At 50.6% G+C, this 67451-nt stretch overlaps 2 protein-coding genes across 2 annotated transcripts; both read right to left on the reverse strand.

The window, feature by feature from the left end:
* Positions 1-1662: 1662 nt before the first annotated feature.
* LOC132251643 (olfactory receptor 6M1-like) lies at positions 1663-30040 on the reverse strand. The gene is made up of 2 exons (XM_059731601.1): positions 29810-30040; positions 1663-3920 (listed from the first exon to the last, which is right to left on the reverse strand). Exon 2 carries the CDS (start codon positions 3882-3884, stop codon positions 2967-2969), a length of 918 nt encoding a protein of 305 aa, XP_059587584.1. The 5' UTR covers positions 3885-3920; positions 29810-30040; the 3' UTR covers positions 1663-2966.
* LOC132251642 (olfactory receptor 6X1-like) lies at positions 9399-12357 on the reverse strand. The gene has a single exon (XM_059731600.1). The coding sequence runs from the start codon at positions 12296-12298 to the stop codon at positions 11327-11329; it is 972 nt and encodes a 323-aa protein (XP_059587583.1). The 5' UTR covers positions 12299-12357; the 3' UTR covers positions 9399-11326.
* Positions 30041-67451: the final 37411 nt, after the last annotated feature.

Here is a 67451-nt window from a genome sequence, read left to right on the forward strand (position 1 = left end):
GATCATATCAGCCAAGAAATTCCCACCACTTCCAGGCATGCCAAAGTCCTTCCATCCTGATCCACATTCCCAGGCTCACAAAGATCTGTTGGAGTCCCTCTCTCCTGACCTATAGATTCCTATTTATTCCATCCCTGAACCACAATGTTCACCCTGGCTGCTCTCTCCCTTGACATCCCACTGTCTACTATTAAATCCAGGGCATACATGCTTGCACAAGCATGCACACACATACAACACCATGTGTCCTTCAGTTCTGACCAACTTTATTCTGTGCCAGTCTTGTCCCAAATAAAAATCCATGCCAGTGCTTCTCAGTTCTGACCTACAGATCACCTGCTTCTCTGGGTAAAATCAGAACATTGGGATCTCCCTTCTCCCTTTAATTTCAATGCTATCAAGTTTTGCATAAGTAGTATCAAAATCTTTGGGATGTTTTGACTCCACTCTGATTCTTGGAATCCAAAATCCAAGACACTTTCTTTCTCAGCTATACAACTGTAATCTCTTGCCACTATACCATATTTCTCTGAATATAGGTATATACATACGTAAACCTGTGTACTGAGAGACATAGCTCAATATAACTATATGGAGATATAGATATATTCTCAACTCTACCTCACACACACAAATGCAAGATAGATCACTGGAGAGAAATGGATACTTCTTCTATTTCCATGAATATAGTATGATAGCATGGGCCAATGGACTAGGGATCAAGTGATCCATTTTCTGTTCCCAGCTCTGCTTTGGACTTGTTCTGTTATCTTGGACAATTAATTCTGGTGTTTTCTCTCCTACTCTTCACCCATGTGAGGTGAAGCAGTCCAACCCCTGAATGATCCTTCTGCAGAAGGGCAAGGACCAGGGAGTGTCATTTGCTTGGCAGGACACTCCAAGATCTTGGGCAAGAAAGAGATATTTCTTATGCCAGCTTTACTACCACTTTCACTGAGGAATCCAGGGCTTTATTAAGCCAGGTGTTGTGCTTGCTGTTAGGAAGAGAGAGTCCTGGGTTTTTTGCTGGCATCTAAAATGAATTAGGACAAATAAAGGCTCATTATTTTCCACAGCAGGGAATGAAGGATCAGTGAGTTAATGCTGAGATGTTTAGACTTCCTTAAGGACTTAGTTCCTGGAGTGTGGGAGATGGGCCACTGGTGGCCTATGAGGTCATAGCAAGTGGTCCACAGATACTGATTTCAGTTTTGAAGTCTGATGCTGAAGGTACATGGTTGAAAATTGTTCATGGGGCCAACATTTTGGGAACTGCAGGCCTAGGGATTTAGAATGGGTAATGAGTGGGACAAGGGCATCTTACTTCTTTCCAAACTCTCCTCCAAGGTGCAATGCCCAAAAGTTACAGACAAAGTCTAAAGAATAGCCAAAGTAATCAAATTGAATGTCTTGAGTCCTTGATAGGTCTTGAGTTGTCCTGAGTCTTGAAACGTCTTGAGTTGATACCACAAATCTAGTTTACATGTGCCAAGGCCAGAACAAGCTTCTTTATTAGACTAACAACAACGAAGATGTGCAACTTAAGGATAAAATTATCCACACCACATGTCTGAATTTTGGGAGAGTGAAATTCATACAGGAGCTTAATTTAAGATAACAGGTGCTCAACACTTTCTGAAAAAATCACCCCTTCCACCATTGTGTCTTCGTTTGAGTACTTGATCTCTTAGACAGTCTCAGATATTCACCAACGCCTGGAAACCAGAAGCAGAGCCTTTAGACATACATGTGTCTTTATTTAAAATAATGATCACAATAAATTGAGTGAGGACTGTGCTATGTATCAAGAGAGCAGAGTGTGAAACCCATGCAGTTAAACTCTCTGGTGTAGTTTGTTTAATTCCTACTGAAGGCAAAAGAGTTATACTAGCAATAGCAGTAAAACAAAAGCAGACTAAAACCAAGACATTTCTTAACATGAACACAAAAAAAGTCACATGGGAGCTTCCTCCACAGGTAAGTGAGAGAGAGGGGACCATATATAGAAGATTTAGGCTCAAAACTTCACTGACAAGCAGTCATAATTTCTTGTGATGGGTGTATTATCAAGATACGGAGAGGCATGACTAGTTTGTGTTAGGCCTGAGGATGCTCTCCTGGGAAGCATTTGGATTCTCTATTCTACAGCAAATGGGATATGATTAGATTAGATTAGATTAGATTTAAGTAGCCCATGCTAGAAAATACTTCCCTAAACTTGGATATTAACCTAGAATCATAGAAAATTAGGGTTGGAAGGGACTTAAGGAAATCATCTAGTCCAATCCTAGCTCAAAGCAAGGACCATGTCCAACTATATCACCCAGCCAAGACTTTGTTTAGCCAGGTCTTAAAAAAACCTCCAAGGATGGATCTTTCACCACCTCTCTGGGCAACCTGTTCCAGTGCTTTACTACCCTCCTAGTGAGAAAGATTTTTCTAATTGCTAACTTAAACTTCCCTTAGTATAAATTGGACTAAACTAGGCTTGAAAACAAAAAGGTAGACTTGAATAGTCTTTAATACTCAAAAATAAATGTGTCTGGCTTTCCAGAATAAAACACTGCATTTGCTTCATTTGTATGCTTTTGGTGAAGGCACAGGACATCTTTTAGCTCTGTATTCGTACAGCATCCATAGAACAGCTGGGTATTTCTACACAGCACAATAAGCATGCTACCATAACACATCTTAATTTAAACTAGCAACACTCTGGACAAATATAGCATTGGACAGGTGGTATGGCAAATCTTTAAAGGCCAAAGTGCATAACCTGGTTGCTAGTCTCTGGGTTTCAACGCTCCTGTTATCTGTTCTAGCTAGTATTATTTAGCAGGTCTACAAATCACACTGTCATTTTGCTTTGCTTGCACTCCTTAGGATGAGGACTTCCTGACATGACTAGTTTAAAGAAGTAGAGTAGCTTAGAGTACAGTAAACTGGAGCAAGATAGGATAAAAAGATTGTTATTTGAAATAAGATTTGAAATTGGCCCAGGATTCCCTCAGGACCTCTTTCACCTTCTCGTTCCTCAGGCTGTATATGAAGGGGTTGAGCAGAGGGGTCACCACCGTGGTCAGCACAGCCGCCACCTTGTCAAAGTCCAGGGAGTAGCTCTGCTCAGGACGAACATACATGAAGATGGAGCTGCCATAGGCAATGGTGACCACAATGATGTGGGAGACACAGGTGGAAAAGGCCTTCTTTCTCCCAGTGGCAGAGGGGATGCTGACAATGGTGGAGATTATGTAGCTGTAGGAGACTGATGTGAGGATTAGGGAGCTGAGCACTACAATGGAGGAGGAGATGAAGGCCAGCATCTCAAAGAAGTGCGTGTTGGCACATGAGGCTTGGATCAGGGGAGCAATGTCACAAAAGAAGTGGTCCAGGACATTCACATTGCAGAATGGCAGTCGGGAGAGTTCAATGACTGGGGTGAGAACAGAAAAGAAAGCTCCAGCCCAGCACCCCAGCATCATGAGCAAGCAGACCTTGTTGTTCATGATAGTAGTGTAGCGCAGAGGGTAGCAGATGGCTACATACCTGTCCACAGACATGACCGCCAGCAGCATGAACTCTACCGTCCCCAGCAGGAAATAGAGATAACACTGAGCGATGCAGCCGCCATACGAGATGGTCTTGCTATGCATCATGAAGTTTATAAGCATCTTAGGGGAGATGACTGAGGTGAACAGGATGTCCAAGAAGGACAGGTTGCTGAGGAAGAAGTACATGGGGGTCTGGAAGCGGTGGTCAGTCCATATAATGCTGATGATGGTGAGGTTCCCAGCCAGGGTCATTATGTAGGTGACCAGGAGGACAGCAAAGAGAAATACCTGGACTTCCCAAACCCCAGTGAACCCCAGGAGGATGAATTCATCCATGGTGGTTTCATTTTCCTTTTTCCCTTCATGTTTTTCCTGCAGAAAGGATAAATGAATTCTCAATTACTTCAGGCTCAATAAACACAACAGCAGAGGCCAATCCCACTATTAATGCATCACTCTGCATATATGCACCATTCCTTTAGCAGCATCTACCAAGCAGCTGGATAGCTGACTGCCTATGCCGTTAAGGGCTAGCTGTTGACCCATACAGTATATCATCCCCTTACACTCTCTTTATACAGGAAGAAATCTCCCTATGCTAATAATAGAAATAAAATGTTATTTGAAATGAGGAAACCACTGTAACCTCATCTTATTTCCCCCACTTACATTGCACAATGAATAGATTCAGGTTTCTCCATTTATCCACCCATCCATCCTCATTCACAGCCTATCTATCTGTTCCCATTCAATGTTGATAGGCAAGCCTCTCTGGGTATATACAAATGTATACTTTAGTAGTTTTAAATGGGCCTCTTGAAGTTTTTGCAAAGGCAAATAGGAGAGCTAGGCACTGCAGTTGACTTTCAGAAGGTGCCCCGCTAATTTCCATGCCTTTCATGCCTTTGGAAGTGGTTTTCTATATGTAACACCATTATGGGAAGTCTCCACGAGAAAAGCCCTCTGGCTTATTCAAAGGCCTGTTACATCACAAAAGTATACAATACCCACTTTGGGCACACATGGCACTTTAAGACAGCACAGAACTAGCAGGAATATGGAGTCTTAGCTGTAAAGGACAAATCCATGCAAAGAGTAAGGCAGGAGCAGGGCAGAGAATAGCACTCAGGTGTACTGCCTGCCTTGCCTGCCTGCCTCCCTCCTCAATATTAACCAACCTCACTCCCCTCCTGCAGTCTGGGACTCTAATCTAGGGCCAGCATCTTGCATTTGTTCAGGTATTCTCTTCTAGGAAATACAAGCACAGATCAATGCTAGGTTTAGAGATCTCAAAAAAAGAGAAGTAAGAAAAGTATGCTTAACTACCAAGTGTTCATTTCCATAACGCTACTACCAGTTTCTGCGATATCACACTTTCCCCCTTAGCTATTTCCTACGGGCAATGGAGAAAGACAACTGATACACATCCCACCAAACAGAGCCATTCACAAATACTTACAGAAGCGATTTGCCACAGCTCGTTAGAGTCTTCAAGAGTAGTAAAATTCATAAGACCTGGGTTACCTAACAACTGCCTGCAGTAGTGGATTGCCCCTTCCAGTCCTATGTTCCTTTAGGTATTTCTTCATTTAAACAAAATGTACTGTCTTTGCTCCACTTCCATAAACTAAACTATTGAATAACTTAAACTCCTAAAACTGTCTATGATTTGATAGCATAATTACTCTTTGCATCAGTTCAAGGTGTGGGGAATGGAGGACCTCTGCAAAAGTATCCAATTAAAAGTTCCCACTAACCTACAGGTCACTGGATATTTATTATTTCCAAAATATTTTATTTCTTCTGAAAATAGACCAAAGATCACAAATGTATTAAAAACTGTACATCCACCAGCAACATGCAAAAACTAGGACAAATTAGATGCTATTTTCTATATTCTAGAATAACTAACTGTCTGGAGAAGAGGATTTTGAAATGGGTGTATGTGCTACATGTTTCTATGTTCATAAGAATCTGGAATATCAAAATCCTCTCTCCCCCTTCTAAAACCATGAAAATGAAAATAAGTTAAGCTCTTTGTCTGCAAAATATCCTAATCCTTCGTTGAATGCAAATTGTGGTATTCACATCACGCAAGCAGCAGTCACAGATGAGCCCCCTAACCTGCTAAATATCACAAAACAGTTAGGCAATTTTGAAAAAGATGGAAGACAGGAGATTTCCAAATAGGCTTGCTCTCTGTCCTGTTTCTCTTTTCCTCAGATCTTTCAGAAATGTCTTCTTTTGTCTTCCAGTTGTATTTGATTTTAACAGACCACTCTGCTCAGCCCTACAGACAACACTACGTTGTTGAATAATTCTGTTATCAGCCTTACATCGCTTTCTATTTTTTTCCTTTTCCTTCTGGGAATAACCAGTGTTGTTGGCATTACAACTTTTAATGACTTTGAGGCAAATGTCCAATGGGAATTTATTGGAGATTAAAAAAGGGCCCATGTTAAATTATCTCTGCTGATAACAGAAAAGAAAAGATTAGGATTCCCTGTCCCACCCATCCTTTCCTCTGCAAAAGTTTATTATACTTTTTTGCTCTTTGCCCTACCAAACCAACAAAATGAAGTCACAAGGACATAGCAGAATCCTAATTGGCTGTGCTATTAAACACAGACAAACATATAGGATTCTCAACCACGTGCTCCTTTTTCTGAACAACTGAAAACAGTGAGCATCATTGCAAAGCTCAAGAATAGACTTTTTCTCCCTTTTTTACCCCACCATAGGTCTGTTTAAATTAAAAAACAAACAAACCAGTTACTCAAGGAAAGTCTATTATCCATGTAATATAAGACATCCAATTATGTATCTGGCCACAATTGTGCCTTCTGATTTCATAATTGATGACTCCATAAAACTATGTTGCTAGGTCATCTTTTCCATAATATCAAGCCTATGACTAATTGGACTGAAGAAGGAATAGATCCAGTTATCATAAACGGTCCACCTAAATCTAATGGTCATGAAAGAATACTCACCTGATATCAAATTATACAGCTCCAAGAGATTTCCCAAAGAAATGAAACTGTTTTCAAAAGAGTTAAAGAGCAAATTAGCAAGTTTATTCTGTGTGATAACCAATGCAACTTTTCTTTAATGAACTGGTAGTCTAAATGAGGACCATCATCTTCTTAGGAAAATATTATGAAAAACTGATTTTTGTCAATCAACTATATAAGAAATTCCACACATTAATAAAGACAGGGAGAGCATCAGTTGATCTAATCTGACATAGACCTTTTGAGATCAATGAAACCAGGAGAATTTTTACCAGTTCAAAATGTCCCTCTGCTATTTTGAAGATGCACATGGCAATCAGAAATTATTTAAACTAACTTCTCGCAAAACAAACCCTACAGAACTGCATACGTGCCAGATAGGCATGTTTTCCCTGATAAAAAAATTGCAAATTCTCTGATAAAAGTCACAAAATCTGTGATTAAAATGAAAGCACCACCGACTCCCCTGGACCTGCTAGTGCCCCTCACTCCCCACCCACACCCCCCTGACCTTGCTGGTGCCCCTTCACACCCCACCCATGGCTCCTGCTCCCACAGCCCTGTTGGAGGGGGTTCCCAGTTGCTAGGGCTATGGGGCCAGGGTCCCGGGTCCACACCCCCAGCCCCTGGCAGGAGGTGGTGGCTGCTGGAGTGGAGCAGAGCCCGGCTCCCCACTACTGCTTGCCTACTGCACACTTAGGCAAGGAGAAGGGACTGCTCCCTGCTCTGGTGTGCACTCCTGGGGAGCACAGGGGACATCTGTGTGTGAGGCAGGGCTGCACACTGCCTGCTACAGGTTCCCACCCTGCTATCCTCCCTGGCACCTCCAAGGCCTGGCATTTGCGACCCACAGCTACAAAGAACAGTGGAGCCATGCAGCAAGCTGCTTGCCACTGCGAGCTCCAGCTGCCCCGGTGAAGGGTCCCCTTCCTGCGTGGCTACAGCGGGACCAGCAGCGTGGGGTTGCCCACAGGGGATGCGGAAAGTGCGGAGCTCACAGTGGCAGGAAGCCACTTCCCTGAAGTGCCGGGTCACACACACACTGGGCTGCACAGGCTGCAAGGGAGGGCAGCAGGTGGGGGAGCATGAGCTTCAAGCAGGCAGTGGAAAGCTCCCGCCCCATGCACAGATCTTGGGGGCATAGGTCCTCCCTGCCCCCTGGGAATGTGTGCAGTGGCAGGAAGCCAGCATTGCCCCCCACCCCCTAAACAAGCCAGCCATGGCCCCATCCCACTACCTGCCATGACCCAGCAGCTGAGCATTGTGGCCCCAAGCCCCAGGCACTGCCCAGCTGGGCAGCATTCCCAGCCCCAGCCATGCCCAACTCCCTCCCTCCCTCCCTATGGGGGCCTCAACCCCCCCCCAACACACACACACACACACACACACACACAAATTACGTGTGGGAGCTGCTCTCCAGGCTGACTGGGGCCACGTGCATGTACATGCACATGATGCCCGCTGCCTGACCACCCTCCTTGTACTCCCTCCCAGCTCCCTGCAAGCTGGAACGGTGCCCGCCTGCAGGGAGCTCATTGTAAAACTACAAAATCCAATGGTTTCTCCAGTAAAATGAGAAATCCACATTTGCCTTGGGTAAAAGGTAAAATCCAGAGTTTACTCCATTTTACAAGGGAAACGGAAAACTGGGATTCCTGGTCATAACTGGCCAGCTAGAGACAGAAAGATTTCCTCCCATGTAGCAAAGAAGCCTGGAAACTGAATGCATGGGCAATATACAGGAACTGCATCATAGAAAGCATTGCTTTCATTCCGTTTTGATCCCATTTATCAGAAACTCATTGCATTACTTTTACTTCCTTCCACAGCTCCAAACTCCTACACACCAGTAGCTTTCTGAGTAGCCCGTCTCAGTCGTAGGCAAATGAGAATGAGGATACACAGGGAGTATCTTGTCCAGTAAAAAAAGAGAAAAAGAAAAAAAAAATCTAGTCTTAGAAGCCAAAAATGGTTAATCTTACAGTGTCACCACTAAGATAAGGTTGTTTCCAGGAAGGGTTTATGAGGAAGGCAGTGGCAGTGCAGGTAGAACAGAATTCGCTTGGGCTGAGACAAACATTTTATCTCACCTCCAAATTACCATGGAGAGATCAGGGAAGCCGACTGGATTAATAACTGTGTGTGCATGGGTGTAAGTGTGTGCTTATTTTCTCTCAGAACTGTATTAATAATCACACACTTCCCACACTAATATTTTATTTTTTGCTTGGGTTCATTCTCAAGTTGCATCAAGGGAAATTTAGGTAAGATATTAGGAAAAAAAAAACAAAAACTCTTGAGGAGGATAGTCAAGAACTGGAACAAACTATCCAGAAAGGTGGTGGAATCTCCATCCTTGAAGATTTTTAAGACCCAGCTAGACAAAGCCTTGGCTGGGATGATCTAGTTGGGGATGGTCATGCTTTGAGCAGGGGTTTGAACTGGATGACCTCCTGAGCATAGGTGATGCATAGGGGAAGAATGGGGAGGCACATGTCCCCCCTGATAGGGCCATCCCTGATACTGCCACCAGTGTCTGCAGGTGCTCATGGGCTCCATCCCTGCCACCGCTGTTGGTGCTCATGAGCTCCATCCCCAGTGCTGCCAGCTTTGGCAGGTGCACCCCCAGCCTCAGGATGCACCACTCACCCATGCTCCCGAGGTCCTTTCCAATCCTAACGTCCTACGATTCTATGATTTTTCTCATAAGTTTCCAAAACCTACATATCCACAAAGTGTCTTAACATTAATTTATATATAAACACACCCACCCACAGTGAGATGCAAAACGCGACAGAAATCACAATGTATTGTGAGACAGATTGTTGGAAGCATATGGAGACAGGCATAGGATAGAGGGTGGTGTGTGCGTGTGTACACACGTGTACAAACACAGAGACAGGCTGACATGTATGGAACAATTTCAAGGAGAAATTAATGTCTTTTAAAAAAAAAAATACCACCATTCCTTTGAAAACACCAAACCCATTTTGTTTTTTTAATAACAGGGTTTCTTTTATATATTAAAAAAAAGAAACCCACCAAACACTTTACAAGTTCTTTAAAGGTAACTGGTCAGATTGGAAGACGACATTTATTTCCTCTAGTCCAGATAACTTCACCGTCTCACTTCATTTTCCAGTGACATAGCCACGGCTTGGAGAGGTCACTTCTTATTACAGAGATCTATTTAGATATTTGCTTCTCAACCACCAAGAAAAGTGACTAAAGAAAATGACACAACCTGGGTCCCAGTATGAAGATTATGCTATATGGAGTCTATTGAAACACTGAGGTCTATTTCCCATGCCCCCACTCTCACCTCCTTTTTAGGTAAATGCATTTTTAAATATTGAAAATAGACACACAATTGCTTATCATAGGATTTTTTACAAAATATATTTGACGATAAAAAATTATGAAGCATTTGAACCAAGCAATGAAAATACCTTTAGAAAATGCATACCCCAATAAAGCAGACATGTACGGTGACATGTTAAAATATTAGGTCAGTATAGTTTTTCCTAGGTTGCATTGGAAATAAGATTTTTTAAAGCATCTTAGCAATGCCAATGTCAGTAGGAGCTAAGAACCTAACCTCCTGGCTGTCCCTTGAGATATCATGCAACGCTCACTCTTACAAGTCAAACTTTTGTTAAACAAATTCCAGAATAGTATCCATCTCCAAATCCTTGCCTGGTGAGGATTGTTTTGAATCATTGCAAATTGTTGGAGCCCTGATAAGTTTAAAGCAGCAGAAAGCTCTGATCCTATTGCATTTGACTGGTGAGGGGAAGCAAGAAAACACATCTGGGGTCCGATATTTATTTACAAAGTTACTGATGGCAAATATTGAGTCTCAACGATCTCCAGGGCTTTGCAGAGCCTGCAGGACCACACTCTCATCTCCACATCATTGTAATACTGGCCTGCAGCATTACTGTTGCTCAATTTCCATTCCAGCACAAATTCAGCAGTGCAAATCAGACTAAAGTCAAATTTTATACCATGCAACTGAGTGAACACGGTACTTAGACTCTGGTAGACCAACTTTGGATTCCCCCTGCAAGGTGCTGCCTGAAGCTGATTCTAATGGACCTAATCTTCATTGTCATCAGCATGAAGGAGAGTAGGATTGGGTGTGTAAACAAAAACAGAATTGCTCCCATTTCACGTCAGTATTCATGGAAAGAAAATCAGCCCACAAGACTATAAAAGAATTACTCCTGGTATACATGCATGTCCAATAAGACAGAGGGGCCAGACTCTATTGCACTTATTAGGCTTCTAAGTAGACTTTTCCTAAGTGTGAATCTTCTGTCCAAGTCCTGAAAATGTTAGTGCATCTACTTTTGTAACATCCAGTCATCTGTGCAAGTCCCAAAAGCAGCAGCGAGGATGAGGACTTGCTCCCCTTTTGCATTAACTGGTTTGCAGGGACTTGAGCAGAGTGGAGCAATTCACATTTGTGAATCGATGTCTATTTAGCTAATAAGGTGGGGTAGAATCTGACCTTAGATACCTCACTTCTATAAAAAAAACAAACCCTTCAGCTGCCTCTTCTGATGCAAATCATCATGGGGGCAAATCCTTACTATTCTGTTGGTTTTAAAGATTTAAAATATAGACATAACCCAAATATATGTCATGCACCCATGCTTATTGTCAGCCATGGGGGATCAGCCCCTTTGATTCCAGAGGAACCATGCTAGCCTACACCCAGTTGGAGATCTGGTTCCTTGGCTTCACTACAGCAGTAGCACTTCACAGCAGGTGGGAACTGGCTCTTTTCAATACTGTAACTGAGTACTTCTTTGCACACAGCTCTTTTTTCAAGGCCTGTTTGACATCTTTGTTCCTCAGTGTGTAGATGAAAGGGTTGAGGAGGGGAGTTATGACTGTGTTCAACACAGACACCACTTTGTTCAGCTCCAAGGAGGAGTCCACTTTGGGCCTTACGTACATGAAGATGACGGTCCCATACAGGATGGAGACTACGGTAAGGTGGGACGTACAGGTGGAAAAGGCCCGCTGCCGTCCCTGAGTGGATGGGATCCTCAGGATGGTGGAGATGATGAAGACATATGATATCAGAGTGAAGGTGAAGGAGCTCAGCAGGACCAAGGTGGCAACCACAAACACAATCCGCTCAATCAGGCGGGTATCAGCACATGCCAGAGTCAGCAAGGGTCCCACATCACAGTAAAAATGATTGATGAGGTTTGGGCCGCAGAAAGGGAGCTGACATACCAGGATGGTCTGCACAAAGACTGTCAAAAAGCCCCCCAGCCAGGACCCCAGGGCTAAGCGGCAGCAGAGCCCACTGCTCATGATGGCAGTGTAATGCAACGGGTCACAGATGGCCAGGTACCGGTCAAAGGACATGGCAGCTAGCAGAAAAAACTCAGTGGCACCCAGGAAAAAGTGGAAAAAGGCTTGTGTCAAGCAGCATCGGAGGCAGATGGACCTTTTCTGGACCAGGAAGTTAGCCAGCATCTTTGGTGCCAGGGTGGTGATGTACCAGATCTCCAGGAAGGAGAGGTTTCCCAGGAAGTAATACATGGGGGTATGCAGATGGCCATCCCGGAGGATGATGACAATGATGAGGATGTTGCCAGTGATAGTGAGTACATACATGAAGAAAACCACTGTGAAGAGAGAAGTCTGCAGCACTGGGGATCCAGGAAAGCCTCGAAGGATAAACTCTGTCACCAAGGTCTGATTTACCACCTGCATTGGGCAATTCTACCCCTGGGACCCTTCTTCTCGAAAAAAGAGGAAAACACCCGTTACCAGGGGTCAGCTCTCATGCCTTCATGGGCTTTAATGGAACATGTAAATCCATGCAACTCCCATCTCAATCCAACCCATACACACATATCTATTTAACCCCAGATATGCCATTTCCAATGCCCAAATTATGTCTATTTTCTTATAGATTATCTCCACCCAACCCACATTTCCCCCATATCTATCTAACCATCCCCACACACCTTATCAGTCCTACAGTATACAGTCTCTCTGCATCTAAGCCCCCATCTATCCCTCCATTCCCGTGCACACTGGATATCTCCACCCCAACCAATGTACAGTACATATAGTCTCACTGTTATCTATCTGTCTGTCTATCTCCACTGGTCAAGGACATTTAACAAAACACACTCACCCTTCAGGCAGGATTTCCCAATTCATGCCCATCAACATATTTTGCAAAGCAGTTCATTTTCACTTAAAATGTGATGAAGTACATGTACAATTGTGGCAGGGACCTTTGTGACAGGCAGGATCATTTCCAGCAAGAAGTTGCACAGTTCCCAGACAGCCCACCTCTTGGGTTATGAACAGCCAAGTATATCGATCTTCTGGGTAGTTCATCTCTGATGTAAATGGCTTTGTTGCAGACTAGGCTTCCAGGTCAGCCAGGGTCTGCAGCTCTACATCCAGGCAGATTTCCCCTTATCACACACACCCTTATTCCTCTTGCATATTCTCTCCTAGCCATCTGCTTTCCTTCACAAAGTAGCCACCCATCCTCCCTCACACCTCTATCCTGCTATTGCCTTTGTGAACACATACATATTGTCAGGGAAATAATGTACCACTAGGTAATATTGCAATATAATGCAGAACATTGTACTCACATTATGATCTTAATCAATGGAACAACGTCTTAAGAAAGCAGCATTTAGTCATTGTTCAAACCTATTAAAAAATACAAGTTATTTTTTTCCCAATAAAAAACCCCAGCCTTAAAAATCAAACAAACAAACTGGAGAACATTTACAAGACCTATTATTTCACTGAAACAAAGGCACATTAAGGGCGTATCTGTATTTTGTAATGTGAAATTTGTGAAAATCCACATTTGATAATGCATGAAGGATATAAAGCAAAGTTTTAAGTAAGAGCAAGTGGACACTGTAAAAAGAAGTAAACTTGTGAAAAATATACACTGCTTCAACAACTTTGATCCCAAGTACATACAAAATATTGCTCATTTACTGGTATTATAATATTGTAATTATTATTATAATCTTGTAATATTGCTCATACTGTCTAGTATTATAAAGGTACTAAAATACAGCTCTCACCTCATGTCTGAAACTTAAGCCAAAATAGTAGGTCGGGGTTCTTAGTATTCATAGACTACTTTGAAGACTTGAGGTCTTTGTACCTGATAATTATAGGCACATTTATATGGCATTTGATCAGCTTCCCTCCCCAGTTCAGAGATGTCTTGTGGGAAATTAAATTAAAATTAGAGTTTCCTCACAGGGGTTGATTTATGCGCTGGTTCATTACCACCGCAACTAAATCTGTGGGACTCTGTGTATGAGCATCCAACAGCTCTACTCCTTTGAAGGTGTTTTTACTGGACCTGTGCCATCATTAAAGTCTCTACAAGCTTTATAATTAGTATCATTTAAGTGTATGACTACAGCTACTGGGAAATTCTCAATAAAATCTTTTTCCGCCATCAACACACATGCACGCCATCTTGACTGGAATATGTGAAAGCCTTGAAACCAAAGCTCTCCACAGAAATACTTGGCATGGTGATTTCTACAGAAGAGAGTCAGGAACACATCCAGGTGGCTCAGCCCAGGTCATCCAGCAGTGTTGGTTGCCATCTTTGGGTACAATGCCTTGCATCTGAAAGCTTGTCTAAAATATCTCCCAATCATGCACCTGGTCCAAGACAGGTATTGCTTACAAGAATCCTTTCCTCTAGTGTATTTCCTGGATCATCATAGCTACACCAACATCACTCCAATGTGATCAATGCGATCTTCTAAATTCGAGGCCGTTTCCTAAACTGAACGTGCATTTGAATCTCTGCAACTTCCCTGCATCTGGTTTATTATTCAGCTATTTTTCTTCCCTCTCTCTGCAGTAAGAAAGTCAGTGACCTCTTCACCAGAGGACTGGAATAATAATCAATGTTAAGTGGACTCCAGATGGCACCAAAGGATCAGAAGAAGACACATATAGATGAAGTATTTCACAGCTGTGTTTCCTACTCTTGTTTCTCCTTTCCACCCTCCACATCAGAGAGAGAAAGCCCCATCAACTTTGACCACATCCTCCTTCAGGTTTCCAGTCTTCTCACAAGAGGCAGACTGCTTTTAAAGTCAATGGCTTTTGGCCCAAGATGAGACATTGCCCAATTTGTGTGGTAAATCCTGGGTAGCCCATAGCACCGCTAAATTCAACATGTCCTTTTTACTTGTACTCTGATAGTCTTTGCTGCCTGCTACATTTTGAGAGCTACTTGAAAACTTGAGGTACCATATTTAATCCCTGTAACAAAGAAGTCTATTTAGAAAGTGTAAGCAACTGCTTTCATTCACAAAACTTGTGTGGATGTCTCCCTCCCTGCAAAAGCATAGATACAACTGAAGGCAGTGTGTTTCAGACCTGAAAGATTAAATAATTAAATAAGTAATATTTTCCCTCTGTTTCCCTCCCCACACTTCACAAGTTTTTTTAGGTAAACTTTCCTTCCTTTTATCTGTTTGAGCTCAAATTAAAAAACAAAACAAAACAAAAAACAACACATAAGAAAGTACTAAGACAGCTTTTGCAAGAGTGGTTGCCTAAAGTTTAAAATGCTCAGAGCTGTTTCTGAAAAGGATCTAGCTGTGAAATTACTGCTAGGATGAATGAGGACTTACTGTCCAATCTGACTAGGATGAAGTCCCTTCCTTTGGGCTGAGACTTTGCAAGAGGGACCTAGCACCCACAGCACCTTGGAATTGGAGGTGCGTTCTGGGTGTCTAAACCTCGTAGTAAAACTCAGCATCTAAAAACAGTGTGAATAGTTTTAACCTCAGCACTTATATCCATAGACTGCAAGGCCAGAATGACCATTGTATTCACCTAGTCTGACCAACTATAAAAACAGCCCAGAAAATCCTATGCAGCCATTCACAAAAATACCTAAAGAGTGTATGACAAAGAGATAGCAAAATTATAGGACAATGGGAGTGACAGGGTGATTTTATAGTCACCCCAATGCAAATGCAAGTTCCTCTTTCCCCATTAAAAGCAGCCTGGAAAAGGCCTCTTCTTTTGCCTTTCTCCTCTGGCAATTTTGTGCCGTCATTTTCCATACCCTTCACCATGTGCTCCTTCCTTTTCATCTCCGTGCTGCTGAGCTGCTTTTGGGGTAAGTAGAGCACCATACAGTGGTTGCATGGTCCTCTTGCTTCCCTCCCGCAATCTCCTGTTCCTTTCTGCTGAATTTTTAATAGTGCCTAAGTGGAAAAGAGATGGGGAGAAACAGCTAATGAGGCACAAAAGAAGAGCAGTTCAGGCAATTCAGTCCAGCTTCAGAGGTGTGAGTTCAAGCCTTGGTTATTCAAGGTTGTGGCTCAAAGGCAGCTGGAGGCATAACAGCTTTGTGTGCAGTTGGCTATAGAAGCTGGCATGTATTATTTGATGGGACCACTTTGACCTTGGTTAAACCTGTACTAGTATATATATCCAACTAGCTCACTATTCCTATCCATGAATCTTACTGCAGTACCTAGCAATTGTTGCTTTTCCTTCTGTCCCTTCAGGGACTGTATGCATCTCTGCCCTTTCAACATGCATCTTTCCACCTACTATAATCTGTCTCCACCACTTCCTACTCAGCCATCTACTAACAAAGACTTATACCTTCAGCTGTCCAGAGCCAAGGGTCCCTGATCCAGCCACCGTCAGAAGTTAAACAACCTGGGGAGACCCTGAAGCTTTCCTGCAAATAATCTGGCTCTGATTTTACCAAGTACTGGATGCAGTGGGTCCGGCAGCCCCACAGCCTGGGACTGAGCTGGATTGGGGAGGCTAACGAAGACGCCACATCTACCAAAGTTTGGTGGGCTTTTCAGGAGCGTGTTAAGATCACCAGGGACAATGCCAACAGCTTGATTCACTTGGAAGTGAGGAACCTGCAGCCTGAGGACAGTGCTGTGTATTACTGTGCTGCCCACAGTGACTGGAGGCTTGGACAAAACCCTGAGACCTAATGCATCCTGGCCCAGAACCAGCCTTAGAAACGTGACTGTAATGCTGTTCCTTGTTGAGGTACCAGCCCAAACCAGGAGGCATTGAAGCCTATGTGGTCTCCCCAGTGACTTCAGCAGACATTTCCTTAGGCCTTAAATCCATCACTCCCAAAGTCCCAGGATAGAAAGGACCATCTGACCAAACAGTCCAAACTCCTGACATCTGTGGTCTAAATTTAACCCTATGACCTTCACAGATAGTCAGCTACCTTGGTTTGACTCCAATTATCCAGTCCCAGTGTGAAAACAGCAAGAGTTGGAAAACCCACCACTCTCCTGAGAACTTTGTTCCAGCGTTTCCTTGCTCCCCTGTTAAAATAAAGTACACCTTATTTTTAACATGAATTTGCCTGCCTTTTAAAAAAAAAAAAAATACTTTTGTTCCACCTTTCATTGCTACAAAGAAGAGCCTTTTGCTTTCCAGTACTTTCTCCCTATGAACACCTTTAGTCTTCCACTGCTCCTGGCACCAAAAAAGGTAAAGGAGGGGGAGACGCAAGAAGTGGCATCTAATCGAGGCTTTGATGCTAACTGCTATGTAATTTAAGGCCTGTCACCTAACTGCTGGATTTTCCCTGTCTTGACTATTTAGATGAGCTCTTTGGACTAGAAAATATATTTATTCAGATGGTAGGGGTGACTTCTGGGCATGGCCGTAAGTCCCATGTTAGTCATGTTATAGGTATTCATGAGAGGAAGTTGCTATAGTCTGCAGGTGCAATTACTATACTTTCCTCACATACCACGCAAACCTTTTATAGCCCTCCAAAATTGAGGTGAGTCATAAGTGGGGAAGTTGATTTGTCTTTGCTGGACAAACACGGAGACATTGCTGCATGGTGGCTGCCATACATTTCCCTCCAAGGGGCAGAGTTTATCCTTCAGGGGCAGAGCTAATATTAATCCACACAGAGCCACAGCTGCTGCAGTCAGCTCCCCCGAAGTCAGCATTCAGCTACAACTAGAAACGTCTTTTTCCCCTTCATTCTGCCTTCCCCAAACAAGGTGCATATCTTACTAGGAGGTATGTGATATGCAGTTAAATATGGTAAATAAATGCATTTATTCTCTGCAGCTCTTTCTATTGATACCTTGCTACATATTCCTAGATAAAATGCAAGTAGGTCTTCTGACAAACTATGTCTATTGTGGCCCCTTTTGATTTTAAATTGGGTTTTCACTTTCAATTCATTAAATGTGATGGTTAAAATTATGTAATGTATTCTCAGAGTTAAATCAGTTGAACTCCATCCCTCAGTTTCCCCAACCCCAGTGGGAGGGGACTGTGGGAGAGATATTAGCTTATATTAGCAGTACTGGACCAAAAAATAAATACATCGATTTTGAAGTGGATAGAAGCACAACGATACCACTGCTGCCCTGAGAAGCTTGATTTACATAGGCTTCCTAGATGATGCCCTTCATCATGGTATCTTAGAAGCATTTAACATCTTCATGATTACATCGTTACATCATGATTACATCATACCTGTGAATTCAGGGAGGGTGATAATCCCCACTGTACACAGAGGAAACGGAAGGATCAAGCTGTTATGTGACATGCTTAAACCTAAACAGGAAGCCTATGGAAGAACCAGTCTTTCAAGTACTGGGGTTGTGCCCTAACCACTGAACCATCCATCCTCTCCAAGAGTGAAGCTCATGGTTTCCTGAGAACATCAAACCCTGCAGCACCGATGTGCTGTGGCTTTTGAGATGACTACATTATCCATATGCAAATAGTCTAGGACAGGGGCGGGCAATTATTTTGGGTGGAGGGCCGCTTACTGAATTTTGGCAAGCCATTGAGGGCTGCATGACAGGCAGCCAGGGGCAGCTAAATATTAATTTTCTAAAATTTTTAGGGGCCCCATGGGCCAAATAAAATGGCCTGGTGGGCCGCATCAGGCCCGCGGGCTGCATTTTGCCCACCCCTGGTCTAGAAAGACATTCACTTTTGATTTGGGAAATTCAGCCATGTCTGCAGTGGCTCAAGCCAGAAGGCGCTAGAGCACAGGTCTCTGGCACATAGGCAGCATGGGATGTGTGCTTGCTTCCTCCTCCTGCTGCCCCCAAGGTCTGTGGGATTGGCAGTCCACAGTCATTGCAGCAGGACTCTGCAGGGTTTCTCATTACTTCCTCTTCCTGCTTCCAGCTGGCTCTGGGATTTGCATTCCCCAGTCACAGGCAGCACTGAGGAAGCAGGGCAGGGCAGCTCTGTATTTGGGGGAAGGGACATTTAACCCCCATCCCTGGCCCCAGACCCCAGCAGGCATTTGCCAGGGATGGGCACTAAGCCAGTCAGTGAGGCCATCAAGCCAGCCCTCACTGCTCCATCTAGGGAGCAAAGGGCAGGGCCAGCCCTGCTCTCTACAGCAGACAGCACAGCACAGTCCAGTGCTGCAAAATGCTGGGAGACCCTGATTTAACTTGAACTAGGAAGGGGTCCGGGGAAGAAGTTTCATAAACGAGTTTGACCCAAATGAGTTAAGTTTGATGTTATATTCCACCAGGTTTATGTTAAAACAGTTTCAGGCATTTTGAAAATGGTTTCCGTGCACTGAATTTCTAGGCTAGGGACAGAAGTTACACATAAACTGCTTTAAGTGATGAGAAACTGGTTTAAACCTGTAACAGAACAGAAGCTCAGTGCACATAAAGCGGTTTGAAAATGTCTGAAACTGGTTTAACATAAACCTGGTTGAATGTTGTATCAGCTCTGACACACGGATAACTTCCACAACACACAGCCTAGCACTCCCCAGCAGCTTCTTCACACACCACAGGAGCCCTGAGGCCCCTCAGAAGCTGCAGCCAGAGCAGGGTAGGGCTGGGCCAGGCCTAACCTGCACCATGTCTGCATTCTCACAAGCTGCAATATGTACTGGTTTTCCAGGTAGCAGGGAAAGGGCTGGAACTGGTGTGTGGGGGGGGGGGGGGCCCTTATTACAACAATGCTCCAAGGAGCCTTCTCGGATTAAGTGGAGACACCTCCAGAGGCCAAACACACCTGTGACTGAATAGGTCACAGGTGAATAGCCTGAATAGCCTGGACTATGGAGACAAGGCCAAGTTCAGGGAAGCCCATTACAGCTGGCTCACAAAGCAACTCTGCAGGATGCTGCCTTTACACAAACGCCCTGCCCAGTGCAGGCAGGAGTCCAATGCTTTCAGCTCTTATCCTCCCAAGGGAACTCGCATGCAAATCCCTGCCTGGGGCTCCTGGGTAAATGTCCCAGAGCCTCAGTCCCTGCCCAGTCCCTGTTCGGCCCCTTTCTGTCTGCCAGGAACTGACTCACCCCATAGCGGGATGGCTGCTCTCCTGCTCTTCCTCCCGCTGCTCCTTGCTCCCACAGGTCAGTTCTTGGCGCAGATGGGGAATGATGTGGGGTCACACCCCAGGCGCAGCAGGTAGCTCATTCTGTTTTGGTCTTGTCTTTTGTCTCCCAGGTGCCTTCGCAGGGGTGACACTACTCCAGTCTGGCATAGATGTGGTGCGGCCTGGGGATACCCTCACCCTGCAATGCACTGTCTCTGGCGTGTCCCTGACTGACAACAGCTATTTTTGGCTCTGGGCCCGGCTGGGACCTGGGAAGGGGCTAAATGAGATTGTATGGATTGGAGCATATTCACCAGTGGTGGGAAAAGCACTCCCCAACCCATTGTTCAAGAACCGAACGAACATCTCTGCAGACGCCTCCCAGAACCAGCTCTCCCTGCAGATGCACTCCCTGACAGCTGCAGACACCGCCACGTATTACTGTGTCAGATCCAGCACACAGTGATACAGAGCAGAGCAGGGGCTGTGCAAAAAGGGCAAGCTCTTTCCAAACTCTGCCCAGCTTCCCAGCTCCTGCTGCCTTGGCTCTCAGGTCAGGTGTGTGGTACACAGCTACGTCTCATCTGCTCACTCGCTGCTCCACCTCTCAGACCGGGGTCCCCAGTTGTCCATCATTGCACCCTCCTCCACTGATGTGCATCAGAAGAGGAAACCCTAGATGAGATGCAGGATGGACCCATTAAGGGCAGTGCTTCAGGGTCAACCGTGGGCCAGCCCTGCCTGAGCAGCTCCCATCACATGCATTTCTGGATCCATGGACAGTGGAAAAGCCTTGCCTATCAATGGCTCAAGGCATCAGTAGCTCTGGGGCCCCACCTCCCAGGCCTTCTGCTGTATGGACACCAGGGTAGTGTTCATGCTCGGGGAAGCTGGGCGTCTGGCAATCACCTAGGCCACTGAAACCAGGCTCCTGAACCCCCGTGACACACTAGGTTCTGTCCACTGTCACAGGATCCTCCTCTCGCCAAACCCCGTATCCATGCTCAGACTTCCCCACAGGGATAGCTGGGGTCTCATCACAGCTCCTAACCTGGGACTCCCTATGCTTGACCAGTGCTTATGAAGGGTTGAGGCCCCCCTGTATCCCTAAGGCTCTGGGGAGCTTTTCACCAGGAAGAAGCTGTGAGGCCCTTGGAGAAGGCATCATTCCTGGACACCCAGTCCAGAAGCAGAAAGACAACAGGCCTTGCAGGGATGGAGACCCCAGCATGGAGCCAGCACTCAGGTGACTGCAGACAGAGCCTGGTCTGAGTGCAGGGCTCCTGGGGGGCAGCAGCTGACCCATCCCTCCCGCAGAGGGTGATCAGGACCCAGTGCTGGGAGCTGCACTGCTGAGGCACATGTCAGCAAGGGAAGGGGGACCAAAGAAACTTTGCCTGGTGACATGAGAAGTGTGCACTTAGTGGAGATCATTTCCTTGAGGTCTGAGGGGCAGGAGGGGCCTCCACAGGCCATCCCCCCAGTACCTACATAGAGTCAAGTGCAGAAATGGCCCAAATGCCTTGGGAAGCCCCATTCCCCACAAACATATCCATTGAGGCCCCTCCTCAACCCTGATCATCACGACATTTCCTGTGGTGTTGACCCCTGGGAAAAGACAGCAGTGCAGGGAAAGGGGCCATGGAGAAGGAGTCAGGGGCTCTAAGGAGGGTCGTTCTGTGTGCCTGCTGCAGGAGCTCCAGGGACACAAAACAGGTGCAGCAGCCCCTGTCCAGCAGCTCCCTGTGCCCATCTGCCTGTCTGTGCCCAGACTGCACCTGAAAGGATCACCAGGGAAGGGAGACATGGCCCCACCTGGTTTTCATTGCACCAGTTTTGGAAGATGCTGCTGCCCTGGTCTGGTCAGTCTCAGGCCATGGGATGAGGATCTTTCTCTTAATACATTTTCTAGACAGGTCTTTTTTCTCCCCAGGATCACATGTATAGTCCCAGGCTCCCCTGTGGGTGTCTAGAGGGGATGGGAAGAAGCCACAGACTTTTCTCAGCCCTTTTGCAAAAACTCTGGGTTCATCTTCAGCTCCCATTCACTTTCACTACAGGGACACCCGATACAGACTTCTTCTCTATGCCTGAACCGGCCCGAAGCCAGCGCTTCGATCTGGACACGCTGCTTTGGACGCCAAAGTGTCTGAAGCATGGTCCGAAGCCTCGCACAGCCCTAGTAAACACCCGTTTCCCCATGAAGCACAAGCTGAGCTCCTGTCTGCCATGATACAGAGGGGATCTTCATCCCTCAGCAGACAGCACAGTGTCTCGAAGGCTCCCAGCTTGGCACCTCTTATACTCACAGCAGGAACCTGCATGCAAATCTCTACCCAGGGGCTCCTATATAAATATAGCTCCTGGACTTCAGAGCCGCAGTCACTGCCCAGCCCCTTTCTGCCCCCTCCTGCATGCTGGGAAACTTTGTGCCTGACCAATCTAGTCTCTTTTTATGACCAGGTTATGAAACGCCTGGACACAGGAGGAGGGGTGGATGTCGAATACTTAGACTTCAGGAAGGCCTTCGATACGGTATCCCACCCCATACTGGTGAACAAGTTAAGAGGCTCTGACTTGGATGACTACACAGTCCGGTGGGTGGCGAATTGGCTAGAGGGTCGCACCTAGAGAGTCGTGGTAGATGGGTTGGTTTTGACCTGGAAGGGTGTGGGCAGTGGGGTCCCGCAGGGCTCGGTCCTTGGACTGATACTCTTTAATGTCTTCGTCAGTGACTTGGACGAAGGAGTGAAATGTACTCTGTCCAAGTTTGCAGATGACACAAAGCTATGGGGAGAAGTGGACACGCCGGAGGGCAGGGAACAGCTGCAAGCAGACCTGGACAGGTTGGACAAGTGGGCAAAAAACAACAGGATGCAGTTCAACAAGGAGAAATGCAAAGTGCTGCACCTAGGGAGGAAAAATGTCCAGCATACCTACTGCCTAGGAAATGACCTGCTGGGTGGCACAGAAGTGGAAAGGGATCTTGGAGTCCTAGTGGACTCCAAGATGAACATGAGCCGGCAGTGTGACGAAGCCATCAGAAAAGCCAATGGCACTTATTTGTCATGCATCTGCTAATGCACGATAAATAGGTCCAAGGAGGTGATACTTCCCCTCTATCGGGCGCTGGTCAGACCGCAGTTGGAGTACTGCGTGCAATTCTGGGCGCCGCACTTCAAGAAGGATGCGGATAACCTGGAGAGGGTCCAGACAAGGGCAACTCGTATGGTCAAGGGCCTGCAGACCAAGCCCTACGAGGAGAGACTAGAGAAACTGGACCTTTTCAGCCTCCGCAAGAGAAGGTTGAGAAATAATGATCATTCAGACATTAAGGGGACATGGGGACATGGGGACATGGAGCAGAGCAGGGACTGCACAAAAACTGGAAACAAAGTCTGAATGGATATGGAACAAGCATCTCAGCTCCTGCCCTGCACTTTGTCCTTGCTCAGGATTAACTAAGCACAGGAGCTGAGCCCAGCCCAACCCCCAAGGCCTGCCTGTTCCTCCAGCACTGCACAGCTCCAACTCCAGGGGAATATCCAAATCTCAGGCCCCATCCCCCCAACCATCCTGGGAAAGGTCTGGTTGGAGGGAAGAGTTCCCTGGATCTCTTATCATTATTAATGATAATGATAATAGTGAAGAGTAAAGCATCCATGTACCTGACTGTAATGGCAAGAAAGGGAAGGATGCCTAATGATGGAAAGAGCTATGAAAGAACAAGGAAACTGAGAAGGAAGGGAGACAAGGCAGAAGGAGGGAAGGAGGAGGCTACACAGGTCAAGAGCAGCTGAGAGTAGTTGATATGACCCAGAGTCCCCGGGTCTCTGCTCTGTGCTGTGTCAGCTCAGAGCAGCCCCCAGGGCAGCTCCGTTTGAGCTGTCATGAGCAGAGCACTGGGCATTTCCTCCCTGCTGCACGATGCATCTGGATCCCAAGGGGAAGTTCGTTCAATAGGTCGACTCCTCCCTGCCAGCACCGCTCACCAACCTCTGGTACCTACCCCGAGACACCCCATGCAAATCTTGCTCGGGGGTCCCTTGTTAAATACCAGCTTGTGGACTGCCCACTCTCAGGCCCAGGGCTGGCAGTGGGATCTGGCTAACTCCTGCCCCGCACACCATGAAGCTCCTGGTGACCTTTGGGTTCCTGCTCTGCCCTGCCTGGTAAAAAAAGTTTGGGGATTGTTAAAAGAAAACACCAGGGTTGTGTCCTCAGCCTGAATCCAAAGGAGGAAGCATGTGGAGAGAGCACAGCCTGTAACCGTGTTCCCTTTTCCCAGGTGCCCTTTGCCAGGTGCAGCTGGTGCCATCAGGCCCAGGGGTGGTGAAGCCTGGAGAGACCCTCACCCTGACCGGCACCGTGACTGGTGATTCAGACAAGATCATCTCCAGTGACTGCTGTGGGTGGAACTGGATCCGTCAGAGCCCCAGAAAAGGCCTGGAGTGGATGGGGTATATAGTTACAAGTGGAAGCACAAGCTATGCCCCATCCCTGCAAAGCAGGATCTCCCTCACAGTGGATTCCTCCAGGAACCAGTTCTCCCTACATCTGTGCTCCTTGACAGCCGCCAATACGGCTACATATTACTGTGCCAAGGACACAGTAATACAGAGCAGAGCAGGGCTGTGCAAAAAGGGGAAACAGGCAGTGAGCACCACAGAGGGAGTGATGCAACTCAGAAACAAGCCCTCACTGACAGAAACCTGTATAAATGGAGAGAAAATTGTAAGAAGTGTATGAGGAGGTAGGAGGGGAGGAGGAGACGTGACCTGTAGAGGCTAAACTTTTCGTTTCCCCCAATGTGACAGATAAGAGGGGAAGACACTGGAAAAGAGAGGAGCAATAAAGGAGACAGACTGAGGGGGCTGGATGGATACAGGGGGCATGTGGACAGGTGGGAAGGAATGAGGAGTCACAAGGAGATGTATTGATGCTTAAAGGCTCCAGGAAGCAGTTCTGGAAATACCAGCTGTAACTTCTGACCTACAAGGAGCCACATTCACCCACAACCAGCTTCTCATACCAGGCCCTGCCCAAATGTAAAGGCAATTCATCATAGAGCAGCTGGGCTGGCAGGAGGTCACATCTAGACCAACCCCCTTCTCAAGACAGCATGAGCCATATCTGAACCAGGTCAGACGAGTACCTGGCTAAAATTACACAAAAGCCCCGTCACAAAACTACAAGGCCTGTTGCCTCCAAACACCAGGAACACCCAAAGTTACCTCAAGTAGTCAAGAGAAAAGGGCTGGCAATATCCCTCCAGTGCAGGGGATGTTCATATATACTTAGCAGAGCCAGAACAACCCTGATAGGACAGGGAAGGGCAGGATTTCCCAGCCTTGGGCTCTACTCTTGGAGATGCCCCATTTCCCAGCACTCAAAGGCAGCTGATGACCCAGGGAGATCGCCAGCACAAACACCATCTGCTTTTCCTGCTCAGAGTGAGGTCCCTGGACAGGGAGAAGTGGCAGGGTCACTCTGTGTGTGCCCTGAGCCAAGGGCAGAGACATGGAGCAACAGGCACTGCCTATACCACACGGGCACACACACACACACACACACACACACACATACACATAGAGAAGCAACATATGCACACACATATATGCCCGTCCATATTACTCCTACCTGGCTATGACAAACCATGGCTGTGCAAACCTAGCCCAATCCCCTACTCGTGTAGCTGCTCCTAGGAACTCAGAGCCACTGCTCCAGGAGTTGAGCTGCCCTCTTGGGCTCTGCTCCTGCTGTGCCCTGCTCTGCCCCCTGCTCCTCCTGGCCCTGGTCCCAGGTGAGGGTTGGGGGCTGGAGACATCTCCACATATCATTGCACAGGAGACAGGCAGCATAGGGACACAGAGCAAGGCAGTGGCTGGGCCAAAAGGAAGCAGTTCCCTTACAGACCGGCAGCTTCCTGGAAAAGGGCTGGAATGGATGGGGTACATTTACTATGGTGGTAGCACAAGCTACAACCCATCCCTCCAGATCCTCTGCTCCCATGTTGAGTCCATCCAGTTCTACAGCAGGGACCCTCTGCATAGTCCTGAAAGGACTGAACTTAGGGCCTTGGCCAAACACACAGTAAGGCATCACCTCAGGAGCCGGGAGTGATTCAGCTCTGCAGAAAGAAGGTGCAGTGTGTGGTGCTGTTGTCTGTATATCAAGACCCTGCTCCCGGAAGACTCATTTCAGTGCCCTCTGGGGAACTAGGCTCACAGTCTGCCATGATGCCCTGCAACACATTGGCACACAGCAGTGACCCGAGCTGGGACTACAGGGCAAAGACAGAGCAGGGCAAAATAATGATCATTCAGACATTAAGGGGAGAGGTGGATGGACAGAGAGGCTGGAGGGGGCACAGAAAGGGCTCTTCCCTCCACAAGAAACTGAGATGGGAAGAGAGGATGAGAAACAGCAGAGGAGCCAACCTTGAGGCTGCTACAACCCCATTTGTCCCTGCAGCAGGATGAGCCAAGCTGCACCAACTCAGATCCTCCTGGCAGCTCTTGTACTGCCCAGCCCCATGGAAATAACTGAGATGGACGCACCACATACATACAGACCCCCCCAGGAGTCTCATCACAATCCCCTGAATCCAGTGAGCTGAGGAACATAGCCCCCCTCCCCACCCCCCGTCACAGCCACCTGCACCTGCTCTTTTTCTGTCCTCTCCCTCCTGGCCAAGCCCTCAGGTGAGTCTGCTCCCTTGCCATAACCCCTGAGGGTCCCAGCAGAGCTTGGCTGATCCCCAAGCTAGATGCCCCCTGCCCCACAGTGGGCAGCTGTGGCAGGGACATCTCATGGACCAGCAATCTCAGGGGCTCACCTGCTCTATGCATCCCTTGCAGGGGGGTGCGCTCCGAGGTGTGGCTGATACAGCGGGGAATGGAGCCGATGAAACCCATGGAGTCCGTCTCACTCACATGTGTTGAGTATGGTGCTGCCCCTTGGGATCATGCTTGGAGCTGGGTCTGGCAGCCTCCTGGGAAGAGGCTGGAGTGGCCTGGAGAGATCACAGGGAATAGAAACCAGCAGTGCAATTCAGGCTTTGGGAACTGAACCAGCACCACCAAGGACAGCTCTAACAACTAGGTATGTTTGCAACTGAGCAAAATGGGAACAGCCAACATGGCTACTTACTATAGTGCCAGAGTAGTAGGAGGCACAGTAGTAGGGGAACACAGTGACACAGGGCAATGGGGTGTCCAAACAAAAACCCTATTGCCCCAAGCGGGAGCACACATCCTGGCACTGACCCAGCACCACATTCATCTGCACCAGCATGTGCACGCAAGGGACTTGCATTTCAGATAGACCCTCCCCCTGCCTGTGCATCAGGGCTGAGAACTGCTGCCTGGCACGACAGGGTGCATATGGCCATTTAGGAGCCTGGGGCATAGGGGTATTGTCTTGGGCCCCATGCCCTGGAGTCCTTATCATAGACTGGGCCCACTGGGATTCCATCAGCCACCTGTGCTGGGCCAGGTTGTCAGAAGTTTACATGTGACAGGCATGCACAGAGAGGGGTTGTCAGTGTGGAGGTTCAGACAGTCTTCATCCCACCAACCAGCAGGTTGCAGAGCCAGATGCTCATATAGGCTCAACACTGCACCAGCCAGGTCCCCTCATCAACTGACTCTGTTCCCAACTCTGATCTGGTCATGGAGAGAGAAAGACAAATAGACCATTGGCTTTATGCTACAAACACAGCTATGCTGTTGTGTGCTTTCCTCCAAATCTAACCAGAGCTGAAGGCAGAAGGGATGTTTATACACTCTGTGCGTCAAAGGACAGCACCAGGGAAGAGATGCTCAAATGCATTTAGGCGCCCAATACCCACTCAAACCAAAAGGAGTTGAATGCCTAACCCCCTGCCAACAACTGCACCCTCCCATCCAGCAGATCTGTTCCCAGTGACCCCAACCCTTTGGGAATCTCACCAGGCCCCTCTCACTGTCCATCCATTGACCCCTTGCTTCTCTGACACCCTGCCCCAACCATGCAAATACCATGATTTCAGAGGACACTGGTGGGGCAAGACCGTGTTATGATCTGAGCTCCTCATTGGAAAAGCAGAGGGATTTGCCATGTTCCTGGCACTCGGTGCCCATTGCAATCTGACAAGTAAAGACTCCAGGAACACCAGGACAGCCTAGGTGTCGCTTCCCCTCTATAGCACTCTTATGGGTCACTCAATACCGACCCTGTGAGCCCCACTCCCTGGCAGCTTTTGTCCTGTCGGCCAAGCTCTTCTCTGCCACTCGAATCAGCCAAGTACCCTGGGAAGAATGGGCCATGGCAGATCAGGGCCCAACTAGGATGCTTGAGTAATAAATCTGTGTACATCAGGGTAGCCTGCCCCACCATGAATGTCAAAGTCTATGAACTACCCGAGTTTTGCAATGGGGCCACATAAACGGCAGAGACAAGTGGCTCCAGCCCTTGATCCAAACTCTTCTGCTGAGGTCTTTAAGTAAGCAGGAACCAGGCTGACTGACTGAGGCAAGATTATGACCCGCTGCCTCAGTAACACATAGGGAAAGCAATCCCTCGAGGGGAGCAGAGTGCACTGCCTGACTGAGTGGGACTTCCATCTCAGCTAGACTGGCGGACCTGCTTGACTGGGCTTTAAAACTAAGCCCACCAGGAGTTAGGGGGATTACCGCCACTGCAAGCCCATTGGGAAACCCTTGTAAATCCAGCAGGCTAAGGCACTCAAGGGAACCCACCCCTGCCCTAGCCCTGAAATGATCTGTGGGGAAGGCAAGGGCCCTCAATGGGACACTTGCCTGCCTGTATACCAATGCCAGGAGCTTGGGGAATAAACAGGAGGAACTGGTCCTCCTGCTAAACAAGAATAACTACATCATAGGGATAACGGAGACCTGGTGGGACTCCACCTATGACTAGGCCACAGGTATAGATGACTATACCCTGGACAGGCGTGATCATGCAGATAAAAGGGATGGGGGTGTAGCTTTCTCTCAGGGACAGCTATACCCCCCTGCAAATTGACATTGGCACCAAGGAAGGACAACTGGAGTCTCTGGCTTGCATCCACAGATGCTTCTCAAGTAAGTCTCAAGATGTTATCTTCCCGCTGTACTCAGCCTTGGTGAGGCCACACCTGGAGTACTGCATCCAGTTCTGGGCTCCACAATTCAAGAAGGATGTGGAAAACCTTGGCAGTCCAGAGCAGAGCCACATGCATGATCAGAGGGCAAGAGAATAGGCCTCATGAAGGGAGGCTGAGAGCCATGGGACTCTTCAGCCTGGAAAAGCGCAGGCTCAGGGGTGTCCTGGTGGCAGCATACAAGTATGTCAGGGGTGTGCATCAGGATCTGGGGGAACACCTGTTCCCCAGAGCACCCCAAGGGATGACAAGGACCAACAGTAACAAATTCCTCCAAGACCATTTTAGGTTGGACATAAGGAAAATTTTCTTTACTGTCCCAGCCCCCAAGACCTGGAATAGGCTCCTTCCAGAGGTGGTGCAGGCGCCTACTCTGGACTCTTCTAGGAAACGTCTGGACACTTATCTTGCTGGGATCTTTTGACCCTAGCTGACTTCCTGCCCCTGGGGTGGGGTGGGGAGGGGGGGGTGGACTTGATGATCTTTTGAGGTGCCTTCTAGCCCTATCGTCTATGAAATAAGCAGTTCAGAATCTGGGCAGCCCTCCAGGGTGCTTAGCATCATGGACACGACAGGCTTGTGGTTTCTGCTCCTCTTGACAGTTTGTTCAAGTAACTACAGGAAGCTCACAGACCCTGGGTGAGAACAGTGGGGAGAGACAGGTACAGTCTCATGGTGAAGGGTTCAGGCTCGGGTAGCAGAGGGCTCTGGGGTCTGTTTAATGGACTTACTTGTCAACTTTTCCTCGGTTTCAGTGAGAAGCAGGTTTTCCTGCACTCCATGCCTCAGTTTCCCATCCAAGAAATGGGCACAAGGGAACTTCTGTCCTGCCCAGGAATGAGATGCCCATCTAAGCATTAGTGCTGTAGTCCAGGTGTCCACGGGTTTCTACCTCCCTCTCCAATTGAGGGAGTTATTGGCAGGTCAGTGTGCTGTGGAGGGACACAACAGCCCAGTGGCCGTCTCCGTTCCCTATAAAGTCAGGTCCAGTCAATCAATTACTTAACTATATACAGATTTATTATTACAAGAAAACAAATTAAAGGGTAAGGACATATATATATACATATATTATCTATGTACAAATTTCCAAAAAAGTAAAGCCATATATACACATTGTGTGTGTGTATATATGTATACACACACACACACACACACACACACACACACACACACACACACACAGTTATCATTCAAAACAGAGATGAACAGTAGAACAAACCAGACCAAAGGAAATTGATAGAGCAACTCTATAACTCTAATCATATATAAGCTATTACTTCAAAAACGGTTTATGTAAACTGTAAGGCACAGTCCACAAATATAGTCAGCAGTCCTTAGACTACCTGGGTGCCCTCCAGGGCAGGGGCCCCACTCCCAAGGGACCACTACAGGAAAGGAGGTGGGGGGGGGGAAGAAAAAGGAGAGAAAGACCCCAAAGACTCCTAAGCTCCCCCACTATCACCCAGGAGCGGCCCATGTGGTGCCCGATCACAACCCTCGGGGGGGCCCTGCCCTGTGGGGACCCTCTCTCCAGGGCAACTTACTACTCCACAGTCCCAGAGGGCTCTCTCGTTCTCCAAGTCAAGCTCTGTTCCCTGCCGGGTTTTCCTGCCACCTGACTCTGCTGCCGCCGTCCTGGCTTCGGGCCACATGCACCGCTGTGTGCAGGGGGCAGTTATCCTTGTGCTAGGGGTTGGAGGCCTGGACAGCCTTGTGCAGCACTGGGGCTCAGTCTGTTCAGGACCCTCTGGGCAGTGTCATCTGCACTGAGCTGCAGCCCTGTGTCAGCAGCTGTAGACCCGAGACACCTCAAGTGTTACACATCTGAGTTACTGAAAACTATATATTTAGTTAGAGCTCAAGTAGTTTACTCACAAGTATCATGCAGAGGCAGGTGGAGATTTCCTCTGGAGGCAGGCAGTCCATTGACCATGAGTTTAAAAAAAAATTGCGAGTTTCACATGGTCCAGCTTCTCTGAGAGCTCTCATCATAGCAGCTCTCCCTCCTCCTGGGCAGTCCTTAACTGATATAGACCTTATGACCTCAATTACCTGATCCAATGAAGGCCAGAAACTGTTGCCTACAGCCCACCAATTTGAAATGCATCACTGGTAGCTGGGTAGACTGGCAGGGTCTCTCGCCCGCTCCTAGTCATAATGACAGTGCTTACAACATTAGGGAGTTGAAGCCCCCACCTGGTTGTGTGAGGCCAGTCACATAGGCAGAGGGAGCAGGTTTCCACCTCCCACAGGAATGCATCCAGCTCAGGTTACAACTCAGGGATACCTGAAGCCTACGGAGCCAGAGGTGTCTGCCCTCTACAGTGACTAATGGACCCAAATTGTCAGAGAGCAGGGTTTGGGGAGAGACAGAGATGGTATTCTGCCACAGCTACTACATGCACTAGGTATATCAGCCCCCTGGGAAAAGGCTGGAACGGCTAGGATACATCCGTACAGGCACTGCCAGTACTGGCTAAGCCCAGGCCTTTCAGACCGGACTCACCTTCCATGGACATCTCCATCAGCACAGTGCAGCTGAGCAGCCTAATTGGGGGTGATGCAGCCATGCTGTGTCCTTAGCACGGTACTACAAGACAAACCACCTTTAGAGAAGTTCACAAACCCATGTGGTAAGACATCAGGTCTCCTGGGGATCACAGAGGCTCTCAGACCCCTGACCTAAGAGATGAGACGGATCAAAGCACAGGTTGGGGAGAGCAGTGTGCACCTGCCTTTAGGTGGGAAAGGGGAAGAGAGGTAGAAATGGCTTGTATGAGGATAGGGAGTTGCACCAGAATCTTACAAAACTCCCCCAAGAAACCTTGATAATTAGATCATTTTCCATACTGAAATGAAAAGAGCAGGCCCCTGATTGGCATCTTTTGGCAGTGAGGAAATAACTCTCTCAGAGTTAATGGTTTAAACATTGAAATAACCATCATGCCAAGACTTTGTGCTTTCAACAGAGGATGTATCCAGATGGTGGCAGTAAAAGGCCATGGTAATGCTTTGTGAAATGCTCTAAGTTAATACATGGGAAGGTTTTATTCTCTTCAGACCAGTGAGGCTGAAATATCCCAGGTGAGGCCCTCAGCTTCCACAGCTTCTCTTCACTGAGTGGGAACTGCATTCAGCGCCCATTAGAAACCTCTGAAATCCCAGGAAAATCACGTGTCCCCAGGGCAGAGGACTCATGGTCATGGGTTGTTGCACCTCCAACTGCACTCGGAGCCTAGAAGTATGGAAACGCTGAGAACATAACACTGGGCATCCCTGGACACTGGGTCTTCCTGGTCAATGTGGGACCCATGAGTCCAATGAGCTTACCTCAGTGAGCTGGTAGCAACCACAGTGGTAGACAGGTGAGGGTACCATGTTTAAAAGAAAGAAGGGGGGGGGGGGGGAAATGGCAAAAGGGGAACGGGAAGGAGACTATGATAGTAATCCTCCACAGGCTCCAGTTTACTAATTACCAGATATCATGTAATCACATCTGTACTTGATCCCCAGGGTCTTTTCCTGTCAGGGGCAGTGTAAGGCACCCAAATGTCAACTGGGCCCAGTTACATTTTGAGCACAAACTCTGGTCCCACTGAGGTCAGCACACCTCAGGGCTCCCATCTGCACAACGCTGACCCAGTGTCCCTCTGGCCTGATTTTGGGGTGGTGGGCTGGGATAGATATAACTGAGTAAGCAGTGACCACATGCAAATGAGGCAGGGAACCTGCTGATAAACAGCAGCCAAGCCCCACGGAAAACCAGCCCGTGGCAGAAGAAACTCAGCATCTGTCCAGCCCACAGGGTCATTGAGGGGACCTGACATGGCAGGTCTTGGTGTGCTTCTCTTCCTGGCAGCTTGCTCAGGTGAGTGCAGGAGATGCACAGACACCCAGCGAGGACAGGGCCTGGGGGGAGGAGAGAAGGTGTCAGGACCTGGGATCAGGCTAGGATGCAGCAATTCTGGGATATAATTACCACCCAAGGGTCTCCAGTATTTCACAGTCATCAGCGTGAGAATCGACTGGGAAATTTCAATAGGAAATATGCGCATCTCAGGCTCGGACTCTCTGCACTTTGATCTGCCTGGAGAAGAATAGTGGGAAAGCATCTGTCACCCCACACAGGGGGTCTGTGGATAAAAGAGTTGAAAATAAAAGGAGTTTAGACACTTCTAGGCAGGAACAAAAGGACAGACCTGGACACAACTAGGAAAGGAATTGTAAAAAAGGCAGAAATTAATAAAACGTTATTCCCTCCATTGTCCTCTCTCAGCAGGAGTCAGCTCCCAGGTCCAGCTGACCCAGTCTGGCGCAGAAGTCAAGAAGCCTGGGGAGTCGGTGAAGTTGACGTGTAGAACATCTGGCTACACATTCACCAGCTATGACATGAATTGGGTGCGTCGGGCCCCTGGGAAAGGGCTCAAGTATACTGGAAATATCAGTCCCAATTCTGGTAGTACTGGCTATGCCGAGGCTTTCAAAGGGCGATTCACCATCACCAGGGACACCTCCATCAGCACAGCCTATCTGCACCTGAACAGCCTGAAGACGGATGACACAGCCACGTATTACTGTGCCAGGGACACAGTGAGACAAAATGCATCTAGAGCAAGTCAAAAACCTCAGTGAAAGCCTCTGGGTCTGCAGGCAGCACTGAGGCCCTTAGTCACCCCAGTGAGCACTCACCCAGTGGAGGCAACTTTGGGTCCTTTCCTCCTAAGGTCTCGGGTGACCCAAGAACCCCAGTTCCAGTACAACCCAAGGGGATTTTGGTTCCTAGGTACCCAGGTCCCTCCATCCCAGAGCTCTGTGTGCATGGCTCAGAGAGCGGCAGTGGAAGAAGCAAATAGGCCAAAGCCTTTGAGAAGCCATGTTATGGGATGGTTGCTTAAAGCACCAAACTCCAGCCCCCACTGGGACAAAAGGAAGGCACTAGCCCATTCACCTGTTTTCATGGGAGTGTGATCAGAACTTCAAGGGCAGGGCTTCTCCCACACTATTGTGCACTGGTGAGGCCATGCCTGGATCACTGTGTGCAACTTTGGGCCCCACACTCCATCCAAGAAGGATGCCAAATTCACATTTGAAAGGGTCCAATGGGGAGAACAAAAAAAGTAAAGAAGTGCAGGAAACAGGACCCACAAGGAAACATTGGAAGTATTAGGACGTTTAGTCTGGAAAGGAAATGACTGAAGGGGATTTGATAGGAGCCTTCAAACACCTGCAGGTTGCTTATATGGAGGATGGAGACAGACCGTTCCTTGTAGGCATGAGGGCGTGGGGAGGTGTAGCATAAGGAGCAATGGCCCTAAACTGCAAGACAGGAAAGGGAGGGTTGGAGATAAAGGTAATGCTCTCGCCTGGAGTGTGGTTCAGCACTGGAACTTATCCCAGGAGAGCCTGTGGATTTCATAGACATTAGGGCTGGAAGGGACCTTGAAAGATCATCAAGTCCAGCCCCCCCTCCCCAGGGGCAGGAAATCAACTGGGGTCAAAGGATCCCAGCAAGGTAAGTGTCCAAACGTTTCTTAGAAGAGTCCAGAGTAGGCGCCTGCACCACCTCTAGAAGGAGCCTATTCCAGGTGTTGGGGGCTCAGATAGTAACGCAATTTTTCTTTATGTCCAGCCTAAAATGATCTTGGAGGAATTTGTGACTGTTGGTCCTTGTCATCCCTTGGGGTGCTCTGGGGAACAGGCATTCCCCCAGATCCTGATGCACACCCCTGACATACTTATATGCTGCCACCAGGACACCCCATGGGCTTGCGCTTTTCCAGGCTGAAGAGTCCCATGACTCTCAGCCTCTCTTCATAAAGCCGAGACTCCTGCCCTCAGATCATGCATGTGGCTCTGCTCTGGACTCTCAAGGTTTTCCACATCCTTCTTGAATTGTGGAGCCCAGAACTGGATGCTGGTCAATGTGGCCAGCATCCAGTATCCAGCATCCACAGCTGTGGCCTCACCAAGGCCGAGTACAGTGGGAGGATAACATCCTGAGATTTACTCGAGAAGCATCTACGGATGCAAGCCAGAGTTTTGTTCGTTTGCCAGCTGCGACATCGCATTGGTGGCTCATGTTCATCTTGTGGTCAATCATGACCCCCAAGTGAGGGTAGCACTGCCAAACCTATAAGTGCGCGGCAGGTTCCCCCCCACACCCATCCCCCCTCCGAGGTGGAGTACCTTGCAATTTTTGGTACTGAACGTCATCAGGTTTATATCTGCCCACTTCCTAAGCCTATCTGAGTCAGCCTTCAGCCTAGATCACCAGCCTATCCTCAGATGTGGACCCTGTACCCCAATTTTTAGTGTCATTAGCAAACTTGGCCAGTGCACTTCTGACACCAGTGTCCACATCATTGATCAAGATGTTAAAGAGAACCAATCCAAGGATGAAGCCTTGGGGGACACCACTGGTTAAGGAGCACCATAATGATCCACTTCCACTGACTACCACTCTGGGTCTGGCCTTAGAGCCAATTCCCCAGCCATTGAACTGTGATGTAGCTAATGACACAGTTGGCAATTTTTTCCATAAGAAGCTCATGGGACACCAGATCAAAGGCTTTTTTAAAGTCCAGTTATATGAGGTCAATCACTTCTCCCTTCTCCAGGTGATGTGTCACCTGGTCATAGAAGGAGATGAGATTGCTCAGGCAAGACCTACACACAACAAGCCCGTGCTGGCTGTCCCTCAGCATGTTGCCATCAGGCAGCTTGTCAACAATGGTCTCTTTGATATTGGTTTCCAGAATTTTTCCAGTGATTGAGGTCAAGAGGACTGGCCTGTAGTTCCCCAGATCTACTTTCCTCTCTTTCTTAAAGATGGGCAGTACATCAGCCTTCTTCCAATCTTCAGGTACTTCACCTGAGCATCACGAATCTTCAAAGATCTTTGCCAGTGGCTGGGCTATGATGCTTGCCAGCTCCTTAAGTCCTTGGGGGTACAATCTGTCAAGACCAGCTGACTTGAAGGTGTCCAGACTCTCAAGGTGTTCCTTTAAAAGGTGTACAGTGATGCTGGGTATAAATTAAATGTCACCCTGGCCCTCCTGCATCATGGTCGGCAGGACAGCCCCTTTGGTCTGATGGAAAACCAAGGCAAAGTACCCATTAAGCAGGTTGGCTTTTTCCTTGGTGTCAGTTATCAGTTGTCCCACTTGGTTTAGCAGGGGCCCAATGTTACCCTTGCTTTTCTTCCAACTCCCACAAATCTGAAAAAGGATTTTTTATTGTCCTTGATATGTGCAGTCAGATGGAGTTCATTTGCAGCCTTGGCTTTTCTTGTACCAACATCTTGGTTCAAGCAGACCCAAGGTCCCCAGCCCTCCCTGCACTTGCACTCCAGGACTGAGACCTGGGCATGTTGCCATTGCCCCAAGGCATTTTCCTTCACCTGCCTCTGCGGTTTCCCAGAGACCCCTAATGCACAGCCTGAGGAGACTGGGCAGGGACAGGTTGTGCTCTGGCACCAGGGGCACTGAGGGCACGAGGAAGATGGTACCCGAGTGAGCACCCACCTCTTCCCCACTCCCCTGGCTCAATTCTTCCCAGTGCTGGTGGGACAGAGACAGACCCAGCTGCTCTGAGTCAAGGCTGCAACCCATTGTCATTGTAAACAGAAGGACCTGGGGAGGTGGGGACAGTGAGAGACCTGGCCAAAGTGCTGCGAGAGGCAGAGACAGGACCAGGGAAGGGAACAGCCCCTCAGCCTTTTAATGCCCGGGCTTGCTCTGCTCTGGGATACATCTGTTGGAATCAGTAATTGGAACAAGATATCACTTTGAAACAAGGGCCTGTAAGCCCTTAATGCCCAGGCAGTCAGACAGCAAAGGGGGCACGCTCTTAACACCTCTCAGACCATTCCCACCCCTCCATCTCTCCCCCCACAGCTGCCCTCTCACTTCAACCAATAAAGAAACTGTCCACACAGTTCATCATTTCACTAAGCTCAGCAGGGAGTGAGCTCTCCATGCTTGAACTTGGCAGCGAGGAGCGGTATTGGGCAGGGGAGGAGCTGGAAGTGTCTGCAGTTGGCAGAGACAAGTAGAAAGGGACATCTCAACAGAGAGAGAAATAAGAATTGGAACAGGGTGGGGCCATCTCAGCTGTAAATCCCTTTGGGAGTGACTTGGTGATTTCAGTTGCACGTAATGCATCACTTACCGGCGTCTGGGCAGTTTGGCTGAGCTGGGCTTACTGCTAGACAGATCCACGAGTGCACTGTCCTAAGAGATGGAAAACCTCTCTGAGCTTTCACCCCTAAATATGAGTTTGAGCTGTTCTTTCTGCGTCACACACCTGAGCTGCCAGAGGCTGGTTGCAAGCAATGGTTGCTGAAAGCACGCAGACCTGAGCAGCCTGAAAACCAAGAGCAATGGGAGACCAGAAGCTGGCTGGGAACACGCACACAACTGCCTCCCCCCTCTCCCAGGCATGCCGTACAACAACAGACCTCCAGAGCCCTGCCTGGTCCTGGACGTTGCCTGGACCCAGTTCTAAAGGCCCCATCACACCAACCCTCCTGAGAAAGCACTGGGAGGGGAGGATCCTCAGGAACATGACGACATCTGCCCTTCCCACAACTTAGGGTCAGGCAGGGCTCATCTCTGAGAGGGTCTCTCACTGCCTTGGGAGTAGAAAAAACCTCAGTTGCCAGAGAGGGAAATGCAGAGAGGACTCCCAGCCCCAGGCCCAGGGGTGCCTTGCTCCCAGGGAAGTGTCACACTTCAGCTCTGAGGCCCCAACCTGAAGCCCAAAGCAGAGAGTGGAAACACTGGTCCCCTCAGCTGCATGGAAGAAGCCTGCCAGGAGCAGCAACAGCCTCCGGGCAACTTGCTGGAGCAGCTCTGGCTGAGTGCAGATGGGGAGGTGATTAGGACCCTCGTTAGCTCTTACTGCCCTCTGCCCTGCCCCTTCCCTACCCTGACGTGGCCTGGATGGGCCAGGTTTCTCCATTCCAGCTGCTCCTCAGCATCTTCCCCAACAAGGAGCCCCCATCTCTCAGCCCTGCCCAGCACAGACTCAACACAGTGATGCCGAAGGAGCCTCTCAGTACCAGCACAAGCCACTGTCCATGGTAGGAGTGAGATCCCATGTCTGAGTCCAGAGACAGGAGGGGACATGGTCACTGTGTGCACCTTGGGATGAGGGAGCCTAAGCCAGGCTCAGCTGTTAAGGGAGCAGGAGAGTAGGGGAGCATAGCCAGGTGCCCTCCACACACACACACGCACACACAGAGTTCCACTCCTTTCCTGCCTGGATTCCCTCCCCTGGTCCTGCTGAGGGCTCTGCCTGTCTGCCAGCTCCAGAAAACACTTGGGAACCATTGAAATGGAGTCCTGCAAGATAGCTCCCCTGGGGGTGGGGACTTGCAGAAGGGAGAGATACAGCTCCATATAGAAACACAAGCAGCACACCGATAGAATTGCGGAGACCCCAGAAACATACTCCTAATAAATGAGCGCGACCCAAAATGAGCCCAGCCTCCTGCTGCGTGCACATGCACATAGGGCAGGATGGGGTTCCCCAGCCCTGGACCGTGCTCTGGGAGATGCCCCATTACCCAACACTCAAAGGCAGCTTCAGCAATACCCCCTAACTTGAAGGTAGAAAGTAAAATTCCTGGGGAAGCCTGAGCTACTTAGTGGGGCCTCCAGACACCCAGGGACTAGGGCTTTATGGAGCTGTGAAGGACTGGGCTCCAAAGGGTTAACCACCTTGGGCCATTGGTGTTTTCTACAGGGAACTTGAGGGATTTAGGAACCCAGGGGGTTGACTTCTCCCCCAGCTCGGGCTCTACGAATCATCAATTGTATCCCTGACAGACCTGTCCCTTCTCTTATCCCAGGCCCCAGGATAGTGCACACTCACATGCCGCGATACAAATGGAAACACCACTTCCAGGCATGGGATGGTGCAGGGCAACCCATTCCAGTGCTATGACTTTGACCATGACAGAGAGATTGGCACAAGTTGAGGGTCCCAAGACAATGGCACATGTGATTCAGGCCCTGTGCTGCTGGCCTGGGCAGGCAAGAAAGTGGAGCCCAGAGGGCCATGGTATGAGGAGGGGGCAGCACAGGAGACCTCCCTTCCACTCATATCACAGCACTCTGGGGACCTTGCCTGAGCTGCAAAACAGGCAGGTATCTGTAAAGGGTCAGGCATGGGGGAGCTGGTGCCTCCCAGGACAGGGCAGGATAAGTGCACGGGACACCAGGCTGGTCTGGGTCTCTTGGTACAGACTTAGGTAGGATGGGGGTTCTCAGCAGGTCTTGGGGGCTCATTAGCTTCCCATTAAGGTCCGATTCCCAGGGAAATTCCCAGCACTGGTGCTCAGCACTGGGTCCCTCAGGCCCCCCAGCTGGTGCTGGGTCCAAGCTCAGAAAGCTGGGCACTGAATAGTCACTTATGGTCTGGTCCAACCCAATCACCACAAAGTGCCAGCACCTCCTGTCCCTCAGGCAGATGGGGTATCTCATCCCCACGGCAGACAAGAAGCCTCAAGAGCCCAACGTTGAATTTCATGGGGCCCCTGAGGGCTTCAGGTCCCAAATGACCTGGATATTCCTGGGACGGGGGCCCAGGGCCCAGTGGGAGATTCATGCCCTGTCACCAGGCTGATAGAGCAAAACACAGTGCAGAGCCCATGGCACCTGACCACAGCCTGGCCCTGGGCCCAGAGAAGACACGAGGAGTCCAGGACCAGCCCTTCCCCTTTGTCTGTGCTAACCGCAGCGTCTCTCTCTGCCAGAGACTCAAAGCCCTGTGCGGAGAGAGCAGGGCCTTGCGCTGAGCACTCCCTTTCTGGCACCTCTTATAGTCTTCTTGGAGCTGCATGCAAATCCCTGCCTAGGGGTTTCTGGTTAAATAGAGCTCCTGGGTGCTGGAGCCACTATACCTGCCCAGCTGCTGCCCTGCCACATCCTGCAGGTTGGGGAGTCTCCCTTGTTAAATGGCAACAATGAGGAACTCCTTATTCCCACTCCTGGTGCTTCTCTCTTCTCCCCCATGTAGGTATTGGGGAGGGCTCAGGGGAAACCGGGACTCTGGGACTTCCTCCAAGGTTATTCATCGTCTGCACTGTGTGCTTCTTAGGTGTCCTCTCTGCCGTGCAGCTGGTCCAATCTGGCCCAGGAGTGGTGAAGCCTGGAGAGACACTTACCCTGACCTGTGCTGTCTCTGGTGCCTCTGTTAGTGACAGCAACAACTATGGCTGGCAGTGGATCAGGCAGCCTCCTGGGAAGGGGCTAGAGTGGATAGTAAACATCTATTCAAAAAGTGGGAATATGTACTACAGCCCAGCTCTGAAGAGCCGAACCATCTCCAGAGACACCTCCAAGAATTCGTTCTCCCTGCAGCTGCGCTTTAACAGCCACGGACACCGCCACGTATTACTGTGCCAGAGACACAGTGACACAGAGCAGGGCAGAGCCTACACAAAAAGGGGAACCAGTTCTGATCAGATATGCAAGCCTCCTGCCCTGCACTGACTCCCTGTGGAGCGGAAACCAAAGACAGAAGCTGAGCCCAGCCCAGGCCCCAACCCCCAGGGCCCTGCTGGTCCCCCCAGCGCTGCCCGTCTTCAATTCCAACTCTGGGGAGAGTTTCCTGAGCTCAGGCCTTGTCATGTCAACCCACCTAGGAAAGGACTTGGAGGGAAGAGTCTCCAGAGCCAATGCCAGGAGCCTTCAGACATCAATCTCAGGGCACTGCATACCTACAGAGACTGTAGACCCCACGACCTACAACCAGACCAGCCCCTACACACCCCCAGCCCCTATGGGCACTGCACTGACAGCCACAGCACAAGCCACTAGCTAAGACATACCTCAGTGGTTGGCAGATCTACCCAGGCCACGTCTGCTCTGTGGGGACCCTATGACATCCACTACAACTCCCATGTCCTCCTGTGTCCAGCACAGACCATGCCCCTCACCCCTGCCCCAGCAGACAGAGCCCAGCTGGGAAGTAGCCCCAGCACCCACTACTGACTGACCACAAGTCAGAGAGAAATACCCCTGCCCGCATCCCCTGGATCTCACCCACCCTCTCACGCCGCACCAAGAACAAGTGACAGCAGCACTCACAGCCTGTTCTAGTTAGAGAGGGTCAGACCCGAGGGAAACATCCCTAACTCCCACTCCTGGCTTTCAAACAACGTCCAAACCTAGCCCAGCTCCACAGAAGAAGAAAATTCCCCTACTGCCTGAGCAAGATACGCAAAATCTGTCAGTACATCTTCACTGCCCAAAACCAGACTCCTGCAGCCACCTTCAGAGCTGCACGCTGCAGGCCGCGCTGGAACACTGATCAATAGATGCTGCTCGTACAAAGGCTTTGCTAAAGCACCGGTTAGAGGAGGCCTGACCAGCAAACCGGACTCCGCGTGTCTCCCCAGGGGTGCCTAAGCCCTGGCAGACCCCCTTTCGAGCCCTGCCACAGAGTCTGGGGATAACATGCTGCCACCACCCCGAGAGGGGACCTTTTAGGTTCTGTGTCCTCGGGGAAATACAGGCCTAATAGTCCTACGGGTACTCGACCCAGTACAAACACTTGGAGCTCCTCCCCAAGTCGGGGGCCAAAAAGGATAGTCTCCCCTAGTCCGCAGATCTAAGGGGCCTCCTAGGCATAATTAAACCCACCCCTCAATAAGTCTCCTACACCAGTCACAAAGGAGAACTTTATTGGTTACAAAGGGTAGGGTTAGAACAGGGTAGGAAGTAGAGCACTATCAAGGGATTACCATCGAGCAAACCAGTCTGGCTGAAGTAGCCGTTTGATACGCAAATGCATCGCTGTGAGCTGACTAACTCTCTAGAAACACTTACAAGTATCACTCAGAAGATGGTAGAGATCTGGCTCTGAGATTCCCAGAGAGAGAGTGTTTCAGTTGGGTCAGACTCTCTCCCTGTGCCCTGATGCTCGTGCCATGCTGGTAAAATGGCTTATCTCCCCCTTCTCCTTGGACCAGGCTCTTATATCACCTTTCTGACCTCGGCAGCCCAGTCCAATAGAAGCCAGCAGTGTTGGCAACTAGCCAACCAATTTAAAAAGCATCACTGGTTACCTGGGCAGAGGAGCAGGGGCTTTTCCCTCCCCCCACTCAGGTGACCAGAGGGACCAGGCTTTTGTCACACAGGCAGGGAAGAAAATCCTCCCTCCCTTAGGAATTTGACCCCAGTGTCCCAAGCTGACCCGGACAGGTTTCTGGAGGTAGACACAGATGGTGGCATTTCTGCCACACAGCCTTAGTGAATAGCACCAGGCCTCTTGAGGACCAGATGTGTATTAGAGCAGTGACCACACAGCCGTTGCTGGGCTCCGTGGATGCCCTCCTGCACCCTTGGCCCCACATAGCCCCACAGGGACCAGCCCCTGCCTGATGCCCCTTCTCAAGCCTTGTGTTGTTACAGCTCCACATTCAGGTCTGTACATTGTGCCCTGAATCCCACTTCAGCCCTGGGCCAAAATCCCTGGAAAGCCCGTGTCTGGGAGCTAGCCCACATCGCCTGAGCGTGCAGATGGTGGGGAAGAGAAACAGTATCTCTGCCACCCATCTGCCAGTGCAGGGCCAGGGCAAAGGAGTCTCAGAGTGAGTGTCTTGGGACCTCTGGCACTGGAGTTGCAATGGGGTTGCCAGCTCCCTTGGGCTCCTCTGGAAACCCAGCCAGAGAGAAGAAGAACAAATTATAATCCTTAAATTCACAGGTCATCCCCATGGCAATTTGTGCTCTCCCAAATTGGGGCGTGCCTGCACTGCAGAGATCCAGTGCCTCTGTAGGGTTATGTCCTTTATGAGGAAAAACTGGAGAGGTGTGATTTTATTCAAATGACTTAGCAGGGACTACATGCAAATGAGGCAGGGCCCCTTCCTGATAAAGGGTTGCTGCTTTTACACTCTGAAAAGCATCTTTCAGGGGAAAACAGTCCAGAGTTACTGCAGCCCACAGGGGCTTTTAATTAACCTGAAATGACAGGGCTTAATCTCCTGTGGCTGTTGGTTGCTTGCTCAGGTAAGCGTTGGAGACTTCGGACAGACACCCCATTAGGATACTTGCAATGCCCTGGTTAGGATACACGGTTCCCACCCCAGGGAAAAGAGAAGGATAATACAACTTCTACCATCATGGGGTTCCTGTGCAGGATTCAGATGGTCCCATGGAGGAGGAAAAACAAAAAGACCTGGGTATGCCTCGAAAGAGGAGAGAGCAGGCAGAGGTGAATGGGTTATCAGTCTCTTGTGCTTCTTTTCTGTGCAGGCGTCAGCTCCCAGATCCAGCTGACCCAGTCCGGAGCAGAAGTCAGGAAACCTGGAGAGTCAGTAAAGCTAACCTGCAAAACCTCTGGCTACACATTCACCAACAACAACCTTGACTGGGTGAGGCAGCCTCCAGAGAAAGGCTTGGAGTGGATAGGAGATATCAATCCTTCTGCTGGTAGCGTTATCTATGGCCAGGCATTCCAGGGCCGATTCACCATCACCAGGGACACCTCTGTCAGTACAGCCTACCTCCAGCTAAGTAACCTGAGGACCAAAGACACGGCTGTGTGTTACTGTGCTCGTATCACAGTGAGACAAACCATATCCAGAGCCATTCAAAAACCCCCAGTGGAAGAAGCCAGGTCTCCTGCTCACGCTAGACCCCTTGGCCACCCTGAGGAGCACTGACCTAGAAGAAAGGACTCCATTGCCTATTTGCAACTTCTTAAGGTCAGTGGACTTGTAGGGCTTCAGCTGCATCGGACCGCAATCCTGGGTTATGGTCCAAACTCCTGGTTTCCTTGTTCAGTCTCCACTACCAAACTCTCCATCTATGTCCAAGGAAATGCGGCAGGTGGGTCTGCAACCTCCTGCCAGTGCTGGGCCAGTGTTAAAGGGGAACTGGATCTCATACAGCAGCAAAGCTAGATGCAATGGACAGCCTGTTCCTCACTCATCCTTTCTTAAATGCCATCCTTTATACACAGCACAGAGGCATTTGAAGCCAGCAGGTCTTTGCTCTCTGCCTCTCCCGCTCCCTCTCTCAGTGCCAGCTCCATGGTTCTCTCATGGCCTGCCGGGGCAGGCAGGGGGGAGATGCAATGGGGAGACACCCCCTAACTGCAGTAGTTTTCTCTTGCCCTCTCAGTCTAGGTAGCCCCAGAAGACAATCCACAGTCCCTGGTCCTCCTAGATGCTCCAGCAGCCAAAGGGGATACTGATAAAGGAGATGAGAGACAACACACATCCAACGTCAGCTGGCTTCCAACAAGGGCCTTAAATGGTCACAGCAGAACTCCCTTCCTGGGTCCTTACTTCTGCCACCCCCCAGCCCCTCCAACCCTTCCCAGAACCACTGGTTCCTTCCCACCAGGCATTTCTTCATTTCCCCAGGCTTCTTGGCATGGCCACCTCCACCCCACATGCTCAGGGCATATCCAGGGAGCTCTGGGTCCCAGCCAGGCACAGCCCAGGAGGTCAGACCCCAGAGCACAGTACAGCCCACTTAAAGGCACCTCTCCTGGGAACGTCTCCCTTCATGGACATGGTGCATTCCCCACCCTGCACAAAGGGCATCTCTGCAGCCCCATCTCCCGCTGTCCTGCCTTCCAGACACTCCTTCCCTCCCAGAGAACATGAGCACAGGGGCTGTGTGCACTGAGCAGACACAATCTCTATAGCACAAAGCATACAGCAGTTCTGGCCCCACAGGGGAATCCACCATGTACTGCACTGGCACCTCCTATATGCACCCTGGGGAAGCCACATGCAAATCCCTTCCCGGGGTGCCTGGTTAAATAGCAAGGTATTGTCCAAGGCACCTCAGCCCCTGCTGATCCCCGTCTCTGCCCCCTCTTGCCTTCTGGGAACTTCTTTCTCTATGAAAAGCATCATGGAGACTGCCCTACTTGTGATTGCCCTGGCCTCTTCTCTGTCCTGTGAGTGTCCAGGGGGCAGGGGGCAACATTAGCAACCAGTAAAGGGACTGACTCAGTGGCTAACTCTCTCCCTTCTCCATTGATTTTTCCCAGGTGCAGTGTCTGCAGTGACTCTGGTGCAGTCTGGCCCAGGGGTGGTGAAGCCTGGACAGACCCTCGCCCTGACTTGCACTGTCTCTGGTGAATCTGTCACTAGTGGGTATGCCTGGAGCTGGATCCGGCAACCTCCAGGCCAAGGGCTGCAATGGGTGGGACACACATATTATAGCAGCTCCTCCAACAACTGGAAAACAAGCTATGCCTCATCCCTGCGAGGCCGGATCACTATTTCTGCAGACACTACCCAGAATCAGGTCTCCCTGCAGCTGCGCTCCCTGACAGCTGCTGACACAGCCATGTATTACTGTGCTAGAGACACCGTGACACAGAGCAGGGCAGGGGCTGCACAAAAAGGGGAAGAAAGTTCTTATCAATGTACCAGAAGGTCAGCAACTCAGATCAGGGATGTTTCAACCTGGAAACCCCAAGTGCATGGAGAAAAACTCCAATGGGACCAGCCTTGGCCATTTGAACCAGGCACAGTCCTGAGTGCAAAGGCCTGGGGTTCTTCACTCCCTTGGGTACTTCTTCAATGCCAAGCCCTGCCTGCCCAGAGGGCAATCAGCATGATACCAGTAGTCAAGCACCCATCGTGACCCCGGACAACCTGGTCCGGCCTCATCTCCACAGGGTGCCCGCAATCCCTATCCAGCAGGCAGAGGGGAGTATCTCAGCCCCATGGAGGAGAGGAGGCTCAGAGAGACATCAAGGCTGATCCTGATTCACGGAGCTTCTGAGATTCAGGTCCCAAATACCCTGAAAGCCCTTGGGAATAGAGCCCCAGATCCTGGAGGGATGTCAATGTCCTTTCACCTGGAGGAGGGAGCAGATCAGAGGAAAGAAACCATAGTCCCAGGTCCCAGCAGCCATGGAGTTGAGGACTGACTGCCTTTTCTCTTTTTGTGCCACGCAAGATGTGGGTGTTCCTAACTGCGTGCCAGTCTTGCCACAGAAGACAATCCCTCTCATCCAACTCCCCACACACACAGATTTCATAGACATTAGGGGCTAGAAGTGACTTCACGAGATCATAACGTTTGGCCCCCCTGCCAGAGGCAGAAAGTCTGCAGGGACCAAATCAGCCTAGCAAATAAATATGCAAATGCCTTTTGAATGAGTCCAGAGCAGGTGCTTGCACCACCTTTGAGGGGAGTCTGTTCTAGACCTTGGACACTCAGACTGTAGAGAAGTTTTTGCTTAAAGCAAGTCTGAGTTGGCCTTCTAGAAGTTTGTGGTCTTTTGACCTAGCTATCCCTTGTGGAGGCCTGGTGAACAAGTGTTCTCCCAGATCCCGATACGCCCCCCTTATATACCTATAGGCAGCCACCAAATCCCCTGAGCCTTCTCTTCACCAGGCTGAAGAACCATATGTCCCTCAGCCTCTCCTCATAAGGCTTGCTCTCTTGGCTTTTGATCGTACAGGGCTCTCCTCTGGACTCTCTTCAGCTTATCCACATCCCTCCTGAACTGAGGGGCCAAAAACTGGATGCAGTACTCAAACTGCAGCCTCACTAAGACCGAGTAAAGCAGGAGGATGACATCCCGGGTTTTGCTTGAGATGCATCGGTGGATGCACACCAGAGTTTGGTTTGCTCTGCCAGCCATGGCATTGCATTGGGGGCTCATTTCATAGACATTAGGGCTGGAAGGGACCTTGGAAGATCAGAGTCCAGCCCCCTGCCCCAGGGACAGGAAGTCAGCTGGGGTCATAGGATAAGATGAAAGATAAACATCCACATTTCTCCTGAAGGTGTTTGTGACAGGGGGCCACTCAGGGCTGAGGTCTGTGGCCTGCCCACCTGTCCTTGGGCAACCGCCCGCCTATCTCGCCTGCCACGCCTTTGATGATAATTGATTCATATACCGATGTCAATTAAGCAGGATGCTGCCCATTGTAGTGCCCCAATGCCAGGGGGCGCTCTGCGGCTCCGACCTCCCCTAATACTGCAGCCCAAGCCTCGCAGATGGCGTCTTGGTATTCACATAGTCACCGGCCCCATACTGGGCCCCAGAATCACCTGTACAGGACCCCTCTATGATCCTCTCCTATCAGGCGGCCACTCTGCCGTCATCCGGGCTACCTCGCCCCCCCGAAGCCATGTTCCCCTCTTGGGTGTGGTCCCCCCAGGACCTTCAGCTACCTGGCCCTGGCCCACCTCCAGGCCAGTTGGGACCCCAGGCCCCTGGCTCTTGGGCATCCCTCGCGGTGGGCCCCCAGCCCTTTTGACTCTCCTAGTCCTGGCCCCAGCTTGGGCCAGTCAAGGGTACTCTCCCTTCAGGCTGGGTCTCCAGCTGCTCACTCGCATCCTTGGGCCTCACTGTGCCATTACTCCCTTTCTCCAAAGGGGCAACTGCAGCACCACGCCCTGTACACTATCACACTCTCAGGGTCTGCCCTCTCTGGGCCCCCCCAACAAACACATGGTTTAACCCACACGGTGGTGGTGGGAGCTAGGGGTTAAGGCACCCCAACCCACCTTTCACCAGGGTGATCACTGGCCTGGTATTTCCTGGGGGCTCCCACACCACTGGGAGCCCCACCAGACCAACCACTCCCAGCAGGGTGCAGTTTCAGGTCATGCCCAGGCCCAGGACCAGGAACCTCCTGCCAACCTCTTGCAGCTCCCCCTTACCTCCAAGTCATTCACAGCAGCCCTACAACCAGGCAATGTTACTGCCTGACCTCTTGCAGCCAAACTGCCCTGTTTATATAGGCAGCCCTTACCTCAAAATGGCTGCCCTAATCAGGCACCTGGAGGCTGCCAGCTCCAGGCCCTTAAAGTGGCAGGCACACCCAGTGCACTACCACACACCTCCCCCCTTAAATCATCACCGCCCCCTCGCTGGGGCCACTTCACCGCCCCCTCACTGGGGCTGGGGTCTCCGTACCCCACACACAACCCGGGGTCTATGTTCCCCGCCCGCAAACCACTAGTTGCGCTCATCACTGCCCCCTCTCTTGGGGCTTCTCTTCTTATTGAGCCTCCGGTGTTCTAGGCCCCACACACTGCTACCCTCTCTTAACTGGGCTCCCCGTCCTGCTGTTCCTTCTCCTGAAGCCATGTTCCCCTCTCGGGTGTGGTTCCCCTGGAACCTTTGGCCTCTTGCCCTGGCCCACCTCAAGGCCAGTCGGGACCCCAGGCCCCCGGCTCTTGGGCATCCTTCACGGTGGGCCCCTGGCCCTTTTGACCCTCGTGGTCCTGGCCCCAGCTTGGGTCAGTCGAGGGTACTCTCCCCTTCGGGCTAACCACCGCAGGACCCTGCCCCCTCGAGGCCTATTGCTATGCTGGCCTTCTACCAGGCTCGATGTACGGCCCCTCTTGGGCTCCTTGTTGCTGGCCCCCTCAATAGGGCTCTCGTCGCTGGCCCCCCTCACACTGGGGCTGGGGTCTATGCACGCCACACGCAACCCTCTGGTTGCACCTATCACCGCCCCCTTCCTGGGGCCGGGGTCTATTCCCCCTGTACGCAACCCACTGTTTGGAAGTGGCAGGCACACACAGTGCACTGCCACAGTGTTCAAAGCAGGTGCTTGAACCACCTCCGATGGCAGGCTATTCCAGACCTTGGGGGCTTGGACAGTAAAGAAATTATTCCTTATGTCCAGCCTGAAATGGTCTTGCTGAAGTTTATAACCATTCAACCTCATCATCCCGTGGGGCGCTCTGGTGAACAAACGTTCCCCCAGATCCTGGTGAGCACCCCTGATAAACGTATAGGTGGCATCAGATCACCCCTGAGCCTGTGCTTTTCCAGGCTGAAGAGTCCCATAGCTCTCAGCCTCTCATCATAAGGTCTGTTTTCCTGACCTTTGATGATGTGCATGGCTCTCCTCTGGACTCTCTCAAGCTTCTCCACATCCTTTTTGAATTGTGGAGCCCAAAACTGGACACAGTACTCCAGCTGTGGCATCACTAAGGCCGAGTACAGTGGGAGGATAACATCCTGAGATTTACTTGAGAAGCATCTATGGATGCAAGCCAGCATTTTGCTCACTTTACTAGCTGCAGCATCACACTGAAGGCTCATGTTTATGTTGTGGCCAATCCTGACCCCCAAGTCCCTTTCATCCGTAGTGCTAGCCAGCATAGCACTGCCGAGCCTAGGGGGTTTCCTGAGTCCCAGCCCAGTGCCCACAGTCTCCCACACCCTGCTCTCAGCTTCCCATTAGATCCCAGGCCTGAAAAGTGCAGATCTGAAGAGCAGGTCACAGAGTCTGTCTCCAGGTCGAAGAGCTCACAAAGCCCAAGGAGGACACCAGACTAAACTGAGTCCTTGCTTTGCCAGAGCTTATACCCACCCCGGGAGCCACATGCAAATCTCTTCACAGGGGCTCCTGATTAAATGCAACCCCACAATAGAGGAACCTCAGTGCTTGCACTGCCCCCTCCTGCCTGCTGTGGCGTCTCCCCAGTCCCATAGCAATAGGGATGGAATTGCTCCGGCTTCTCCTCCTCCTCCTTTCTGCCCTCACCTGTGAGTGTGGAGGGGACTATAGGTATATGCAGGGTGGATCCCAGGATCTGTATACTTCTGTCCTGTTCCAGCTGCAGCACGTCCCTCAGTCGCAGCGGTGCTCCATGGATCTGGTGTCCTGGTACCACACATCACTGGTACTCATGGCTGATTGAACCTAGGACAAATTTAAATCGCTTCGCCAAGACTTTGGCAAGCAGCTTATAGTCGAAATTCAGGAGAGTGATAGGCCTCCAGTTCTTCAAATCTTCCCTCAGACACTTCTTGTGCAAGAGGCTCGTGAGGCTCTGGTCCATCCCAGGAACCCCCAGCATTGCTGACTGGGGCATTGCATTTCCTGCCTGAGTCCCACATCCCTGAGCACCTCCTTCCCATCTGCACTGATGTCTCTTGGGTGAGAAGCAGTGAAGGAGGAGCCGGCCCCTAAGGCTGCTCCGACCCGCCTTGTCCTTGCAGCACAGTGGGGTGAGCTGCACTGAGCCAGAGCCTCCTGGCAGCTCTTGTACTTCCTGGGCCCAACCATTTACACATCCTCCCTGCCACCACCACACCCAGATCTCTCATTACCAACCCCTGGATCCCAGCAGCTGAGTGAAACTCCCAGGTCACAACCGCCATGTACCTGCTTCTGGCTGTCCTCTCCCTCCTGGCCCTGCCCTTAGGTCACTGCTTGCCTCTCTCCATAACCCCTGAGGGCTCCATCATGGCTGGGCTAAGCCCTGGGGCAGGTTTCCCCAACCCCACAGTGGGCAGCGCTAGGAGGGACATCTCATAGACCAGGAATTTCAGGGGCTCACCTGCTCCATGCATCCCTTGCAGGGGACATCTCTGAGGTGTGGCTGGTGCAGCGGGTAATGGAGCTGGTGAAGCCCAGAGAGTCTGCTTCGCTCGTGTTGTCTATGGTGCTGACCTTTGGGCTCATGCTTGGAGCTGGGTCCCGCAGCCTCCTGGGAAGGGCTTGGAGTGGCTGGGACTTATCCAGGGGAATACAAACTTGCAGTACAATTCAGTCTTCAGGAACTGAATCAAAATCATCGAGGAATCACAGATCTAAGAACCAGGTGCATTTGGTACTGAACAGCATGGGGGCAGCTGACAGGGCCACCTACTACTGTGCCAGGGGAGCACAAAGACACAGGGCAAAGGGGTGACCTTACAAAATCCATCCTGCCCTGAGCGAGAGCACGTTCTGACACTGAACCAGCACTACATCACCTGCAGCAGGATGTGCATGCAAGGGCCTTGCCTTTCAGGCAGACCCACCCCCTGTCCTGTTTGTCAGGGTTGGGCACTGCTGCCCTGCACTTTGGGTGAGATGGAGCAATTTAGGAGCCCAGAGACACAGTACTTCAAGGCATCTGTTGAAGCATGAGCTTTATAGCACTGCTGTCTTGGAGCCCCATGTCCTAGGTTCCTTAACATGACCTAGCCCCACAGGGACTCCAGCAGCCACCAATATTGGGCCAGGTCATCCGAAATCCATGTGACAGAAACACACAGAGCGTGGCTGTCAGTGAGGAGGTTTGGGCTCACCTCCTCCCACCATCTAGCAGGTTGCATAGCCCAGGGCTTATGTAGGCTCAACTCTGCCAGCAAGGGCCCCTCATCTGCCTGAGCCTGCTCCCAGCTTTCACCCTTTGGAGAAAGACACAGGGATGGAAAGATAAAATGGCCATGGTCTTTCTGATATAACCTGTCCTTCCTATTTTCTGCTTTCCTACAAATCTAACCAGAGCTGACAGGGGAGCAGGGATTTCTAAATACTCTGTACCTCTAAGTACAGCACCAGGGGAGAGATGTTCAATATATTTAGGTGCCCAATGCCCAGTCATTCCAGAGAGAGCCAGATACCTACCAGCCTTCCAGCACCTGCACCCTCCCGTGCTGCAGGTCTTCTCGCAATGAGGTGAATGACCCCAACTCTTTGGGAACCCCACAAGGCCACTCTTGAAAAGCTTGACCCCTCACTTCTCTGAAGATCTGCCCCAACAATACAAACATTTCAAAGGTTGTGGCAGGTCAGGACTGTACCGGATTTTGCGATCCTAACTGAATAAGCAGAGGGATTTTTTGGCCAAGTGACTGCAGAGCCACTCGCCATCATTTTTTAAAACGAATGGCTATAGGGGAGGCCCCAGATGATTTGAAAAGGGCAAACATAGTGCCCGTATTTAAGAAAGGAAAAAAAAGGGAGGATCCAGGGAACTACACACCAGTCAGCCACATTTCAATCCCTGGAAAATCATGGAGCAGACCCTCAAGAAATCCATTTCTAAGGACTTGGAGGAGAAAAAGGTGATTAGGACCAGTCAGCATGGGTTCACCAGGGGCAAGTCATGCCTGACCAACCCGATTGCCTTCCATGATGAGGTGGCTGCCTCCATTGATGTGAGATGTGTGGATGTGATGTACCTGGATATTAGCAAGGCTTTTATTATTTTTTTCCCACAACAGTCTGACATACAAGCTAAGGAAGTATGGGCTGAAGAAAGGACAGTAAGGCAGATAGAGAACTGGCTGAAGCATTGGATTTGGAAAGTAGTATTCAATGACCTGATTTCTAGTAGGCAGCTGGTATCAAGTGGAGTACCCCAGGGGTTGGTCCAAGAGCTGGTTTAGTAGTTCAGTGTCTTCATCAATGACCTGGAAGACAGCGCACAGTGCTCCCTCAGCAAGTTTGCACAGGACACCAATCTGGGGGGAGTAGTGGATATGTTGGAGGGTAGGGCGAGGATTCAGAGTGACCTGGGCAAATCGGAGGTTTGGCCCAAAATGTATCTCATGAGGTTCAACAAGAACAAATGCAAAATTCTGCATTTAGCATGGAAAAATCCCAAGTATTAATACAGGCTGGGGGCTGACTGCCTGGGCAGCACCTCTGCCGAAAAAGACCCGGGAGTTACAGTGCACAATAAGATGAATATGAGCCTGGAGTGTGCCCTTGTTGCCAAGAAGGCTTACAGCATACTGGGCTGCATTGGTAAGTGTGTTGCCAGTAGTTCAAGGTAATTGGGTCTTCCCCTCTATTCCGCACTGGTGAGGCCACATGTGGAGTACTGTGTTCACTTTTGGGCTCCCACCACAGAAACCATGTGGACAATTTGGAGAGAGGGCAGGGGAGGACTATCAAAATGGTTTGGGGGTTGGGGCACATGGGTTAAGAGGGGAGGCTGGGGGAACTGAGCTTATTTAGTTTGGAGAAGAGAAGAAAGAGGGGATTTAATATCTACCTGCTAGTACCTGAAGGGAATTTGAAAGAGGATGGAGCTGGACTGTTCTCAGTAGTGGCAGATGACAGTATAAAGAGCAATGGTGTCAAATAGCAGCAAAGGAATGTTAGGTTAGCTATTAGGAAGAATTTTCTCACGAGGAGGGTAATAAAACACTGGACTAGGTTACCCAGAAAGAATGTGGACTCTCCATGTTTGGAGGTTTTCAAGACCTGGCTAGACAAAGCTTTGGCTGGGATCATCTAGTTGGGGATGGTCCTGCTTTGAGCCAGGGATTGGACTAGATGATCTCCAGAGGTCCTTTCCAACCCTAACTTTCTATGATACAATGCTAAAAGAGTCTGGCCCTGATGGGGTGAAGCCTGGACAGACCCTCAGCCTGATCTGCACCGTGTCTGGATTCTCTCTCCCCAGCTGGGATGTGCACTGGGCTCACCAGGAACCAGGGGAAGCGCTGTGGTGGGACCAAGTTTTCTGGGCTGGTGGAGGCACCGTCTCTAACAGTGCTCTCCAAAGCCACCTCAATATCAGCAGAGACACGTCCAGCAGTCAAGTGCACCTGCACCTGCCCAGGGTCCAGCCTGGAGACAGAGCCCAGTATTACTGTGCCAGAAATGCACACAGTGAATGAAAATCCAAGGGAGCCTGCACAGAAACCAGCCCTGCAGGACCCACCTGCCTGTGTGAAAGTGAGAGGCAGCAGCTGCCAATGCCCTGCTCAGCCTGCTGGGTCAGACACAACAGGGCTATTAGATCACTGGACCCAGTCAGGTGTCGCCTCGCTGGAGCACTGATCAACGTATGCTGTTCACACAAAGGCTTTGTTAAAGCGTTGGCAAGAGTATGTCTCACTAGCAAACCTGACCGATGCATGAACTCCTCACATAAAAAAAAACTTGGCATGTGGGCCACATGCGCACTCCTGCCAAGAGACGGGAGGCAGAAATGATGGTACAAGGCAGGGTAGTCCAAAACCAGGCTGAAGTTGGAACAGGAACTTGTAGGTCAGAATATGGAAGAAGACCCTGGTACAGGACTCTTCAAGACGTTCAAGATACAGATGGAGTGTAACACATGATTTGTTTAAATCCTGCTATAAAAGGAGAATTGGAAATCAGGGAAACTTTGCAGTAACCTGGAGGAGCCTGCACGGTGTTGTGTTGACTACCTTGTCACAAGTACAAACGATTTAGCTTCTGGTCTGATGTACTTGTTAAGCCAAAATGAGTTAGGGCTGTGCTTGCAGACAATAAACCTGGTCAGATATTTGCCACCAAAATGAGCCTCTGGTCCTTCTTTAAGACAAGATTGGTGTTGATATCTCTTGCCTGTGGCTTGTCAAACTGCTGTTCCTGAGACTTCAACACTGACAACACCCAACGAGGACAACAGCAACGATGACAAGATAACCCCAGGTGACAGCAAGCCAGCAGAAAGCAGTAGTCACTGCTAGCATTGAGCACATGGGGCAGAGGAACAATGTGGGTTCATGCCTCTGAGCTGGGCAGGGACATGCCACCCCACAGTGGTGGCCAGAGGGAGTTTGCTGGGTTTCTCCAGTGCAGCAGGAGAGACCAACTAATGGCATGAATGTGCTCCCTGCATCCCCCTGGGAAACAGGCCCCACTCAGCCCCAACAGGCATGGGAGAGGAGGGGAGAAAGGAGATGATGAAAGCAACAGATGTATGTGTTTCAGCCCACACAGTCTGCTTTATAGTGGGTCCAGTTCCCCACCAGCCTGGAAAGGTTTGCCCCAGCCCTCTTTCAATCCCAGACAGCAGATAAGTTCCCATCCACATGCAGGGAGGCAGGTCAGCACACAGGATCACACACAGGAAGGATCCCCAGCACCTGATGGATGGTGGGTGCCTGAAACCCTTCCTCAGCCTGAGCAATCCCCACCTCCTGCTGAGCTCCCTGCCCTGCTTCACACAGACTCTGACCAGTGCTGGCAGGAGTCAAATGCTCTCAGTTCTTATCCCCAAAAGTAAAGCCGCATACAAATCCATGCCCAGGGGCTCCACAATGGTGGGGCTTAGATGGGACAGGGGAAGTGCTGGGGTGAGACTAAACTATCTGGGCTGGTGGAGGCACCGTCTCCAACAGTGCTCTCCAAAGCCACCTCAGCATCAGCAGAGAAACATCCAGCAGTCAAGTGCACCTGCGCCTGACCAGGGTACAGGCTGCAGAAACAGCCCGTATTACAGTGCCATAAAGGCACACAGTGAATGAAAACCCATGGGAGCCTGCACAGAAACCAGCTCTGCAGGGCCCGCCTGCCTGGGCGAGAGTCAGAGGCAGCAGCACTGTGCTCAGCCTGCTGGGTCAGACACATCAGGGCTATTAGACCACTGGAACCGGTCAGGTGTCGCCTCGCTGGAGCACTGATCAACGTATGCTGTTCACACAAAGGCATTGTTAAATGTTTGGCAAGAGTATACCTGACTACCAAACCTTACCAATGCATGAGCTCCTCACATAAACAAAACATGGCATGTGGGCCAGATGTGCACTCCTGCCAAGAGATGGGATGCAGAAATGATGGTTCAAGGCAGGATAGTCCAGAACCAGGCTAAAGTTGGAACAGCAACCCCTAGGTCAGAATATGGAACAAGGCTCTGGTACAGGATGGTCAGAGACATTCAAGATACAGATGGAGTGTAACACATGATTTGTTTAAACCATGGTGTAAAAGGAGAAGCAGAAAATCAGGGAAACATTGCAGTAGCCTGGAGGAGCCTGCATGGTGTTGTGCTGACTACCTTGTCACAAGTACAAATGCCGTAGCTCCTGGTCTGATGTACTTGTTAGGCCAAAATGTGTTAGGGCTGTGCTTGCAGACAATAAACCTGGCCAGATATTTGCCACCAAACTGAGTCTGTTGTCCTTCTCTAAGACAAGATTGGTGTTGAGATCGCTTGACTGTGGCTTGTCGACGCTGCAGCTCCTGAGACTTGAACACTGGCAACACATTATTAACACCCGATGAGGACAACAGCATCGATGACAAGGACAATCCCAGATGACAGCCAGCCAGCAGAAGCAGGAGTCACTGCTACCATTGAGCACCTGGAGTGCAGCAGTGATGGGGGTTCACCCCTCTGAGCTGGGAAGGGACATCGCAGCCCCACGGTGGTGGCCAGAGGAAGCTTGTTGGGTTTCTCCAGTGCAGCAGGAGACCAGGTCCCGTCATGAATGTGCTGCCTGCATCCCCATGGGAAACAGGCATGGGAGAGGAGGAGAGAAAGGAGATGATGAAAGCAACAGGCCTCATCCCCTGCAGGCTGCTTTATAGCAGGTACAGTTCCCTGCCAGACTCCCTGGGAGCACCTGCCATGGAAAGGTTTGCCGCAGCCCTTCTTCTATCCCAGACAGCAGACAAGTCCATGGGCACATGCAGGAGGCTGATGGGTACATAGGATCACACACAGGAAGGATCCCCAGCACCTGATGCATGGTGGCTGCCTGAGACCCTTTTGCAGCCTGAGCAATCCCCATCTCCTGCTGAGCTCCCTGCCCTGCCTCAGGGGGATGAGTCTCCGTCACACAGACTCTGACCAGTGCTGGGAGGACTCAAATGCTCTCGGTTCTTATCCCCAAAAGGGAAAGCACATACAAATCCCTGCCCAGGGGCTCCACAGCGGTGTGGCTTAGAGGAGACAGGGCCCTTCAGAAAAGGGCAAGGAAATAAGGCCACAGAGGCTGCTGTGGGAGGTACCCAGACACATGGGATGGGAGGGTCCAGCCACTGTCTGTGCCCAGCACAACTGATCCCCCTCCCTGGGGAAATCAGCAGGGTGGTATAAGGCAGGGGACATGCAAATCACAGACAGGCTGCCCGGTATAAATCACTCTGTCCTGCTGCCCAGGCAGCACCTGCACACACAACCCATAGCCCTCAGGTCCAGGCAGTGACCACCAACATGCAAGAGCTTCCCCCAGCACCAGGGAAGATGGGACTTGGGCTCCACCTGCTCATCCTGGCTTTATATCTGCAAGGTATGTCATCTTCCCACAGGTAGGGGAGGGGAGTGCTGCCCTGATCTTGCCCTGGTACTAATTACTCTTGGATCCTACCTTGCTTTTCAGGTGCCTGGTCCCAAGGGCAGCTGGTAGAGTCTGGAGGAGATGTGAGGAAACCTGAAGACTCTCTGCGCCTCTCCTGCAAAGCCTCTGGGTTCACCTTCAGTAGCAGCTACATGAACTGGGTCCGCCAGGCTCCTGGGAAGGGGCTGGACTGGGTGGCTAGAATTAACAGTGATGGATCCACCCAGAGGTACTCCCCGGCTGTTAAGGGGCGATTCACCATCTCCAGAGACAACTCCCAGAACATGCTGTACCTGCAGATGAGCAGCCTCAAACCTGAGGACACAGGCCTGTATTACTGTGCCACAGACACAGTGACTCAAACACTATTCATGGCAATACAAAATCCCAGCTCAGATCCTCCCTTCTAAAATGCCAGGAGGGGGCAGCCACGCTGCACAGCACAGCCCTGCACAGAGGCAGGAGGGGAGACAGGGGACCGGGGAGAACAGACCCCAGCCTCTAGACTCTTTTCCACTCCAGGAGCCCTGACAAAAGCCACCCCCAGCCCCATCTCTGCAGACATGGCTCCAGGCCACTGGAAATCCCAGGCAGGTCCTTCTCAGTGCATGTCCCAGGAGGACAGCAGGTCCGGTGGCAGCAGCAGCCTGGGCAGAGTGGGGTGTACCCAGCTCAGGATGTGGGAGGAGGAAGAGGTTTGAGCTGAACAAGCTTTGGCTCCATCACCCACTGCTGCCCGGGGCTCTGCTCCACACAGCCGTTCACCCTCACTGCTGGCCACCCACCAAAACCACACACACCTGCTTCCCCATTTTGCTGCTTACACAACTGGAATCGTCACAGTGCCGGGTGCTCTTTAAAGCACCCAGCACTGTAGCACTTGCATGTGTCAAAATGCCCAAAGAGTGTTAAGGGCTGTGAGAGTTCATACCAATTACCTCCCCTGAAAGATCTGCCCAGGTTATCATAGCGAGGGTGCATCTCCAAGGGGAGCAGGCCAGAAAATGGAGCACATCTGCTCTCCTACAAATAAAAGACTCTGGAGATATTCAGAGGCCTGGAAGAGGCTTTGGGGCACAATATCTGATGGAATCAGGACCACTTGGGCATACATCCTAATCGCTTCCAAGTAGAAGAGGCTGGGACCATATGTAAAGGAGGTGTTTCAGCTACTGGGCACACACGCAAAGCCCAGTCTCATCCCAGATGGGACCCTTAACACTCGAAGTGTTAAGGATCCCATCTGGATCTCAACCTCATTTAAGGCAATATAAAAGCCCAGCTCAGAACCGCCCTTCTCAGGTGCCGGGGGTGGGTAGCCACCCCACACAAAGCACAGCCCTGCACAGAGGCAGGAGGGCATGAGCCTGCAGGGGAGAATAATCCACACTTACAAGACTCCTTTCAACTCCACCTGCCCTGACAAAAGCTGTCCCTAATCCCAGCTCTGCAAATATTCTTCCAGTGCTCAGAAAATCCCAGGCATGCCCCTTTTGGCTATTCAGTAGAGAACAGATTACTGGAGGAAGAGGTGGATTCAGCTGCCTTCCACACATGGAAAAACCCAGCCTGGTCCCATCACTGGGCCCAGCATCATGTGCAATCATGTCTCCTCACGTGGTTAAATCTTTGTATCCAGCCAAGAGCTGGTCTCTGTGAAAGCAATGTTGATACGATGCAGCCTTTACTGGTGTCCCTGCACACCTTTCTGCCCCTAGCCCAATGCCCAGCCCCTGCTGCTTCCACTCCAGACACAGTCTTACAAGCCCACACGCAGGTCTCTCCAGGCTGAGACAATCCCCACTTCCAGCACTGACTATAAGCCCCTCAGACGGCCCTGAGCTCACCTCCAGCACTCATGTCCTCCCAAGCTCCCCCCACATTGCTGCTGTGACCAAGGACTCTTCTCCCTCCAGGCCAGACTCCCAGGTTGTTCAAACACATTGTGGCATCCAGGCTGCAGGGCTGCCCCTCCTGCTCAGCTAGGGAGACTCACTTCCAGGAAGAGCTCAGCTCATGAAGGCACATCTGTACTTGCCCTCTAGCTTGTGTTAGGTTTGGGCAGCCCAGGCTGAAATAAAGGAGCTAGACCCCACCACCCCCCTGCACTGTTGTAAATGGCTGCACATGACCTACAGCATCAAGAAGGAACTTGCCTGAGGCCCTGGGAATTGCCCATGTCCCTGTGTGACAGAAGCACCAAGAGAGAGCCCAGGCACAGCCCTGCTCCTGCGTTAACAGAAGGTCACCTGTCAGGCCTCTCCCAGGTGGCAGAGCCATGGGACCTTCCCCCTGGGCATGGATAGCAGCTGGGCTGGGCCATGGGTTTTCTCTCGCAAGGGCCCAAGGAGGCAGCGCTTAGCATCCTTGTCTCAACCCAAAGGCTGGTCTCTATGAAAGCAATGATGATATGATGCAGCCTTTGCTGGAGTCCGTGCACACCTTTCTTCCCCTAGCCCAATGCCCAGCCCCTGCTGATACCACTCCGAACACATAGTTTTACAAGCCCACACTCAGGTCTCTCCAGACTGAGACAATCCCCACTTCCAGCACTCGCTAGAAGCACCTCAGACACCCCTGAGCTCACCTCCAGGCCTCACATCCTCCAGCTCCAGTGAAGATGGGCCCCTGGCTTACCTTTGCTTTCATGGCAGCAGCTCACCAAGGTATTTTCTACCTACAAAGTGAATTTGGAATCCAGGATTATACCCCAGTACCTACATTTCAGGTACTGAAGGGAATAGTTGAGCCCCTGAACTAATAACACCCTGTCCTCGGTGGCACTGGCCACAGTTCAATGCTTATTGGCAGCTGTGCGGGCTCAGAAGAAATGACCTACCTGGGCAGGACAGAGCTTGTGCCATGCGGGCTTCCACCTCCAACCTGCTTTGGGACTCTGTCTGTGACAGAACTGTCCCAGAAAAGCAACCAGGAGGTCTCCTCAGTGATTTACCAGCAGCTGGGGATGTGGGGAGGGGCGTGCAGATTATAACAAAGATGTCTCTGCTTCCACGCAGATGTAATATGCCCAGGATGACACATGAAAGCCAGATTGGAAAGAAAGTCATGATACATTTGTGGCGGGCCAGTAGGGGGCGCTCCTGATTTGAGCCGCCCACCTCCCTGCGCCCGCCCACCTCCCAGGCTCCGAGTGCCTCCCTGGGGTGCCTCCCGTCCGGCCGACCCCTTCCCTGGAGCACACCCGCTAGCCTGGGTTCCCGCTGCCACCATCCAAGGCTCTGGACCCAATTCTGGCTCAGCGCACCTTGGAAAACACAGGCCTGATCGTCCAGTGGGTACTAGACCCAATACAGGCACTTGGGGCACTTCCCCAAGTCAGGGGCTGATTAGGAAAGTCTCCCTTAGTCCACAGATGTAAGGGACCTCCTCGGCATAATTTAGATCCCCGCAGGGTCTCCAGCAGCCACCAATATTGGGCCAGGTCATCCAAAGTCCACATGTGACATAAACACGCAGAGCATGGCTGTCAGTGAGGAGGTTTAGGCTCACCTCCTCCCACCATCTAGCAGGTTGCATAGCCCAGGGCTTCTGCAGGCTCGACTCTGCCAGCAAGGGCCCCTCATCTGCCTGAGCCTGCTCCCAACTTTGATCCTTTGGAGAAAGTCACAGGGATGGAAAGACAAAATGACCATAATCTTTCTGATATAACCTGGCTTTCCTATTGTCTGCTTTGTACAAATCTAACCACAGCTGACAGTGGGGCAAGGATTTTTAAATACTCTGTTCCTCTAAGTACAGCACCAGGGGAAAGATGTTCAAAATATTTAGGTGCCCAATGCCCAGTTATTCCAGAGACAGCCAGATGCCTAAAAGTCTTCCAACACCTGCACCGTCCCATGCTGCAGGTCTTCTCCCAATGAAGCAAATGACCCCAACTCTTTGGGAATCCTGCCAGGCCACTCTAGAAAACCCTTGACCTCTCACTTCTCTGAGGATCTGCCCCAACAATACCACAATTTCACAGGTGGTGGCAGCACAGGATTGTGTCGCATTTTTCACTCCTCACTGGAAAAGCAGAGGGATTTTTTGGCCAAGTGACTGCAGAGCCATTGACCATCATTTTTTGAAAACTCGTGGTTATAGGGGAGGTCACAGATGATTTGAAAAGGGCAAAGATAGTGCCCGTATTTAAGAAAGGAAAAGAGGAGGATCCAGGGAACTACAGACCAATCAGCCACATTTCAGTCCCTGGATAAACGTGAAGCAGACCCTGATTTACCTTCTATGACAAGGTGACAGGCTCTGTGGATGGAAGGAGATGGGTGGATGTGACGTACCCTGATTTTAGCAAGGCTTTTGATATGTTCTCCCAGAAGAGTCTGACATGCAAGCTAAGGAAGCATGGGCTGAAGCAAGGACAGTAAGGCAGATAGAAATCTGGCTGGAGTATCGGGCTCGGAGAATAGTATGACTTTATGTCTAGTTGGCAGCTGGTATTAAGTAGAGTACCCGAGGGGTCGGTCCGAGGGCTGGTTTAGTTCAATGTCTTCATCAACAACCTGCAAGATAGCATAGAGTGCACCCTCAGCGAGTTTGCACAGCACACCAAACTGCTGGGAGTAGTGAATATGTTGGAGGGTAGGGCGAGGATTCAGAGTGACCTGGGCAAATTGGAGGTTTGGGCCGAAATGTATCTCATGAGGTTCAACAAGGACAAATGAAAAGTCCTGCATCTAGAATGGAAAAATCCCAAGTACTAATATAGGCTGGGGGCTGACTGCCTGGGCAGCACCTCTGCCGAAAAAGACCCGGGAGTTACAGTGGACAAAAGCTGAATATGAGCCTGGAGTGTGCCCTTGTTGCCAAGAAGGCTAATGGCATCCTGGGCTGCACTGGTAAGTGTGTTTCCAGTAGTTCAAGGGAATTGAGTCTTCCCCTCTATTCCACACTGGTGAGGCCACATCTGGAGTACTGTGTTCAGTTTTGGGCCCCCACCACGGAAACCATGTGGACAATTTGGAGACAGTGGAAGGGAGGACAACAAAAATGGTTCAGGGGCTGGGGCACATGGGTTAAGAGGGGAGACTGTGGGAATTGGGCTTATTTAGTTTGGAGAAGAGAAGGGAATTTAATAGCAGCCTGCTAATACCTGAAGGGGATTTGAAAGAGGATGGAGCTGGACTGTTCTCATTAGTGGCAGATGACAGTATAAAGAGCAATTATCTCATAAACAGCAGCAAATGAATGTTAGGTTAGCTATTAGGAAGAATTTTCTCTCTAGAAGAGTAGTAAAACACTGGAACAGGTTACTCTGCATGGTGTTGTGCTGACTACCTTGGCACAAGTACAAATGCCGAAGCTCCTGATCTGATGTACTTGTTAGGCTAAAATTTGTTAGGGCTGTGCTTGCAGACAATAAACCTGGCCAGATATTTGCCACCAAATTGAGTCTCTTGTCCTTCTATAAGGTGAGATTGGTGTTGGGATCCCTTGGCTGTGGCTTGTTGACATTGCAGTTCCTGAGACTTCAACACTGACAACACATCAATAACACCTGATGAGGACAACAGCAATGATGACAAGGATAACCCCAGGTGACAGCCAGCCAGCAGGAAGCAGGAGTCACTGCTACCATTGAGCACCTGAGCATAGCATCTGGAGTGGAGGAACAATGTGGGTTCATCCCTCTGAGCTGGGCAGGGACGTGCAGCCCCACGGTGGTGGCCAGAGGGAGGTCGCTGGAAACAGGCCCCACCCCACCCCAAAAGACATGGGAGAGGAGCAGAGAAAGATGACGATAGCAACAGACCTGTGTGTTTCAGCTCCTGCAGCCTGCTTTATAGGAGGTACAGTTCCCCACCAGACTCCCTGGGAGCACCTGCCATGGAAAGGTTTACCCCAGCCCTTCTTGTATCCCAAACAACAGAAAAAGTACACATCCATCTGCTGGGATGCAGATGGGCACATGGGATCAGACACAGGAAGGATCCCCAGCACCTGATGGATTCTGGGTGCCAGAAACACTTTTCCAGCCTGAGCAATTGTCACCTCCTGCTGAGCTCCCTGCCCTGCCTCAGGGGGATAAGTCTCCTTCACACAGACTCAGACCAGTGCTGGCAGGATGCAAATGCTCTCAGTTCTGATCCCGGAAAAGGAAAGCACATACAAATCCCTGCCCAGGGGCTCCACAGCGGTGTGGCTTAGAGGAGACAGGGCCCTTCAGAAAAGGGCAAGGAAATAAGGCCACAGAGGCTGCTGTGGGAGGTACCCAGACACATGGGATGGGAGGGTCCAGCCACTGTCTGTGCCCAGCACAACTGATCCCCCTCCCTGGGGAAATCAGAAGCGTGGCATAAGGCAGAGGACATGCAAATCACAGACAGGCGGCCCTGTATAAATCACTCTGTCCTGGTGCCCAGGCAGCACCTGCACACACGACCCATAGCCCTCAGGTCCAGGCAGTGACCACCAACACACAAGAGCTTCCCCCAGCACCAGGCAAGATGGGACTTGGGCTCCACCTGCTTGTCCTGGCCACAGCTCTGCAAGGTATGCCATCTTCCCACAGGTTGGGGAGGGGAGCGTTGCACTGATGCTGCCCTGATACTAGTTACTTTTGCATCCGACCTTGCTTTTCAGGTGCCTGGTCTGTCTGCTTCTTGCTGCTGACCAGCTGGCAGGCAAATATGGTGCCATATTTTAAAACATGGTTTTTGCCTCCCTGCTGATCAGGAGCAGGCAGCAGGGCTCCTCTGTCAATCAGCCGGGGGGGTGGAAACTGTAAGTTTAAAGGAGCTGCCGTGCAGCCACTTCCACCATGAGTTCAGTAGGTCATTACCTATGACGTAGAATTGACTTAATTCTTAACAAATTTGAAGTGTAGGGTCGGGGAGATAAATGTAGATGTAGGGTAAAATTGGAGAAGGCTGTGCCTTCAATAAGACCTTGAGTCTCCTTCCAGAGCCTTCCCCCGCTCACCTCCGAGAGACTATTCGCATACTATCAGACTCTTTAGGATAGCCTTTCCCTACATCATACTCACCCCCGTCTTTGACTCATTTCCTCCAGCTCAGTGACCCAGCTCCCACCCGAAGGCCCTCCACGACCATCGATGTGCTGCCTGGAGTGGGCCCTTTTCCAGGACTATGGGGTGGGGAGTTAGAGAGTGTGAGTGGGGCCCTCATGGGGCCTTGGAGGAACTCTTCCTTCACTCTCTATGATCTGTGCTCCAGAGCACACCTTTTGTCATACAGAGGAAACTTTGAAGACGCATCTTGGCCTCCCCTACGACCGTAAAGCAAAGGCTAGAGGGGTGACAGGGGAACAACCTATCTACCAGATGTCTGGATGCTCTGGGGAGGATTCAGAGATGGTATTTGGAAGGACACTGTTCCTCCTCCAGAGCTGCGAGTAGGGTCAGGGTCTCTGATCAGCAGGGAACTAGATTTTCTGTTGACCCTGGAAAAATGCAATAAATGTGGATTTTCTCATTTTAAGGAGAAAAATACTGGAAATGGTGGGTTTCCCCTTGCGGGCTGGCACACTTCTAGCCTGCGAAGGGCAGTGGATGCCATGCGCACATACACATGCACGTGGCCACCAGGCAGCCTGGAGAGCAGCTCCCACAGGCAAGTCGGGGTGTGGGGGGGATGGGATTGAGGACCCCATAGTGAGGGATGGAGCGAGTTGGGCAGGGCTGGGGCTGGGGCTGCCCAGCCTGTGCTATGCTTGAGGCCCAGGGCTGGAATGCATGGGGAGTGGGATGGAGATGGGAGCAGCTTGTCAGGTGGAAAGGCTCCCCACCACTTCATGCACTCCCAGGGAAGGGAGCATGTGCCCCCCAGATTTGTGCGTGGGGTGGTTGCGGGCTCCCCACCCTGCTGCCTTCCCTCCAGGGTCTCCACGGCTCAGCACTGCAGGGCAGAGCAGGGCTGGGTGGGGAAGCTCGATGCAGCCACCATGAGCCCCGTGCCGTCATGTCAAGGTGCCTCATGCCCACCTGGCAGCAGTGGGAGGCACAAGTCTGCACCGCCACTCCTGCTGCTGCTGGGTGGGCAGGGGGTGCCTCGCCGCAGCAGTGTTTGGCTCATGGCGGCACCAAGCTTCTCCACCCTGCTCTGCCCTGCCACGCTGGGTCTTGCCCGCTGGGTCATGGAGGCCTCAGGGCAGCAGGGTGGAGAGCCCACACCCGCAGCAGGCAGCCCGCACCTGGCTCCCGCATGAGCTCTGCTCTGGCCGTGCTGTCCATGAAGGAGGGGGAGCTGGGCTCTGCGCTCTGCTTTGCCACAGCAGCCACTGCCTCCCATGGGTGGCAGCCAGGGTTCAGGTGCTGCTGGGGGAGCAGGGCAGAGGGCTGTGGACCTGGGTCCCTGGCCCTGTAGCCCTGGCAGATGGGGGTCCCCTCTGGGAGGTTTGGGGGTCTGTGGGTGGGGAGTGAGGGGCACCAGCAGGGTCAGGGGGCTGCAGGTGGGGAGTGACATATTTTGGGTTTTTTTAATGAGAGAATTTGTGGTTTTATCAAAGAATCTGTGATTTTGAAATAGAGAAAAATCCCTGTCACTCAGGCAGGTCAGCCCAGGCCATCTACTGTCAGGGCTTCTAATCAGGTAGGTCAGCCTGGGCCAAGTACCGCAGCAGCCACACCTGTTTAAGCCTCAGCCAATGAACCCTGCCCTAGTTGAAGAGGATCCAGCATCCTGATTGGCTGCTGGGAGCACTGCCAGGGATTTTGAAAAGGGTGGGGTGCAGATACTGTGGTGCAACATCCCATACATCACAACACACATTTTTTCTAGAAGCTTTCTACACATGCCAGGGGCCTAGAGCTATAGCATTCAGTTTAAGATGGAAGCAACCCACTCCCCCCACCAAAACAAAACAAAACAAACCCCCTTTATGGGAAATGGCATTGATTTGCTATATCATATGTGATGTCTAAACACACAACTAACTAGGCAAAAATAATCCATAGCTGTTACTTCATTAGTTCTGTAGCCACTAGAATTAAATCCTTATCTCTTGCAGATTCATAAATTGAGCCTCTTGGCAGCGCACCCAATGCTTCCCTGAACGTTATTTCCACCCCTGAGTTAATGTTCACCTGAGTTAACATTTCTACACTTGAGTTGATGTAGCTAGAGTTAAAAACAGACTGCGGGGCTGGGAAATAGGAGTTGTGTTAGGAGGAGCAGCTAAGGGGCAGCAGCAGAATGGCAGCAAGGCTGGCTTGATTAGCAGAACCATCAAGAAGGAGAGAGGGGCTGTAGCAGACTGGCTGGCCAAGGCTTGCCCCAGGCCACACACCCCTGGCTGTAGCCCGCTAGGCTGGCAGGGATGACAGCCCAGCTGCAGGCTGTTGGGAGTGATTACAGGCTGTATGGGAGGGCTGGGCCAACTGATGCAGATAATTGGTTGGCCACAGGAAATGAAGAGGTTCCCAGGGAAAAGAGTCAGAGACTGAGAACCAGAGACGGAGTGGGGGGCTTGGCTAGCAACTGCAACACTGAGCCAAGGACTCTCCCAGGGTCTGGCATAAGACTCAGGGCAACAAGGCTGGAAGCAGCAGCCTGAAGACCAGGATGGGGAGCACATGTGAGAGGAAGAAAGAAGACAGTGCTGAGGAAGCAGCACAAAGCTGGCAGCACTTTCTCCGGATGTAGGAAAGGACCCCAGGACTGTGAGTCACTTCTTTATGAACTGTGTTTAAAGACTGTTGAGCTAAGCAAAAATACCTGAACCAGGGCTGGACACAGGCATGGGTGAACTGGGAGGCCACTCGGGGCCCGGACAGAAAGGGGACCTGAAAGTGGTGAAAATAATGATTATTATGATCATTATCTCTGGCAAAGGCAGGGCCTGATACTAAAAGTTTGTCTAGGGCCGCCAGGAATACGTACGGTGCTGCCCTGAACCCACTACAGGGGTGGTCATGAAGAGTTTGTAAGGGATTGGCTAGAGTATAATGAACCATGAAGTCAGACTCAGAACCTTCCACTATAGCTGGACCAGATGGCTGCCCCCCACATGCCCCTCTTTGTTCCAGCCCCAAAGGATTCTGGGAAGGGTCCCTATGGAATTCTGGGAAGAGGGACCTGATAATATCCCACCCACAGGTCCATGGACATCAAGGAAGCCCAAGGCACAATCCTCTTGAGCTCATGCCCAAAGGTCTTTCCATCTCCCAGACGCCAGGGTTCCTGGAGTCAGCCCCCATGCCTTCCTCAGTTCACAGGCCTTGGATACTGTCACCTTGGCCCCTGCAGAGCTTGGGGAGATATTGCAGTGACCCCCAAACTGGGCCTTGCTGCAGAGAAATGGGGGAAGGGAGGAGTAAGGCTGCAAAAGACTGAAGGGAAGCTGAGTGAGAGACCAGCTGAAGCTACCCCATGGCCTGGACCCCCAGTACTGCAGTCTTTGACCCTCTACAGCCCCAGCCTATGAGGTTTGAAGGCAGGGAGGGTGCCAACACCAAGGGAAACTCCATACAGCAGTACCCACAGCATCCCTCTCCTTGCCCAGCACCTGAGAGAACCCAGGGGTCCTGACTCCCACCCTCACCTGCTCCAACCCAGCCAGCCACACTGCACCTAAGCTGGAACAGACCCTAGGTATCCTGGCTTCCAGCCATCC

This window comes from Alligator mississippiensis, chromosome 7, assembly GCF_030867095.1.
Source record: "Alligator mississippiensis isolate rAllMis1 chromosome 7, rAllMis1, whole genome shotgun sequence".
NCBI lineage: Eukaryota > Metazoa > Chordata > Crocodylia > Alligatoridae > Alligator > Alligator mississippiensis.

What these genes read in the sequence shown, in the direction of transcription:
- LOC132251643 (XM_059731601.1), bottom strand. Translation starts at nt 3,884, where the DNA reads ATGGATGAATTCATCCTCCTGGGGTTCACTGGGGTTTGGGAAGTCCAG.
- LOC132251642 (XM_059731600.1), bottom strand. Translation starts at nt 12,298, where the DNA reads ATGCAGGTGGTAAATCAGACCTTGGTGACAGAGTTTATCCTTCGAGGC.